Genomic DNA, 72,089 nt, shown 5'->3' with positions numbered 1-72,089 from the left:
ATTTTCAGCGGATTTAGATAATTAACCCTTTGTGTGCGGGAACCCAATACATTGGGTCTGACGTCACAAACGCTACCGTGCGGGAACCCAATATGTTGGGTCTGAGTCTGGAATTAGCGCTTCGTCACATAAAACGTAGTATAAAACGTATTAATGAGTTTTGAGTTATTAAGGATCTATCAATATGTATTATAAAACTACAATACATTGAAAAATAGGTAATTAAGATGTGAAAATATGCGAATTATTTGTGAAATTGTGATTTAAAGTGAAGGTATTTGGCATTTGTTACGGTGTAGGGTGGTTTCGCGCCGATTACGTGTTCGCGCCGAGTGGTATCGCACCGAGTGGTTTCGCCCCGTTTACATACAGGTAAGAAGTGGGTAGTATACATTATGGCTTCCCCCCGATTACCTGTAATTATATAACTAAGTACCTATTTATTAATTAACCCCAAGCGTGAATGTCGTGAGTCGGATAATTATCCCATATTGTATATTAATACTTGTAGTGAAGCAATTTTTAGTCAAAAGATGATTATATATATTTGAATAATTTAATTTCACTTGCTGAATCATTCAGAGGAACATATAATATTTTGTATAACATTACTTGCCTACGTCACAATGAATTACGTCAAAAAGGTATTACTCCGCTTATCGTTATTTTTAAAATAATTCTCAATTTGAAGCCTTTTTCCGGAGGAAATATTGTCTCAATGTCTACACTGAAATTTAATTATAAGGATTAAAGCAAATTTCACTTTTTGTTATCCGATATAACAAAACTAGGGGCAATTTATGCTTTCTTATAAACCGCTCTGCGGTTTATAAAGCGTAAACTGCCCCAAGTTATGTTATATCGGATAACATAAGTTGAAATAAGCTTCATTCCTTAAAATAAATTTCACCGTCGAATTGGAATAATTAAGACTGGATGTAAAAAAAATATTTCACAAATCTCGTTGAATTTTCAATGAAGGTTGTAATTGTTTTTCATTTGATTTAGAATTATTTTTAAAAATTATGTAGAAGAAAGAAGAAAGACCCATTTACATACAGGTAAGATGTGGGTAGTATACAGTATGTCTTCCCCCCGATTACCTGTAATTATATAACTAAGTACCTATTAATTAATTAACCCCAAGCGTGAATGTTGTGTGTCGTATAATTATCCCATATTGTATTAATACTTGTAGTGAAGCCATTTTTAGTCAAAAGATGATTATATATATTTGAATAAATTTCATTGTCGAATTTGGAATAATTAAGTCTGGATGTTAAAATAAATATTTCACAAATCTCGTTGAATTTTCAAAGAAGGTTGTAATTGTTTTTCATTTGATTTAGAATTATTTTTAAAAATTATGTAGAAGAAAGATTCTTCTGCATGACGATTTTTATAAGACTTCCCATTTCATTGCAATTGCCTTTTCTTTATAATATCTTAATATAAATATTAATCAAATGACTATCCGATAAGCCGTAGAAACCAATTGGGGCGAATCCACTCGGCGCGAACAAGTGATCGGCGCGAAACCACTCGGCGCGAACACGTAATCGGAGCGAAACCACCCGCATTCTTTGTTACAATGAAAGTCAATCCGCTATTTTTAGAAACAGGGAAAAAACGCGCATGTAATAAATATCTACTCACTTGCTCTAATATAATGGAAAATACAGAAATAAATCCAAAAAATAGTTAAATATCAATAATTCTAATAAATTTGTGTTAATAGACTTAAAATTTCCTAGAAATTGTCGACATTTTAGCAGAAAAACTCTGGTTAACTTGACATGACCTTAACCTTGCGAAGTTCTTCCTGTTAAAACAAAAGTAGGATGCACATGCTACTGAACTTCAGTCTGAAGCATATCGAGACCTTATATGGTCGGCAAAGTTTTGTATTTTGGACAAAACTGTTTGTTTGGTGTTTTGTAAGTAGACATACATTACATCGTCTAAATGAAAACAATAATGCACGAGATTGAACCTGCATGGCAAGTCACAGACGTTTTTATTTTCCTCAGTGGCTGTGCACGTTGTTTACTTATGTAAATCAAGCTTTGCTTTGAAATAAAGGTTTGCAAAAAATAATTTGAAGCATCTTGTTAATTAAAAGCATTTGTTTTTTAACAATAGATAAACAAATGAATAAGTAAACAATTTTTTTTTTAAATCTAAAGACCCATTTCAAAAATGTTGAAAGATAAAAAAGGTTCCACCTGATAAAAGTAATAAGTGTGGAGGACCTTGAACATTGTAGAAAAATTTTCCAATGAGTTATTGCATTAATAAGTAAGTGTAAAAGAGATATATATAGAGAATGTATATCCATCAACATATTTTTGTGATCAAGCAAAATTAATTCATGATACAGGTATTCGAAATATACACAATATGAATTTTATAAGTGACAATCATTAAGTAAATTAAATGGCCCTAATTACACCTAAAATTTCTGGTTTAAAGCTGCTTGAGGTTCCATCTATTTGGGAAAACTTTCAAATATTTTTTATAACAGTATATAATCTATTGTAAAAATTTTTATTAAAAATTAAAAATAATTAATTGATATTTTTTAGTGTCCTCAAATGTAAGCTAGTTCTCCATACTAATAGTGAAGTTTACTTTTAAAAATCCAAATAGTATTGAGAAGAAAAAAAAAAACATAATGTATCAGAAAAGATGCATTGATGCATTCGAACATGTGCATATCCATGAAAATGGTTAAAAGTAATGAAAAAATTTTGATGTGCTGATTTTCCATGAAATGACTGTCATTTTTTTAAACTTTGGTATTTGTTTTATTTCAGTAAGTAATAAAAATACCATTTTTATTTCCTTAATGAGGATTATAATATAATATAGAGTTATAGACTATCGATAATTTCAAAACCAAAATATGTTCTGGGATCTTTGGTATCTTAGAGTTAGTTTTCTTCAAGGATTTTACATCCTCTAGTTTGCATGGAACCTAATTACTAAGTGAAAATAATTGGTACGTGTATCAGAATTTTTTTTTCTAAATCAGTAGAAGTATAAGTATCAGGAAGACATTTTCTTTTTCTTTAAAATAGACTTTTGCTTGAATACATTTCCCTTACTTTTTATTTCCATTTTATTAAAACCAAAAACAGTGACACTGCCCCAACCTATACATGCACACACAAAATTATAAAATTCACTTGTTAATTATACCCCACGCAACTAGTTGCGGGAGGTATAATGTTTTTGACTGGTCTGTCCGTCAGTCAGTCAGTCAGTCCTCTTTTTTTGTCAGCGCAACTCCTCATAAACCGCTGCACAGAATTTCGTCAAACTTTGCAGGTATTTAGGACACAATGTGTAGATGTGCATATTACCAGGAAATTCCGATTCCATTATTTTTTCCGGGAATTTCCATACTTTTAACTTAGGCATTTGGCCATACCTTGAATATAGAGATGAACAGTTTGTCAGCACAACTACTCATAAACCGCTGCACAGAATTTCATCAAACTTTGCAGGTATTTAGGACACAATGTGTAGATGTGCATATTACCAGGAAATTCCGATTCCATTATTATTTCTAGGAATTTCCACACTTTTAACTTAGGCATTTGGCCATACCTTGAATATAGAGATGAACAGTTTGTCAGCACAACTCCTAATAAACCGCTGCACAGAATTTCATCAAACGTTGCAGGTATTTAGGACACAATGTGTAGATGTGCATATTACCAGGAAATTCCGATTCCATTATTATTTCCGGGAATTTCCACACTTTTAACTTAGGCATTTGGCCATACCTTGAATATAGAGATGAACAGTTTGTCAGCACAACTCCTCATAAACCGCTGCACAGAATTTCATCAAACTTTGCAGGTATTTAGGACACAATGTGTAGATGTGCATATTACCAGGAAATTCCGATTCCATTATTTTTTCCAGGAATTTATACACTTTTAACTTAGGCATTTGGCCATACCTTGAATATAGAGATGACCAGTTTGTCAGCACAACTCCTCATAAACCGCTGCACAGAATTTCATCAAACTTTGCAGGTATTTAGGACACAATATGTTAATGTGCATATTACCAGGAAATTCCGATTCCATTATTTTTCCGGGAATTTTCACACTTTTAACTTAGGCATTTGGCCATACCTTGTATATAGAGATGAACAGTTTGTCAGCACAACTCCTCATAAACCACTGCACAGAATTTCGTCAAACTTTGCAGGTATTTAGGACACAATGTGTAGATGTGCATATTACCAGGAAATTCCGATTCCATTATTTTTTCTGGAAATTTCTACACTTTTAACTCAGGCATTTGGCCATACCTTGAATATAGAGATGAACAGTTTGTCAGCACAACTCCTCATAAACTGCTGCACAGAATTTCATCAAACTTTGCAGGTATTTAGGACACAATGTGTAGATGTGCACATTACCAGGAAATTCCGATTCCCTTACTTTTCCGGGAATTTCCACACTTTTAACTTAGGCATTTGGCCATGTCTTGAATATAGAGATGAACAGTTTGTCAGCACAACTCCTCATAAACCGCTGGAAAGAATTTCATCAAACTTTGCAGGTATTTAGAACATAATGTGTAGATGTGCATATTACCAGGAAATTCCGATTTCATTATTTTTTCTGGGAATTTCCACACTTTTAACCTAGGCATTTGGCCATACCTTGAATATAGAGATGAACAGTTTGTCAGCACAACTCCTCATAAACCGCTGCACAGAATTTCGTCAAACTTTGCAGGTATTTAGGACACAATGTGTAGATGTGCATATTACCAGGAAATTCCGATTCTTTTATTTTTCCGGGAATTTAAACACTTTTCAACTTAGACTTTTTTGCCATATTTTGAATATAGAGATGAACATTTTGTTAGCACCACTCCTCTTAAACAGTGGTACATAGTTTTGTCAACCTATGCTGATATTTAGGACATATTCCATTATATTATCCCCAAGAGTTTTGCCTATTATTCAAGAAAATTTCTCATCCCCCCCCCCCTCACTTCAAATTATTGTGTGGATTTGTATATTGTCAAGAAATTTTGATTCAAATTTATCTAGAAACTTTATTCCACATTTTAAATGTCTTCATTTGCAAGACATTTTGATGTGAAGATTTTTTGCAATTATTGCCTTTTTGATCTGTACTATGTATTTAAAGTGCACTGTGCCTTTCATTAAATGTGTTTCACTGTCAAGTTATGCGGGAGCGTGGGGTATGTGAGCTAGCTCACTTTTTCTTTCATTAAATTATAACTCTTCAGTTTAAAATTAATGCCCTGTTCACACGGCGAGTTTAATTCGAATTAAACACAAAGTTACTGCGAATCAGCTTCGCTTAGCGTTCACACAGAAAATTTAATGCGAATTAGTTTTATTCAAATTAGTTTACTGCGCATTAAATTACTTCACATCAGCATGGTGTAAATGCTAAGCGAAGCCAATTCGAATTAAATTTTGACGCATGCTTTAGGCCAGAATTAAGTCACAGGACACATGTTGGTGGTTAGGTATAGGTATTTGTGCTATATTTAGTTCAAAAATTGAGGGAAAGTATGTTAATCACTAAAATCAATGAATACCTGTAGCCACTAAATGATGAATCAAATGGATGGCTCGATCTGCATACATGATGTGATTTACAAATGACGTCATAATAGACTTATTATGCCTGATTGTAGAAGTAAAATTTTAATTCGCATTAGTTTACTTTGTAAACAACAGCATTAGCTGTCGTGTGAACGCAATTTAATTCGCATTAATTTGATTCGCATTAGTTTACTTCGCATTAATTTACTGCGAATTAAACTTGTCGCGTGAACAGGGCATTAAGATGAATTGTCATTTTTGTAGGCATAAGACGGAGATCAGAGTCTTTAAAATGAGTAATTTGTGAATTGTATGGACTTGCATGTACATCTGTTTAATAAATTACAATAAAGACTGGGTGATAGGAATTGTACCTCTCAAACTCAGAAGTACACACTGTACATGTTTTTATCTATTAATATGTTATATGAACTCTAGTTTACAAGTTTATAAGGCACAAGAAGCTTTCACATTCCATCCCTTCTAGATATGTAAGATAGGTACATTTGATATAAGAGATAATTATATATGCCTGAATGAATACAGTAAAAAAGCTAAGATTTACTGTGATAATTTTTTTTAATGATGGTCAGTAAAACTTTTCAGAAATGCTAATTCCTATACAATTACCGGTATTAATCAACAAAGATTACTTTTTGGTCTCCAAAGATATGCTTATTTTTAAATATGAAAATGTGAATAGTTACTAAGAATACAAAGATATCCCATGGTGGAAATAAAATGTATTTCATCATATTAGGAATAATATTTTATGTTGAAGTAAAAATTCAGGCACATTCAAAACTTGTGTAACAGGAAAGGAGAAAATGTGTGGTTGTACCAGGAATTGAACCCAGGAACCCTCATTCACTAGTCAGGTGCTCTACCGAATGAGCTTCCCAGGTTGATACCCATAGCACAACCATTACATATTCTTCCTTAAAATATCTTCATCCTTGCAGACACAAACCAAATTCTTATTAACCCCTGACAGGACTTTCACTTGCATATCCAGAGGGGTCAATAGCATCAAATCTGTAACAAGGAAGGAGAAAATGCATGGCTGGGCCGTGAATCTAAGAAGGGGTCCCTGCATCACTGGTCAGATGGGTACAGTCCACTAATTGTTTTCCCATAGGCGACAATGTTAACGTTTCTTCTCATAGCGATGTCCCTAATTTTCGTTCAGAAGTGAGTGACCCCTCAAATCAAAGCACATCAACTTGTCTTTCCTTGGTTAAAATCTCGAGGTGGCATGTCAGATTCGTTTTCCGGCAAAATGCGTCTGTCTGCGGGAACCTCTTAAAATGAAAGTGAAAGTAGGGGAATTTCAGAATTGTAACTGGCGTTATAATACACAAAATAATTCGGCTGATCTTCTTGATAAATTACATTTTCCAAGCTTTTTAGGTAGGAAAGATACTCCTTATCAACAAGTGTGAGGCTCAGTTTAGTACATCTGCCCAATTTTTTTTATGCAAGTCTGCAAATTAAGGAACTTGGAATTTTTTCTGCACTACTTTCTTCTCCTACCAATTCTAAAAATAATTAGTGGGATGTACCCAGATGCTCTACTGACTGAGCTTACTAGGCCTACATCCATGACCCACACCATTACACTTGCATAAACTTTAAAGTATTTCATAATATATTGATTGATATCACAGTACATATCTGTCAACCATCACTAACTAAAATCAATTGAAAAAAAATCAAAACTGTTATTCACCAGTGACCACAACGAAGTAATTTTTTAAAACCATTATAAATGACTGTTAATGGTGCTTAAATTTCTAAAATTTAAAATTCTAGTTTTTCTGTCGGCAATTATTGTTGCCAGCTAGGAATAAAACTTCTAAAATAAATGCCACATTTCTTACAGAGTGAGAAGTACTGTGGGAGGAAAGTTGATGAATATGTTTACTATACAGATAACACGGAGAATTGCATATTCTTCAATAAAAGCACAATAAAAAAAAAAATAAAGCAATATGAGAATTACTAGAGTATATTTAGGGCTGTTAGATACCAGTAATTAGAAAATATGACCTCAATAACTTGTGTAATTTTAAATATGTTATTTTATCTTTTTAAATTTATTTAACATATTGACTACTTTAATTTGAAAATGAATACTAGTAACAGCAATTAGTTCATTGTTGTGCCAATTTGCTCCAAGATTTTCCGACCTCGAAAATTTCATATTCTTTGAGGATCATACTTTCTTATATGATTGCCAATATTTTTTAAAATAATCACTGGTTTTATATTTACAGGCTAATTGAATATTCAATGTATACTCTTTTTTAGTTAAAATCTGAAAAAAATCCATTAACTTAAATCAGAATTCACTTAAATGTACATGAATATATCCCTTACTCAGATAAGTATACAATGACTTTTCACATCATAACGGTATGTAAAACATTGACTTTATCATGAGTTATTGTTTAAATTAATTTTTTTTTTTACATAATATTAAATTTAAAATTGAATTTTAAAGCATTAATTGGTTTATTTTTGTCATCAAAGTGCGATATTTTCTTTGAAAAATATAGTTAAAAAGCCAAAAAATCATTTTAAAATATATTTTTTTGAAAATTTGGTTTCCATGGCAACATAAAATATAAGTTTTTTCTTAAATTATCAATTAATAAAACACAACATTTGCTAAATATATGCCAAATTTCAAGCAAATTAGTTGTCAACAATTTTAGATATTTGCATTTTAGTACACCACTAGGGCTGTCACGGGTACCCGACTTGACCCGGAACCGCGGAACAAATCATTCGGTTCGGGTACGATTCTGTTTTTCCGGAATTCGGTTCGGTTCCGATTTGTGTGTAGTGTAGGTTTTACTATAAAAAGAATTGGCGTCAAAAACGAGAGATTTCCTAATACATTGCAATTATAAGGTGATTTAAATAATATGGTACAATTGTTGTCTTGTCAGGAAGCTACTTTAAACTAGTTAAAATGTTGCTATTTTGAAGATTAAATGAACATATTCTTTTTGTTGTTGAAAATAATACAAATCATTAGCTTTTATTCCATTAAATACCCGAACCGAAATACCCGAAACCGAACCTTAAAAAATTAGAACCGACCCGACCCGAAAATTTTGGAACCGTGACAGCCCTATACACCACTGTGATAATTTTGTTGATATTGCAAAACAACTCAGTCCTGAGGTTACAGCTTGCATAAAACAAGTCATCACACAAAGGGTTAAGTAAACTCAAAGAATTAAATTGATCATAAAGGTAACGGGATATTTTTCGGTTTCTTATATTGGTCCTCTGTACACGGAAACATAGAGAAATGAAATATTTAGTCAACTGAAAAATATTGATTAAAGATTTAAAAACAAAAAAAAAAGAAGAAGCCATTTTACATCAAACTCTTGTCTTGGCCTTTTTTTTCTTTTAACGGGTGTGATATTGGAAATTTAACCTCCAAAATGCTTACACAGAAATATTTAGGATGAAAATTATAAATACAAAACAAAACTTTGATAACAGAATTATTAAAAATTCAGTCATTTAAAAAAAAAAAAAAAAAAAAAATTTTTATATGAAAAGTGATCATTTGAAATTTACGTGACTGAAATGTACGTTACCATGTAATTCGAATTAAGTGAATCTCGCACGAATTTTCATGTATTCTCATACTTTCACACTCTTGAATGTGTACACAAAGGAAAGTTTCAAAGGTTGGAGGTCGGCTAAATCCCAAATTAATGAAAAGAAGCGTTTCTGCTGAGGGAATAGATATATTAAAGTCAATTATATGTACTATTATTTTGATACCTGGTATATATTTCTGAATACGAAACCTGTATGATGCATTTCTTATGATATGCAACTTCAAATAGCATCAATATATTGCGTGTCTAACGTACACTTGTGGAAAAGAATTGATTTTTATACTTGAAATGTACGTTACGTATTTCTGACATTTTTTAAATTAAGTCAATGAATTGCGTTTACATAAGCGAAACAAAATTATAGTTACAATCGATGAAATTGGCCACATAAATCCATCTAAATGCACCCCCAATCCTCGTAAATGTGGTAGACTGTTACCACATGCTAGAAAATATATTTCTAAGTGTCTTAAATACATCTTTGACAACCTTTTAGCAGTTTGTTTACTTTTAATATGCGACTTTTCGTCGATATTAATTTAATTAGGGCCCCGCAAGAATTTGCGGGTGCCCTATAGTAATCACTCTGTCTGTCCGTCTGTCCGTCTGTCTGTCTTCCGTCCACAAATTTTCTGTTTTTTTCTAATAACTTTTTTAATGGTTGCCCAATCAAGTTCAAATTTGGTATGGTAATTCAGTAGGCAGAAATACATATTTTGATGCTAAGTTTGGTTCTCAATGTCTTCTGGTTTGGAGCTGGGGTGGTGGGGTAGATTCCTTTACTATGCATAAGAATGAATGGGCAAATTTTTTTTATGGTTGCCCAATCAAGTTCAAATTTGGTATGGTTGTTCAGTAGGCAGAAATACATATTTTGATGCTAAATTTGGTTCTCTATGTCCCCTGGTTTGGAGCTGGGGTGGTGGGGTAGATTCCTTAACTTTAGAATGCAATGGCAAAGAGAGATAACTGCTGAAGATGTTCCTATTGTAAAATGAATGCTGGCTATGAGCCCTTTGGGATTAATTAGGTTTCCTCCTGAAGAAAATCCAGAGCATTATCTTTATCTGTCATATTGAGATGAATTACCACCTCTGTCTGCAAATGAAGTTTGTTTTGAAGTTATTAGGGTCAATTTGGAATGCTATGAACACTGTTAAGGCCGGTTTACACTATGCATCTTGACACATGCATCTAAACTCATGCTTCAATTTTGAATCATGCATCTTCTTATTTACACTATGTGTCTTGATGCATGCATCTTAAGAATACTTTGTAAAGATGAAATTTCTCTACTTAAAAAATTAACAGTACCTTCAAATTTCATTTCCATATTTATTTTAGCTGAACAAATTATTCTTAATTTCCTTTTTATGACAATTCTTGGAAGATATAATTCATATTTATTCCAAAACAAAAATTCTTCTATATTATAATAATCAAATAAGTTTTTCTAATTGTAGTTTTAATCAGTATTTTCTGTTTTTGTGTATCTTGGGAAGCTATTTTTGAAACTAAATAAAAAAAAATAAGGTTTATAATTCAATATCAACTCTGACCTTTCTTTTCATTGGTCAGTTCCATGCATCTTGAAGCACGGAATAGAACAAGTTCTATTCCATCGTTCAAGATGCAACACCCATTAAATTTGACACAAGGGGCTTTTACACTGTGAATCTTGACACATGCATCCAAGATGCATGCTTCAAGATGCATAGTGTAAACCGGCCTTTAAATGTGGATTTAGATATAAATTTTTATAATTTATTTTTGTTTAATAGTTATGATTTCATTGAATTCTAAAAACAAGAAATAGATGAAAGAAGATTTTTTGAATTACTTTTTTCACTTTATGTTAATTAATTTTTAAGGTAGTTTTTTAAAAACCCCATTCTATCATTAATACTGAAAAAGTTCTTATTGTAACTTGAGAAGAAAATGATGAGAGAAGTACAATTAATCCTTTGGGATGAATTATCTAGCCTGCTGCAGAAATTTAGTAGGCTTTTCTTTATCTTTAAGATTAATGAAAACCTTTGTTTGCAACTGCTGTTTGTTTGAAGTTATGGTCAAGCCTTCATGTTATTGCATTCATTGAAGTCTGGCATTCTATATAACACAAGCTTCATAATTGTTTAATACATTCAATATTAAATTGTTCTTTACTGCCTAATGTAAATACAAGGATATCATTTTCAGGTTTTTGAATATTCAGGAATTATCTTGAAATTTTAAGAATACAGTTACTGTTGCTTATTCTTCGTACATTTTTTAATCATTACGTAAGCTGCACCCTTTTAATTCTACCCCATGGCGGGGCCCTTGCTGACTGGTCAGTTTTCTAGTTGTTGTTGAAAATTTAAAACAAAGTATGCATAGGCTTATAATCGGTAAAAAAAAAAAAGAAACAGAAAAAAAAAAGTAGAAAAAAGGAACAAATAGGCCTAAACCCAGAGCACAAGACGGTCACAGACATTTCAAATACTGAAAGGCACACAATACTCATGATCAGTTTTGTTTGAATCATACCATTTTGGGTTATATTTTTCCAGATCTGCTGAAAAGCACGTATGTATGTGTTTTGAAAAACGATGTTGCGACATTCTAAATGAAATTGTTAACAAACTGTCGAATAAATTTATGTTAAGTTTCAATGGCCAACACGAGCATTTGTTAGATCATAGCAAAATACGTCTGACTCATATTTTTTTTGTCTGTACCCTTGAACTTTGGTAGAAGTAATTAGACTACGACCGGTGTCAATTTCAGCGAAACAGCACAAAAGAATGATAATGAACTGATCTGAGGTGGAGGAACTCTCCAATAATATGTTAAATGAATCGTAGGTACTTGTGGACAGGACCCCCACCCCCCCCCCCTGATATTCAACCCCGGGGCTTATTGGACATTTTTTTCAAAAATTATATTTATTATACTCATTCATCATGTGTACAATATGAAAAAATCGTCAAAACTCCATAACAATCGCTCCACAAAAAAATACCCCACTATACATTATAAGGGAGAAATAATATTCAACCCCAATAAGCCCCGGGGTTGAATATCGAGGGGGGAGGGGGTCCTGTCTACAAGTACCTGTGAAATGAACGTTACCGAAGTGACGTGACATTCATGCAGTTGATGACAAATAACCTCGTTTGTTACATTATGATTTCTTATATTACTGCTTTAAAACGCTTCATTGAAATAATTTTTATGTCAATATTTGCTTTTTAGCTCACCTGAGCCGAAGGCTCAAGTGAGCTTTTCTGATCACATTTTGTCCGTCGTCCGTCCGTCTGTCCGTCTGTCTGTCTGTCTGTCTGTCTGTCCGTCCGTCTGTAAACTTTTCACATTTTCGACTTCTCAAGAACCACTGGGCCAATTTTGACCTAACTTGGTACAAAGCATCCTTGGGTCAAGGGGATTTTAAATTGTTAAAATTAAGGGACATATCCCCTCGCAAGGGGAGATAATCAAGAAAAGACAAAAATAGGGTTGGGTCATTAAAAAATCTTCTTCTCAAGAACCACTGGGCCAGTAAAGCTGAAACTTATGTGGAAGCATCCTGGGGTAGTGTAGATTCTAAATTGTTCAAATCATGACCCCCAGGGGTAGGGCAGGGCCACAATGGGGAATCAAAGTTTTACATAGAAATATATAGGAAAAATCTTTGAAAATCTTCTTCTCAAGAACCACTGGGCCAGAAAAGCTGAAACTTATGTGGAAGCATGCTGGGGTAGTGTAAATTCTAAATTGTACAAATCATGACCCCCGGGGGTTGGGCGGGGCCACAATGGGGAATCAAAGTTTTACATAGAAATATAAAGGAAAAATCTTTGAAAATCTTCTTCTCAAGAACAACTGGGTCAGAAAAGCTAAAACTTACGTGGAAGCATCCTGGGGTAGTGTAGATTTTAAATTGTTCAAATCATGACCCCCGGGGCTTGGGCGGGGCACAATTGGGAATCAAAGTTTTACATAGAAATATATAGGAAAAATCTTTGAAAATCTTTTTCTCAAGAACAATTGAGCCAGAAATGCTGAAACTTATGTGGAAGCATCCTGGTATAGTATAGATTCTAAATTGTTCAAATCATGACCCCCAGGGATTGGACAGGGCCACAATAGGGAATGAATGTTTTACATAGAAATATATAGGAAAAATCTTTGAAAATCTTCTTCTCAAGAACCACTGGGCCAGAAAAGCTGAATCTTATGAGGAAGCATCCTAGGATAGTGTAGATTCTAAAATGTGCAAATCATGACCCCCGGGGGTTGGGCAGGTCCACAATTGGGAATCAAAGTTTTACATAGAAATATACAGAATAAATCTTTGAAAATCTTCTTCTCAAAAACCACTGGGCCAGAAAAACTGAAACTTATGTGGAAGCATACTGGGATAGTGTAAAATTCAAATTGTTTAAATTATGATCATTGGGGTAGGGTGGGGTCACAATATGTATTACATGGGGGAAATCTGGTAAAGAACAGATGGCCAAAGCTTCTCAGGTGAGCGATGTGGCCCATGGGCCTCTTGTTTTCAAAATTTTCTTATTACTAATTTACATATTATTACAAGCTTGAAATGTATGTTACCTACTCATATTCTGAGGCAATCGTGTCTTTATAGTGGTGATTTCGACATATGACACAATGTGATTACATACAGAATCTTTTTTTTAAAAAAAACTGAAACAAAACGATGAATTTTAAGCTTTTTATTAAACAGAAATAGGCCTATATCTTGAAATGTATGTTACATTTACGTAGTTTTCTAAATCAGCATGGATATATGTTAAAATGATAGTAACTACAAAATATAATTTTACTACATGTACATGTTGGGTTCCAGTATCTATAGAAAATGACAGGATTCCAAACTGATCGCTCTAAACAATACAGAGAAAAGAAATTAAAGCATATAATAAAAAATGTTTTCATACATCTGGATTAAAAAGTAACCATTGTTTTTTGAAAGGAAAAATCAAACGCATGTTACTATGCCGAGAAAATATGTTGCTGACAGAGTTTGTAGGATGTGCTGGTGTTAAGATGAGCTATTCCAATTGTGATTTTAATGACTACATTTTTTTTTACATATCTTTTTGGACATTGGAGAAAGAGTAACGTACATTTCAAGCTATTTCTGAATAAAATCACCATCTGCTTTATTGTCTTGTCATTATTCCATTATTATAAGTTGATGAAAAAAATCTGGAAACAAAATCTTCAGATACTTTCTGTCAAAGGTAATTGATAGAAAAATTGTTTTCTTGAACTCCAGTTTTTAAAAAAATCAGAGAGGCATTTGTGCCCTTATATTGAGAATGCGTGTATAATGCAATACCGGGATATCTTTACTTCGGAAAATAACAACGGATCTGAGTACAGGAAATTTATTTGTAAATTCAAATCCTTAGACATATTTCAATATTTAAAAAAAAAATACACAATTATGAATGAAGTAAGTTCTCTTTGACGTTCGCTTTGTCCAATTGTAATGTTATTTTGTCTTTTACTACAGTCCATTGTTATTCAAAGTCTCGTCGTTTTTCGGTGATTGTTTATAGTGTTGTTTAATATTGCTCCCATTCCCATTTCTCTGTGTCTCTTTTTATTTTTTTCTTTTAAATTTATCAAATGACCAGTTTTTGATGAATTGGGTTTCATTTTCACCTTGTTTATCATCTTTCAAGGTTTGGTTATAAAACATGTGTCTCGTCTCATTTGTATGTACTGGACATTCTCCGTTCTTATCAAAACTACTTTGGTGAATCAAAACAGTAAATATATGTCTTATTTCAATAAGGGACACAGTGTAGGATCTTAATACACTATTGACATAGTAAGTTTCAACTCGTCATAACATTAAAAATAAATACAATATATTCATATAGGTTTTAACGTTTGTGTATTAGCTAATCATCATCAGTAAAATAAATCATCCGGGTTTGTTTCCATATAATTACATACCCGCACCTCAGATCTCCATATATTTTCCATATTTAAAATAAGGAAAAAATGCGGGAGTATTTGGACTAATTTTCCGCATTCATTCCAGATTTTCTCCGTATTCAAATTTCCAGATTTTCTCCGTATTCAAAATATGGAAAAAATGTGGATGGGAGTATTTGGACTCTTTTTCCGTATTCTCTCCAGATTACCGCATTTCCATATATACAAAATATGGGGGTAAAATGCGGAAATGCAGAAATCTGGAGAAAATAAGGAGTTAATCACATGGTTATAAAATGGCCTAAAACCGCTACATGAATAACATGATGCATACATATAAATATTTACAAAACCATCAACAATGTACAAATTTATATAAAATTTATTATATCATTATGAGAAAAACATAAATGAATGAAAAAATTACTTCGTTTGCGGGGGTATAAAAATAACAATACTTGATATCGCGATTACTTAACTTAGCGGAACTCTTTCGCGAAGGAGGTAGGAATCGTCTGTTGGGTGGGGGCACTGTGCTATTCAATACAATGCAAGATCGATCATTGTAGCATTTATAAGCACAGATAAGTAAAAAAACCTGGTAGAATACCTCGCTAAACAATCCTTGAACCAGCCTAATATATTTTTGAGAGGAGCCAATTCTAAATTGTCACATTTTTAACGATATCTTTAATTAAGCGGACTCTTCTCGTTAAATTTTCATTGAAAATCGTCACATTTTTAAGCAGATAAAATATTCTTAGCTTGCCTTATTTGACGATCTACTAGTTGAAGTTCAATATCTGGCAAAACATCGTGATTTCGGCATTAAATTGTTCGAATCATTCGATTGTCACTACTGTAAACAATGTCATTTGCCCCCAGAAATGTACACTTTTCTCGACTCCCCCGCAAAAGAGCGGTAGTAAGTTAGATAACTGCAAGGTACTCATTAGTAGTCGCGATATTACGTATTGACATAGCATTGAATATTTACAAAAAAAAGCAATTTTATAGACATTTTTTATCGATCTGGATCACATTTGCCATTTTCTACCTGCATTCCTGGTTCATATTTCTCACAACATGCACAATATTCAGTTTATATCTCTGAGGTGCTTTACACCCATCTGTCCATTAAAAATTTTCTTCAGACTTCTTTGTAATTTGTAAGGTCACTGCATGTTATATTTCTTGCAGCAGCACTTGCGGTCAAATGGGCAAATCTTATCATTTCAAAAAAAAAAAAAAAAAACTTAAATCATAATGGTGCAATATTAATAAAATTCAAATTAATTATGCCCCCCTTCGAAGAAGGGAGGGCATATTGCTTTGCTGCTGTCTGTCGGTCGGTCTGTCGGTCCGTCGGTCTGTCGGTCCATTCAGTTTCCGTTCATTTTCTTCATAACCGTTGCCCATACTGAAATGAAATTTGGTATACAGATATATCACATGAATATCCAGGCCAAGTTCTGTTTTGGGTACGATTGCACCATTTTTTACAGAGTTATGCCCCTTGGACTTGGAAAAATTTCAATTATTTGCAGTTTCCGCTCATTTTCTTTGCAACCGTTGCACATACTGAAATCAAATTTGGTATACAGATATATCACATGAATATCTAGGTCAACTTCTGTTTTGGGTACGATCGCACCATTTTTGACAGAGTTATGCCCCTTGGAGTTTGAAAAATTTTTAATTATTTGCAGTTTCCGTATATTTTCTTTGCAACCGTTGCACATACTGAGATGAAATTTAATATACAGATTAATCAGATGAATATCTAGGTCAAGTTCTGTTTTGGATACAATCGTGCCATTTTTGACAGAGTTATGCCCCCTTGGACTTACAAAAAAATTCAAATTTGGGGGGAGGGGGGCATAAGTGTTTTACAAACATCTCTTGTTGCTTTTATTCCTTTATAATATTTTTATAAACACAAATTTGGGTTCTTCAATTTTATATCAATTTGTGTAAAATAATATTTATAATAATGACAATCATAGTTGACTGTTTTTAATTAAACGAGCAATAAAAAACAATATATATACCTCATACATAACCATCCATGGACCCGCTTTAAGCCTGTTAAAATCGCAGTTAGTTGAATAACCACTTATTCTTTTTCAAAATATCCCCTCCTTCTGCACAGACGCTATCAAAAAAAAAATGTATGGTAAATCATTTGCTAAAGATAACAGCCATATGTCTCCCCAAAACTATCACCTTTAATTGTGGTTCATCATAATTAAATTCTATGAGCTGATTGAATGATTTGAATCATGGGCATATGTTATATTGGCTGAAATGAACGTAGCCTGCATTGCCAATACCAGTACAATGCCATTGGTCAGGTTGGTCACAGTTCCTTTTTCGGGGAAGTATTACTATAAAACGGGATTATTCCTCTTTTCAGTAATAAAAACATTACTAAATTCAGGAATTTTTGTCCTAATTTTTAAAAATAATGCCTCAAATTCATTTATTAAATAAAAAGTGCATAAAAAATACAGTGTGATGTATTTTATCTTTATCAAACAAACCTCGCTGACTGAAAAATTCGGACCTCCATTGCTGCAGACGAGATTAAAATGAGATTTAACAAGGGCACCGCTAAGCGGAGCATCCCCTTGCGGCAGGAACATCACTGGTAATGGCAATATTTCGTAAAATATAAATTCTCTAGAGTAACGTGAAACATGTTAAAGATTGATAGTACAACATATCTTCTTTAATTTCCCTCTCATGAATATTTGCTCATATGAAGACTTGCCCTTGAAGAGCTACACATTTTTTCCTATAATAGGCACAGACGTCCATTGAGCAGGGAGGGATCTTATTGTACCAGCATCTATTGGGACACTGGCCCTTGGTTTACATGGTCTCATTTAAAGGACCAGTCTCCACGTCGCACAGTGGAATTTAAACCCGCAACATTAGGATCAACTCCCTTACTTTTGACAAAATTATTAGTGGAATGTTGTTGTTGATCCAATTTTGGGGGGGAATAACATTGATACCTAATTTTGGCTAGTAAAGTTTAATATAATGTATTAAATTGTTTATCAGCTCTATTTATTTCTTTAACAAAATTATAAGGGGTGGGGTGTCTATTTTTAACAAAAATCAAATGCATAGCATTCAAGTTTTAGGGGGGTTGGGGCATAATATGCATACGTAATTGGGCAGTTTCCTTTATACCTAGTAGAAACATATCACGTATGCTACATGTACAAGTTGCAGTAATTTAAATCATTTACCTACTTAATTAGTATATTCCACAGCTCCAGGCAATATGCATTTTTTTTCGTAATGAAAAATAACAAGGCTTAGCCTCCCACTTTTTTGCAAATATAACGTTAGACAATTTTTATGCATTGAAAATTGAATTTACTTTTTTGTTGATTTAGCCCCCCCCCCCCCCCCCACACACACACACGCACACTTTCAATTAAACATGCACCCCAAATTCCCAGACACCTGCTGGAATTTGGTAATGAAACCGCGACGTTCATCAAATTCTTTTACTCTGCTTCCCACAGACTTGACACGGCTTTTAAACTGGTTCCCTAGCGGAAATGATTATTGTCAACTCGTACTTAATATGTCAGGGTTTCGAGACAGTGAAATGCGATATCTAAAGAAATATTTCATCACTGAATTTGAAAATTAATAGGCTTCTTCCTTTAATACTGCCACTTAAGTATGTAAACGCTGCGAGTGGTTAATGCAGAGGTTCTCTGTCAATCTTGCCCACAAATTATTATTGTCAACTCGTACATAAAATGTCAGGGTTTCGAGGCAGTAAAAACGCGATATCTGAAGAAATATTTCATCAATGGACTTTAAAATTAATAGGCTTCTTCCTTTTATGCTGCCACACAAGTATGTAAACGCTGAGAAAGGTTAATGCAAAGGTTCTCTGTCAATCTTGCCCACAAGGTAACGAACACATTAACACACTAACACACACACATACGCACATTCGCGATGCTATATCCCCTCCGCAACTAGTTGCGCGAGGGGATAATAATTGTCCCTGTTGATAATGGTACCAAAAGTATGGAATCTAATAAGGGCATTCATTCCAGGAAATTTTAAAAGATTATCATTTAAAATTAAATATTTCAAATAATTATTTTGATCTGTAAAAGAAGAAATCCAATCAAAATTATTATTACGATTTCATTTAAAGAAATAGTGTCATATTAAATTAAAACGAATAATCTCACGAACGAGTTAACAAGTACTGAACGTATCCATTATCACAATTTTAACACCAAGAACAGTGATCCTGTGACCTTGACTGTGACCTATAGTCTAAAAATAGTTTTTCAAACTGTCATCATAACTTTTGAACAGTGAGAGATAGAGACTTCATATTTGATATGTACACTCCACTAATTAGGCACTTTCAACTGACACCAAGGTCAATGACCTTGTGACCTTGACTGTGACTTATGTGCTAAAAATAGCTTCGAATTTTCGCCATAACTTTTGAACCATAGATGATAGAGACTTAATATTTGGTATGCAGACTCCACTAATAAAGTGCTTTCAAAATGACAACAATGATCGTGTGACCTTGAGAAAGACCCATTTGCTAAAAAATTGCTTTTTAGAACTTTGATGCCACCAGGCGCTACTCACAGTGTTTCACAAACACATCTTGTTCTTGATGAAAAATTCTAAGTCCTGAGCTCCGTATTTTTTCCAGATGAAAAATATTCTAAGTTAAGAGTTCAATATTTTTCCAGATGAAAAATAGACTAAGTCCAATTCTCCGTATTATTTCCGTATATTTTCCGGACTATTTCCGTATATTTTCTGTTTTTCCGTATTGTTAATTCTCTCCATATTTTTTTCCACATTTTTCCATATTTAAATGAGGAAAAATGTGGAATAATGCAGAAATCTGGAGATCTGAGGTGCGGGTATAGTCATTATGAGCATCCGGATTTACTTTATACTTCCGCCTTTGAAGTCCACCTCAAATCAGTTTGCACCTCAAAGTAGTACTCTTACATTACAAGTAAGAGCCTCGGTTAACGTCCCTTCGCTCCTTATATACCTCGTTTCAGCGGCGAGAATTTTTACAATGGATGCTAGAGGTTACGCGTCGCCAAGTCAAAAGTATCTCGCTGTGAACCTCTAGCATGCTGGAGTACTCAAAGTAGCATATAAACGATCACTATCTACTACTGTTATTTATACAAAAAAAATAAATAATTTTTGCGTTTACGTACACATAATGAATTTATTTATCTTATCTTAAACATAGCCGTCGGAAGCAATTTGAGGGAGGCAAATTAAAAGTAGGGGTCTAAAACTACAAGAATATATAAACTCCAATTTTCAATGCATATATTATGTATATCTTTGCAAAAAAGTGGGAGCTAAACCCCCCTATTCCCCCCCCCAGCCCCCCCTCCCCCCCCCCCCCCCCGCTTCCGAAGCCTATGTTAAAAAATATTGACTTTAAATGGCATTGGTATGATATGCTGTGTTTACTACTGAATCGCTTATCTTTAGCAATACCTACCTACCCAACTTGAGAATTTAGGGTCGGGTTAGGGAGGAGATTAATTATGTCTCCCCTTCCGAAGGGGAGACATATTGTTTTTGTCGATTTTCTTATTATGTCGCCCCGAACGAAGTCGGGGACGACATATTGATATTGTACGCATGTTTTTTTTTATCCAGGCTGTTTCTCGGAGATGGCTGGGGCAATCTTCCTGAAACTTTCCTCAAAGGACGATCACTGGTTGTAGTTGTGCAGTGAGGTCGTTCAGTTCCATATGTCTACCGTTGCCATGGAAAGCTGTAAAAAACGACGAATTTTGTCCGAGAGTGTTCTCTCTGGTCCCTTAAACGTTCGTCATGAAACTCTTTTTATTTTAATGATTAGTATCTGTAGTTGTGCGCCATGCATTTAAAATTTTCAAATAATTGATTATTGCCATGGAAACCAGGGGAATGTTAAAATTCTTTAATTTCTAATTTCTCAATAACTACTCAAGCAATCGTTTTGAAACTTTCAATGTTAATTCCTTGCAATGTGTCAAAGTGATTTTTACTTTTAAAATAATTGTAATGAGTCGCTCACAGTTGTCATAGAAACGTAACAGAAAAAAGGTTAAGATGTACACATGTGTTCTCCAAGGTCTAGGTCAAAGGGTCAAAGTTCTTCTTGTCCAATAAAAGTTCTTTTCACAAGGATTACATATTTGAAATACAAAAACCCTATCACTTACCGTTCAAACGTAAGGTAATATGTTCAGGAGGACCCCCCCCCTTTTGAAGCGCACTGCCAGTTAGAATACACATATCTAACATATACAACTTCACTGAAAACATAAATTTGTCACGTTGACCAGATTTGAAGTCATTTTCTTCCGTTCAGTTAGTCAATACATAATTTGACTATCTGTTTCCTCAACATTACCAGTCTCTGGTCAACTTTGACTTGTGACTGGTCATTTTGTTTATATTTATTGGCGGGAAGAAACAATAGCGTCGGTCGCCATTTTCCTCCCAGGAAAACACGAAGTGATGGTAAGTCATGTTTTGTTGTTTTCTTGTTTTAGACAAATAATTCTATAAAAAACTTATTCAAAAATGTTCTACAGAGAAATAATGTTGTAATAAACAAAGTACGCGATATTTTCCCCCACTAATTGTTGTATTTTACAATATTATGATACATGTAAGTTAGGATGTGGGTTGATTGTGTTCAAGCAGATTTTTGCATATTCAATTAATGCAAACAGCTCAAATCGAACTTGGTCTAAAATTCAACGATTATTACATAGGTATTATTCTTTTACAACTCACAGTATGGCATGGACTCTCAACTACCACTGAATGGACAAACAAATCAAAATACAATGCATTGTTACGAATATAGACAAGATGAAAACCACATTAGGTACACGAAGATGTTACCATGAATAGAAGAAATAAGGTAGGATTACACGTACTGATAGCTTATATTTTCAGTATAATGGCGATTTACATAGAACTTGTTATTTTTTAACATTCTATTTTATAAAAGAAAATACAAATCGACTAGTCCCTTATGTACATGTACTAACTCTCCACTTACTATACTGGCCTGCTTCACCAAATATTATTCGTATTATTCCATTTTTTTATTTATAATACATGTATATGTTAAAGGCATTTAAAATAAAATCACAATGGTTTGTAGTTAACCCATTTCTGACGAAAACAGCCAAACAAGAAGAAAACAGAACTGATGACGATTTCATTCACTTGTGCCATGTTTTCTAAGGTAAACGTAAAAATCTTTTTTAGTCATTTTAATTGTATGCATTAAACGACTAAAGGTACCCGTTATTTTCTTCTTAATACTGCATAAATAGCTACTAGTATTTAACTAAATTTATATCTTGATTTCCTTTCAGTATAAATAAATTTTGTTTTCATATACTTTACTTTTGCAATCAAGCAACTTAAATACGTAAATTAAGTAAATTATAAAGACTATTCTTCATTGCAGGACCTGTGAAAAAGAATTTGTAATGATCAAAGAAGAAAACAACCAGTAAATATATTCCTCTGAGGTAGGAAAACAAAGCAACAACTGAAAGGATGCAACGAGAGACTGTTTCCTGAAGTTATTTCTTTGATTGATCAGAAATCATTTACAAACAGTAAAACTAATTTGCTTGAAATTTATAAATATCTATATGTGCTATATATGTAGGTGTCTGTCTCTTTTAAATTTTTACAATGCCTTTATGCAAATCTTATATTTTTTAAGATGATCAGTTTATTATTTGTGTTTATTTGGTGCATGAAATAACCATATTTATGAAATTTTATAATAAATAGTTCAAATTTTAGTTGTATAATTGTTATATTTTGTATCTGAAGGGCATTGATGCGTGATAATCAAAATGATTTGACGCGCATCGTCATCATGATTTCCAATATCGTCAAAATGCCTAGAAATATAACTAACTGACAGTCATTTTGATATGAAATGATAATCACTTTGAATATCGGAATCTATCATTATGACAAGAATACAGTCAAATAAAATCATTATAGTGTACTCATGGTGACTTTCAATTAGTCAAGGTAGACTATCGAGTTAGTCAGTATGATTTTTCTCGAGTCGTCAAAATGAGCTCAACACATCGTCTAATTGACTAACTGCACCCTCATCTGGAGGACAATCAATCTGATTATTTTTTTAGGTCATGGTGACTAACTTAAATTTTCAGTGTTACAAGTAACGTTTTAAAAGTTTCATTCATAAAATTCAGTTCTCCTGATGTGATTTCATAGTTTGCCAACCTTCATTCTTCTTCTGTCTTGTCTCTAGATTTTATAATTATACCCCACGCAACTAGTTGCGGGAGGTATAATGTTTTTGACCCGTCCGTCAGTCAGTCAGTCAGTCAGTCCGTCAGTCAGTCAGTCAGTCCTCATTTTTTGTCAGCGCAACTCCTCATAAACCGCTGCACAGAATTTCGTCAAACTTTGCAGGTATTTAGGACACAATGTGTAGATGTGCATATTACCAGGAAATTCCGATTCCATGATTTTTTCCGGGAATTTCCACACTTTTTAACTTAGGCATTTGGCCATACCTTGAATATAGAGATGACCAGTTTGTCAGCGCAACTCCTCATAAACCGCTGCACAGAATTTCGTCAAACTTTGCAGGTATTTAGGACACAATGTGTAGATGTGCATATTACCAGGAAATTCCGATTCCATGATTTTTTCCGGGAATTTCCACACTTTTTAACTTAGGCATTTGGCCATACCTTGAATATAGAGATGAACAGTTTGTCAGCGCAACTCCTCATAAACCGCTGCACAGAATTTCGTCAAACTTTGCAGGTATTTAGGACACAATGTGTAGATGTGCATATTACCAGGAAATTCCGATTCCATGATTTTTTCCGGGAACTTCCACACTTTTCAACTTAGGCATTTGGCCATACCTTGAATATAGAGATGAACAGTTTGTCAGCGCAACTCCTCATAAACCGCTGCACAGAATTTCGTCAAACTTTGCAGGTATTTAGGACACAATGTGTAGATGTGCATATTACCAGGAAATTCCGATTCCATTATTTTTCCGGGAATTTCCACACTTTTTAACTTAGGCATTTGGCCATACCTTGAATATAGAGATGAACAGTTTGTCAGCGCAACTCCTCATAAACCGCTGCACAGAATTTCGTCAAACTTTGCAGGTATTTAGGACACATTGTGTAGATGTGCATATTACCAGGAAATTCCGATTCCATTATTTTTCCGGGAATTTGCACACTTTTTAACTTAGGCATTTGGCCATACCTTGAATATAGAGATGAACAGTTTGTCAGCGCAACTCCTCATAAACCGCTGCACAGAATTTCGTCAAACTTTGCAGGTATTTAGGACACAATGTGTAGATGTGCATATTACCAGGAAATTCCGATTCCATTATTTTTTCCGGGAATTTCCACACTTTTTAACTTAGGCATTTGGCCATACCTTGAATATAGAGATGAACAGTTTGTCAGCGCAACTCCTCATAAACCGCTGCACAGAATTTCGTCAAACTTTGCAGGTATTTAGGTTGTGCATATTACCAGGAAATTCTGATTTCATTATTTTTCCTGGAATTTCCTCACTTTTTAATTTAGGCATTTGACCATACCTTGAATATAGAGATGAACAGTTTGTCAGCGCAACTCCTCATAAACCGCTGCACAGAATTTTGTTAAACTTTGTAGATATATAGGACACAATATGTAGATGTGCATATTACCAGGAAATTTCGATTCAATTATTTTTCCAGGAATTTCCACACTTTCCAACTTAGACTTTTTGGCCATATTTAGAATATAGAGATGAACAGTTTGTCAGCACCACTCCTCTTAAACTGTTGTACATAGTTTATTTTATCCCAAAGAGTTTTGCCTGTTATTCAAGAAAATTCCCCCCCCCCAACCACTTCAAATTAATGTTTGAATTTGTATAAAGCCAATAAATTTTGATTTCATTATCTATCTAGAAACTTCATTCCACATTTAAATGTCCTTATATGTAAGACATACTATGTATTTCAAGTGCACTGTGCCTTTCATTATGTGCTTCCCCGTCAAGTTTTGGGGGAGCGTGGGGTATGTGAGCTAGCTCACTTTTTCTTTCATTATTTTATTTTATCTATATATAAAATAACGATTGTCAACTGCATTTATCAGCATTTCGCATTTTTTTGTATATCTATTACTTGTATATCATTAATTTCATTAGATAGTGCAAATATAAATTAGAAAATTGGTACGTTATTTCCGTAGTTTTTAATCATTCATAAATCCTAGGATCCGCTCCTTACAGGTGCGCTAAGCCTTGATCACTACTGTAAACAAAACATTCATCTCGCCGAAATGTTCACGATTCCGCTACACTGAGAAAGTTTACACATGATTTATCATATCATAAGAAACATCAGCCCTGTACAATGCAGAAATGCTCGAATTGAAGTTGGCATGTCAGATTCGTTTTCCGGCAGAACCTCTAAAAATGAAAGTGAAATTTCAGAGTTTTCACTGGCGTTATAATACACAAAATAATTCGGCTGATCTTCTTAAAAAATTACATTTGCCAAGCTTTGTTGGTAGGAAAGATACTGCCAATTAACAAGTATGAGGCTCAGTTCAGTACATCTGCCCAATTTCTTTTATGCAAGTCTGCAAATTTAGGAACTTGTAATTTTTTCCTGCACTACTTTCTTCTCCTACCGATTCTAAAAATAAAATGGGATGTTCCTAATTAAGGTCTTCCGTTTGCAACAGAAAGGACTGATACGACTCGATGGTTGTCCAAGCTTAGCTAATGGACCATTGTTTAAGTGATGATAAAAATGAAAGTCTTGTCCAGTACGGGGCGACATATGCTATTGCTTGCAATAGCAGACTTTCTAGTTCTTCTTCTTCTTCTTATTATGTCGCCCCGAACGAAGTCGGGGACGACATATTGATATTGTACGCATGTTTTTTTTTATCCAGGCTGTTTCTCGGAGATGGCTGGGGCAATCTTCCTGAAACTTTCCTCAAAGGACGATCACTGGTTGTAGTTGTGCAGTGAGGTCGTTCAGTTCCATATGTCTACCGTTGCCATGGAAACCTGTAAAAAGCGACGAATTTTGTCCGAGAGTGTTCTCTCTGGTCCCTTAAACGTTCGTCATGAAACTCTTTTTATTTTAATGATTAGTATCTGTAGTTGTGCGCCATGCATTTAAAATTTTCAAATAATTGATTATTGCCATGGAAACCAGGGGAATGTTAAAATTCTTTAATTTCTAATTTCTCAATAACTACTCAAGCAATCGTTTTGAAACTTTCAATGTTAATTCCTTGCAATGTGTCAAAGTGATTTTTACTTTTAAAATAATTGTAATGAGTCGCTCACAGTTGTCATAGAAACGTAACAGAAAAAAGGTTAAGATGTACACATGTGTTCTCCAAGGTCTAGGTCAAAGGGTCAAAGTTCTTCTTGTCCAATAAAAGTTCTTTTCACAAGGATTACATATTTGAAATACAAAAACCCTATCACTTACCGTTCAAACGTAAGGTAATATGTTCAGGAGGACCCCCCCCCCCTTTTGAAGCGCACTGCCAGTTAGAATACACATATCTAACATATACAACTTACAAGTAACGTTTTAAAAGTTTCATTCATAAAATTCAGTTCTCCTGATGTGATTTCATAGTTTGCCAACCTTCATTCTTCTTCTGTCTTGTCTCTAGATTTTATAATTATACCCCACGCAACTAGTTGCGGGAGGTATAATGTTTTTGACCCGTCCGTCAGTCAGTCAGTCAGTCAGTCAGTCAGTCAGTCCGTCAGTCAGTCAGTCAGTCCTCATTTTTTGTCAGCGCAACTCCTCATAAACCGCTGCACAGAATTTCGTCAAACTTTGCAGGTATTTAGGACACAATGTGTAGATGTGCATATTACCAGGAAATTCCGATTCCATGATTTTTTCCGGGAATTTCCACACTTTTTAACTTAGGCATTTGGCCATACCTTGAATATAGAGATGACCAGTTTGTCAGCGCAACTCCTCATAAACCGCTGCACAGAATTTCGTCAAACTTTGCAGGTATTTAGGACACAATGTGTAGATGTGCATATTACCAGGAAATTCCGATTCCATGATTTTTTCCGGGAATTTCCACACTTTTTAACTTAGGCATTTGGCCATACCTTGAATATAGAGATGAACAGTTTGTCAGCGCAACTCCTCATAAACCGCTGCACAGAATTTCGTCAAACTTTGCAGGTATTTAGGACACATTGTGTAGATGTGCATATTACCAGGAAATTCCGATTCCATTATTTTTCCGGGAATTTGCACACTTTTTAACTTAGGCATTTGGCCATACCTTGAATATAGAGATGAACAGTTTGTCAGCGCAACTCCTCATAAACCGCTGCACAGAATTTCGTCAAACTTTGCAGGTATTTAGGACACAATGTGTAGATGTGCATATTACCAGGAAATTCCGATTCCATTATTTTTTCCGGGAATTTCCACACTTTTTAACTTAGGCATTTGGCCATACCTTGAATATAGAGATGAACAGTTTGTCAGCGCAACTCCTCATAAACCGCTGCACAGAATTTCGTCAAACTTTGCAGGTATTTAGGTTGTGCATATTACCAGGAAATTCTGATTTCATTATTTTTCCTGGAATTTCCTCACTTTTTAATTTAGGCATTTGACCATACCTTGAATATAGAGATGAACAGTTTGTCAGCGCAACTCCTCATAAACCGCTGCACAGAATTTTGTTAAACTTTGTAGATATATAGGACACAATATGTAGATGTGCATATTACCAGGAAATTTCGATTCAATTATTTTTCCAGGAATTTCCACACTTTCCAACTTAGACTTTTTGGCCATATTTAGAATATAGAGATGAACAGTTTGTCAGCACCACTCCTCTTAAACTGTTGTACATAGTTTATTTTATCCCAAAGAGTTTTGCCTGTTATTCAAGAAAATTCCCCCCCCCCCCAACCACTTCAAATTAATGTTTGAATTTGTATAAAGCCAATAAATTTTGATTTCATTATCTATCTAGAAACTTCATTCCACATTTAAATGTCCTTATATGTAAGACATACTATGTATTTCAAGTGCACTGTGCCTTTCATTATGTGCTTCCCCGTCAAGTTTTGGGGGAGCGTGGGGTATGTGAGCTAGCTCACTTTTTCTTTCATTATTTTATTTTATCTATATATAAAATAACGATTGTCAACTGCATTTATCAGCATTTCGCTTTTTTTTGTATATCTATTACTTGTATATCATTAATTTCATTAGATAGTGCAAGTATAAATTAGAAAATTGGTACGTTATTTCCGTAGTTTTTAATCATTCATAAATCCTAGGATCCGCTCCTTACAGGTGCGCTAAGCCTTGATCACTACTGTAAACAAAACATTCATCTCGCCGAAATGTTCACGATTCCGCTACACTGAGAAAGTTTACACATGATTTATCATATCATAAGAAACATCAGCCCTGTACAATGCAGAAATGCTCGAATTGAAGTTGGCATGTCAGATTCGTTTTCCGGCAGAACCTCTAAAAATGAAAGTGAAATTTCAGAGTTTTCACTGGCGTTATAATACACAAAATAATTCGGCTGATCTTCTTAAAAAATTACATTTGCCAAGCTTTGTTGGTAGGAAAGATACTGCCAATTAACAAGTATGAGGCTCAGTTCAGTACATCTGCCCAATTTCTTTTATGCAAGTCTGCAAATTTAGGAACTTGTAATTTTTTCCTGCACTACTTTCTTCTCCTACCGATTCTAAAAATAAAATGGGATGTTCCTAATTAAGGTCTTCCGTTTGCAACAGAAAGGACTGATACGACTCGATGGTTGTCCAAGCTTAGCTAATGGACCATTGTTTAAGTGATGATAAAAATGAAAGTCTTGTCCAGTACGGGGCGACATATGCTATTGCTTGCAATAGCAGACTTTCTAGTTCTTCTTCTTCTTCTTATTATGTCGCCCCGAACGAAGTCGGGGACGACATATTGATATTGTACGCATGTTTTTTTTATCCAGGCTGTTTCTCGGAGATGGCTGGGGCAATCTTACTGAAACTTTCCTCAAAGGACGATCACTGGTTGTAGTTGTGCAGTGAGGTCGTTCAGTTCCAATATGTATACCGTTGCCATGGAAACCTGTAAAAAGCGACGAATTTTGTCCGAGAGTGTTCTCTCTGGTCCATTAAACGTTCGTCATGAAACTCTTTTTATTTTAATGATTAGTATTTGTAGTTGTGCGCCTTGCATTTAAAATTTTCAAATAATCGATTATTGCCATGGAAACCAGGGGAATGTTAAAATTCTTTAATTTCAATTTTCTCCATAACTACTCAAGCAATCGTTCTGAAACTTTCAATGTTAATTCCTTGCAATGTGTCAAAGTGATTTATACTTTTGAGATAATTGTAATGAGTCGCTCACAGTTGTCATAGAAACGAAACAGAAAAAAAGGTTAAGATGTACACATGTGTTCTCCAAGGTCTAGGTCAAAGGGTCAAAGTTCTTTGTGTCCAATAAAAGTTCTTTTCACAAGGATTACATATTTGAAATACGAAAGCCCTAGCCCTTACCGTTCAAACGTAAAGTACTTTGTTCAAAACAAACCCCCCCCCCCTTCGTAGCGCACTGCCAGTTAGAATACACATATTTAACATATACAACTTACAACTGACGTTTTAAAAATTTCATTCATAAAATTCAGTTCTCCTGATGTGAATTCATAGTTTGCCAACCTTCATTCTTCTTCTGTCTTGTCTTTAGATGTTATAATTATTTTATTTTATCTATATATAAAATAACGATTGTCAACTTCATTTATTAGCATTTCACATTTTTTTGTATATCTATTACTTGTATATTGTTAATTTCATTAGATAGTGCAAGTATAAATTAGAAAATTGGTACGTTATTTCCATAGTTTTTATTCATTCATAAATCCTGGGATCCGCTCCTATAGGAGGGCTAAGCCTTGATCACTACTGTAAACAAAACATTCATCTCGCCGAAAATGTTCACGATTCCGCTAAACTGAGAAAGTTTACACATGATTTATCATCTCATAAGATACACCAGCCCTGTACAATGAAGAAATGCTCGAATTGAAGGTGGCATGTCAGATTCGTTTTCCGGCAGAACCTCTAAAAATGAAAGTGAAATTTCAGAGTTCTCACTGGCGTTATAATACACAAAATAATTCGGCTGATCTTCTTAAAAAATTACATTTGCCAAGCTTTATTGGAAGGAAAGATACTGCCAATAAACAAGTATGAGGCTCAGTTCAGTACATCTGCCCAATTTCTTTTATGCAAGTCTGCAAATTTAGGAACTTGTAATTTTTTCCTGCACTACTTTCTTCTCCTACCGATTCTAAAAATAAAATGGGATGTACCCAATTAAGGTCTTCCGTTTACAACGGAAAGGACTGATACGACTCGATGGTTGTCCAAGCTTAGCTAATGAACCATTGTTTTAGTGATGATAAAAATGAAAGTCTTGTCCAGTATGGAGCGACATATGCTATTGCTTGCAATAGCAGACTTTCTAGTTATTCTTCTTCTTCATCCAAATTTTGTCCAGGCCGTAACTTGAATACCCTTTGACCTGAAGACTTCATACTTGGAACTTAGATAGATGACCTTGAGGCGGAGTGTCCGCCACCAAAATTTTTGACCTTGATCTATATATAAGGTCAAGGTCAAACTTTTACATTAAAATAGAGTTTTGGCAATAGCTTGAGTACCCTTTAATATTAGGACTTCAAACTTGAAATATAGAAAGAAGACATTAAATAGAAGATGTAGTGTACCTAAACTTTGACCTTGACCCCTTTCTATGTTCAAGGTCAAATAGAGAAAAAACATAATTTTAACATAACTTTAGATACCTGACCTGAAGACTTCATACTTGGTACTTAGATAGATGACCTTGAGGCGGAGTGTCCGCCACCAAAATTTTTGACCTTGATCTATATATAAGGTCAAGGTCAAACTTTTACATTAAAATAGAGTTTTGGCAATAGCTTGAGTACCCTTTAATATTAGGACTTCAAACTTGAAATATAGAAAGAAGACATTAAATAGAAGATGTAGTGTACCTAAACTTTGACCTTGACCCCTTTCTATGTTCAAGGTCAAATAGAGAAAAAACATGATTTTAACATAACTTTAGATACCTTAGACATTTTGACTTCAAACTTGGAATATGCAGAAGACACATAGGAGAAGGGTGTATGTGATCAAAATTTTTGACCTTGATCCAATGTTTATAGGGTCAAGGTCAAACTTTCACAACAAACTAGAGTTTAGGCCATAGCTTGAATACCATTTGATATTAGGACTTCAAACTGAAAACTTAGAAGGGAGACATTAAATACATGATGCAGTGCACAAGAACTTTGACCTTGACCCTTTTTTGTTCAAGTTCAAATATAGAAAAACATGATTTGACCACTACTTGAGATATCTTTGAGATTTAGACTTCAAACTGGGAACATGCAGAGGACACATTGGAGAAAGTTTATGTGATCATATTATATGACCTTGATCTAATATTGTTAGGTCAATGTCAAATTTTCACATCTAAATAGAGTTTACGTCATAGCTTGAGTACCCTTTGATATTAGGACTTCAAACGTAATATAGAAAGAAGACATTAAATACAAGATCTAGTGCACAAGGACATGGACCTTGACCCAAGGTCAAATAGAGAGAAAAAACATGTTTTGAATATAACTTGAGAATTTTTTGACATTTAGACTTCAAGCTTGTAACATGCAGAGGACACTTAGATGGAGAGATTATGTGATGAAAATTTTTACCTTGATCCAATTATTATTAGGTCAAAGTCAAACGTTCATATGAAATATATTTGAATTGATAACTTGATACCTTTCATGACAATTAAAGACAACTTTAAGCCTAAATACACTACATCAATTTTTTTTTACCTTGACCATTTTCTTCTTTTAAGATTAAATTAAGAAAAAAGCAAGACCAGACAATAACTTTAGATCCTATAAAAGACTTGAAAGATGCACTGCATTATTCTTTTTCACCTTCATAGTAAAACTGCATTTGTTAATGTTGTTAGAGAAGGGGAGACATGTGTTTTTTGTTAGAAAAACAATACCCACTAGTTTAGTGATGACTTTACAAACCAAACATACGTTTTAATCTAGACCATCTACTAATAAAGGACAATAGGCATTGGGAGGTTGGTAAATTATGCTTATAAGCTGGATCGAACTGACCATCAGCAAAAATTAGACTGAATACACAGGGCAGCTTTGTTTTCTCAATCTCCCATGCAGAGTTGTCGTTCGCTCCTCTCTCAGACACTGGGCCCACTCGATTGGGACCCTTTTTTAGCTCACCTGAGCCGAAGGCTCAAGTGAGCTTTTCTGATCACATTTTGTCCGTCGTCCGTCCGTCTGTCTGTCTGTCTGTCCGTCTGTCTGTCTGTCCGTCTGTCTGTCCGTCTGTAAACTTTTCACATTTTCGACTTCTTCTCAAGAACCACTGGGCCAATTTTGACCAAACTTGAGACAAAGCATCCTTGGGTGAAGGGGAATCTAAATTGTTAAAATGAAGGGACATATCCCCTCGCAAGGGGAGATAATCAAGAAAAGGCAAAAATAAGGTTGGGTCATTAAAAAATCTTCTTCTCAAGAACCAGTGGGCCAGAAAAGCTTAAACTTATGTGGAAGCATCCTGGTATAATGTAGATTTTAAATTGTTCAAATCATGACCCCCGGGGGAAGGGCGGGGCCACAATGGGGAATCAAAGTTTTACATAGTTATATATATATAGGAAATTCTTCTCAAGAACCAGTGGGCCAGAAAAGCTGAAACTTATGTGGAAGCATCCTGGTATAATGTAGATTCTAAATTGTTCAAATCATGACCCCCGGGGGAAGGGCGGGGCCACAATGGGGAATCAAAGTTTTACATAGAAATATATAGGAAAAAATCTTTGAAAATCTTCTTCTCAAGAACTAGTGGGCCAGTAAAGCTGAAACTTATGTGGAAGCATCCTGGTATAATGTAGATTCTAAATTGTTCAAATCATGACCCCCGGGGGAAGGGCGGGGCCACAATGGGGAATCAAAGTTTTACATAGATATATATATATATAGGAAATTCTTCTCAAGAACCAGTGGGCCAGAAAAGCTGAAACTTATGTGGAAGCATCCTGGTATAATGTAGATTCTAAATTGTTCAAATCATGACCCCCGGGGGAAGGGCGGGGCCACAATGGGGAATCAAAGTTTTACATAGAAATATATAGGAAAAAATCTTTGAAAATCTTCTTCTCAAGAACCACTGGGCCAGAAAAGCTGAAACTTATGTAGAAGCATCCTGGTATAGTGTAGATTCTAAATTGTTCAAATCATGACCCCAGGGGGCAGGGCGGGGCCACAATGGGGAATCATAGTTTTACATAGAAATATATTGGAAAAATCTTTGAAAATCTTTTCCTCAAGAACCACTGGGCCAGAAAAGCTGAAACTTAAAAAAATCTTTGAAAATCTTCTTCTCAAGAACTAGTGGGCCAGTAAAGCTGAAACTTATGTAGAAGCATCCTGGTATAGTGTAGATTCTAAATTGTTCAAATCATGACCCCAGGGGGCAGGGCGGGGCCACAATGGGGAATCATAGTTTTACATAGAAATATATTGGAAAAATCTTTGAAAATCTTCTCCTCAAGAACCACTGGGCCAGAAAAGCTGAAACTTATGTGGAAGCATCCTGGTATAATATAGATACTAAATTATTCAAATCATGACCCCCGGGGGAAGGGAGGGGCCACAATGGGGAATCAAATTTTTACATAGATATATATTGAAAAAATCTTTGAAAATCTTCTTCTCAAGAACCGCTTGGCCAGAAAAAGTAGAGCTTATGTGGAAGCATTCTTGGGTAGTGTAAATTCTAAATTTAAGGAATCATGACCCCCAGGGGAAGGGCGGGGGCTATTATAGGGAATCAAAGTTTTACATAGAAATATATGGGGAAAATCTTTGAAAATCTTCTTCTCAGGAACCACTTGGCCAGAAAAGCTGAAACATATGTGCCCATGGAAGGATCATATGGTAGTGTAGATTTCAAAATGTCTAAATTATGATCAGTGGGGTAGGGTGGGGATGCATTATGTATAACAAGGGGAAAATCTGGTAAAGAACGGAATGGTCCACGCTTCTCAGGTGAGCGATGTGGCCCATGGGCCTCTTGTCTTCCAGAATAACCATTCTGCCTGCTCGATTGGTTTGGTAGGGTAGACTTAGAAGGCCTTCTCAGCCTTCCACGTCAGAGATGGAAGGATAGCTGAAGGATAGCATTCTAATATGGCATCAAGTGGTTTGGTGATTGGGATTTTTATTATTGTAAATAAACCAAACTTAAAACAAAATACAGTTGCAAAAAAGTATTTTTATCCACAGGCGCTTGTTTCATACAGTAAGCTTCGATTTCTACCATATAATAACACGAAGCTAACTGAATGAAACAAGCGCCTGTGTTTTTATCAAGTATGAAGGGTAGTTCTGTTAAGTAGCATTTTTCTGTTATGTAATTGCAGTAAAATCAACCATTGAACACAGTTTCATAATTAACCATGATATATGGGGTGCAGATTTGAGCCGCTGTAAATTATAGGTCCCTGATTTGACCATAATTATTTATAACCCCCGCAAACGAAGTTTAGGGGGGGGGTATATTGGAATCACCATGTCCGTCTGTCTGTAGACGAGATTTTGTCCGGACCATTAATCAGAAACTATTGGAAGGATTTGTCTGAAAAGTTGTACACATATTATTCACCATATGAAGTTGTGCACCTGATATTTTTCATCTTGATTGGATTATTATTTTTGAATTTTACAGGTGTTTTTTCATTTTTATTTTGTGGTTTTGTTTGGACCGTTTCTCAGAAACTATTGCAAGGATTAATCTGAAAATTTGTACAATTATTATTCACCATATGAAGTTGTGCACCTGGAATTTTCAACTCTTTTTGTTCATTTTTCTGCATTTTACAGGTTTTTTAAAATTTTAATTGACTTGTTCATTTTGGGCTCATGTATAAGGTTTGAGACATAGAATCTAGAATATCTGTACAAAAACGTGAACTACAGCTTAAAACTACTCATAAAAACTTAAAAAAAAGAAACATCAAGTGTTAAAAACAGTTTTTACATTGCACAGAAGATATAATGTAATTTCATTTGTCTCTTGGGAATAATGACTGGACATGCATCCAGTTAAAGATAAATTAATGAGTTTGGTGTTGGAAGTTGTTTAGGCATATCTCTTATCAAGTGTGTGTGTGTTATCAAATCTTCAGGGAATAAGGCACAAGAATTAAAGATCTCTGTTCTCTTATTCTCTTAATTGTAATTTATTGTCTGTCAAAACACTTCATTACTGGATGACCTGTTCTTTATTTTCAAAATGCATTTCAAATTGATATATCAAGATTAATTTGATTTTGTATAATGGTTTTTTTTTCAACAATCAGTTTGCAGAGTGACATAACACATAATTGCAATATATTTTTATACGTCTGTCTTAATTAAGACAAATTTTATTATGTTATAGGCTTCGTGTCCATGTTTCTGTCTAGCTGTCCGTCCGTCCGTCTGTTAGCTTTTCTCGTGTAAGGCTCATAACTTTAATACTATGAGGCCTAGAGTTATCAAACTTTGTCATCTGATACATCTTGGGTAGAAGGTGTGTCACGCACAAAAAGTATGTCGCTCTGACCTATAATTAAAAAGTTATAGCCAAATATGGAAAAATCCTGTCCAGTCCATAACTAGAAAACTATAAGACTTAGAATCATCAAACTTGGCCAGTTTATGCATCTTAGGTAAAAGGTGTGTCGCGACCTATATCAAGGTCACTGTACATGTGACCTTTAATTTAAGTGGAATTTTAAAAAAAAAATTAAATTTTTTCTCTTCATTTACACATTCAGAATAATGTAAAATTATTGCACTAACCTTATTAGAAAAATGTTAAATCAAGAAAATACTTATTATTTAGCATATACTTGACAGCAATCTATAACAAATAATATGTTGACGGTGCGACCGTTATGGCGAGCGCAGATGTTTATTTTGTTAGAATTTAAATCGGGCTCGTACGTCAAACTGCACGTGACATTTGATGCGTCTAGACTCTGACGTCACATGACGTCGTATGTAAGTTACATTTCGCCCAAAGAACCCTGAACAGTGCTGAAAATAAATGAAGAATGTTTCGTTTGCTATTTATCTTCAATATTTATGCATTAAATCAGGGCATGTTTACTTTTAGTAGAACTTTTGCTACTACTCTCACGAGAACGTAGCTTTAACGTAGCTTAAACAAGTGATGCATTGTGGGTCCAAATTACGGCATCAAAAAATTCTATCTAATGAATTTGCAGTAGTCCAAATTTTCTCTTCGCACAGGCGTTGCTTTAAGAGCTCGCAGTGACGAGCGTCGCTTCGCGACGCTCGCTGCGCTCGCTATAATGTATGTTAGAGAAATTCCACCACTCCCATGAGTCTAATTATCAAGCACTGGTCAAGAAGAATGATAAAAGAAAATTGCATGACAATTTAGAGAGAGAAATTAATGAGTTTAGTGTGAGGAGTAGCTGTAAGAGCATTGGTGCTATCTATATCCCTTGAGTATTGGGCCAAATGGGTAAGCCTGTTGGATTAAAAATAGCTCTTGTTGGGTAGCCGAAGTTTGAAAATGAATTTGATGAGAAGTAATTAAAACAAATTTGATATTGCATATTAACTATTTTGATATTACATAATATTATGAACTTAAAAATTAATTTATGGTGGTAGGGGTGGAATCTGCATGTCCATATGAATTGCATATTAAAAATTAACTGTCTGACATTAAATCTAAAAAAAAAAAAAATCATTGATGTTCTATATGCTTTAAAAATGTTTTATGGTAGATAGTGCAAATCCAATAATCTTTTGGGAGTAATGAGTAGACAAGCAATGTGTTCAATGTAGGAATCTCTTTCATTTCTTCAGAGCATGGTCTAATCTGTATCCTTCAGGAATTAGAAGAAGAGCTGTTGGTCAGTTTATATTTGATGGCCAGTCTTTTATTTCCAAAATTAATTAGGTGTAGATTAAGTTGTGAAGACTAATTTGATATTTTTAAATATGATAGGCATTTGGCAAGGTATAGAAATCAATGAATGATGCAATATTTGTGTTAATTAATGCCTACACCACAGGAGATAGATAAACAAATTTTTTAAGGTGTGTAAAAATCATTGAAATCTAAAAATCAAGGTTGACATGATTTTCCTGCACTTTTAACTGTTTAAGATACATTGTAATTGTATTTTTTGACGGGCGTATCATGCTGTGGCGTGGCACTTTATTTTAATGCAGTAATAAAGAATAATTAAATGAAAATTTTTTTTTAAAAAATGTTACAATGGAATTACAATGTATTAGTATTGATGTTTCATTTGTTTGCACCTCCGTTTCATTCATTAAGAAACATGATGAGCTATTATATTTCACTGCAAATTTTTTTTAGTAAATTGTGAACATCTCTAGATCCATAAAGTATTTTTGAATTAAATTGGCACCTTCTCTGAAAAACCCAGCAGGGGGTATTTGTCCCTATTGGACAGTTCTAGTTAATTTTTTTTTTTACTTGCTCTTTAATATTCTTCTGTCTCAGACACTTTATGTTTTAAATCTTTCTTTACGTAAATAATAAAAAATTCCCAATTTTACTGTTATATCAAATTAATTTTTCCACTCTAAATTATATCAAGTTTCCCTCCTTTCGAACTAACATTTAATGCTTTTAAAAAACAGATTGAAATTCTTGAAATTCAACAACTGCAGTATTTCAAAACATTGCAGATAATATTCTATCCTATTCAAAATCCTTCTGAACACTTGATTTAGACATACATATTCCAACCCTTTCAACATTCCCCTCTGCTTCTAAAAGGGTCCCAATCGAGTGGGCCCACTGTATGAGCCGATGGTAGAGAGTGTTGTTTTCTCTGTAACTTTATTGGACGAATTTTTAAATCCTATATCTAGAGGTAACTAAAACATGTTAATAGAGATAACTCTTATGCCTACAGTGCTAATCTAGCTTTTCACAAGTTAATCTTTTAAAAAGATAGGTGAGCTATCGCCTTAGCAATTTTTAAACAAAGAAAGAAAGATCCGTGATCAAGTGATTTATTTTGCTGAGTTCTTTAATTTTTATCGAGACTGGAAAGTGATAAATTTATTATTGTTTTGTGAAGCGTATCCATATTATAGACACATAGGTAAAGAAACAGGGGAGGGGACCTATTGGAGTTTTGTTCAACAGAACATATATATATACAAGTAACAGCTTTTCAAAAAGCTTGCCTGACTTAATCAATATCTGTAAGTGAAGTGATAAACCTTTTGAGCAATACTTTTTTGTGTTTGAAATCTTTCCTTTTTCTGAGAACCTTGTAAAAATCTAAAACTTGTAGAAGAACGATGCCTATGCTGCATTCTGAAGAGTTGTTAACAGAATGGTTAATGTATGTGGGTTTTCTGCCTATCGCAACTCCTCGGGCCTTATCTAGGGAAGAAGACCACAAATGTATTGTTAATCTATAAATACGCCATGACACCCCCCCCCCCCCTTTTCACAAACTTTGAAACAAAAGCATGGATGATGTATATAGACCGATTATCTGTGTAATATGGATTAACTTTTTTCAGTGTAATGGTATTATCTAAAATAAACGATAGAAGGGACTTCAAACTCCGTTTTTACTATGAACAGGAAATGTAGAAATTTTTAACATCCAATGATGTCGATACATTTGAGTTTGTTTTTCGACCTCTGACAAAAAGACCCGAGATGATGCGATTGACTTTTCTGCAAGTAGATTGATCTACCCCTGGATCTAAATTTAAAGCTACACCTATTCTGAAATCTGTTGTCAAATCATTCATTGTGAACATTTTAGAGAATGGATATAACTAAATACATATGTTGTAGGAAAGTATTTTCTCCAATGAAGTAAACAGTAGTAGTTTGTGTTCATTGATCTTTTTTTTACTGAAAGGTGGGTACTATATATAATTAACGAAATAGGTAAAACCAACATTTAGGCCTTTTGAAAAAGAAATCCTTGATTTCTCACAGGTAATTAAGCGGTTAGCTAGCTAACCGCTTTATGGCATGGCTAAAAAAAACCCGGAAACTTCCATAAGGCGCTACCTATCGACATCGCTCTATGGCACGTAACCTTATCCTTCTGCAACCAAAACCGGAAACTTCCACAAGGCGCTACCTATCGACAATGGTAACTTCAGCAAAGCGCTTCCTGTGATTTGTATACCGTTGGCGTAATACGCCCCTTGGTGAGAGATTGACAATATGCTGTGTATGAAGAGTGGCTATTATAACGATTACATGTATATCAAATTCTTATTAGTATTTACCAAAGCATTGACAATACTTAGAACACTAACTTCAAAGAACTGAGAATTTGGTCCTTATTACATGTACATCGTGCGATTGCGATTTATTGCAACTGTTAGTTTATTTTTGAAAGTTGAACGATACGGTTAATTATACAGCAGGTTGAAGGTTATTACAGACTGCAAAAACATCAGCAAATCTCTCGATCGAGTTTGATTTTCCTTGCCAAAGTATTAAGAAACACCATTTATTAAGTTAAGTAATTCCCGAAAAACGCTTTTATAAAAGCACCTAATACATCTGTAAGTTTTACACTTTTTGTAACGTTTTTATGGAAACAATAGGATTACCTCCACAATGAAACGTTTGTTTTCTTCTCTTTTCTTCTCTGTCTAATAAACAGATTATAAAAGCTCTGCTCCCAGGGGTAAGTTCTCTACTCCGTCTTTGAAAATTTATTACAAACGATCATAAGGGATCACTTACTTTTAGTTTTGAAAAAAATAATGGGGCACTTAAAGTAGTAAAATTAATTTTGAAAAAAAAATGGATAAATATACATTAATTTTAATCGGCATTGTGATCCTCTTCTAAAAATCAACCGATATTATTATTCACAGACATTTGAGGTATGAAAAATCTTGGCAATTAGCAAAAATTTAAAATATTTACTTAATGCTTATTTATAAGTTTTGAAAATTTGATCAATTCCTAGGGAACGTATTATTAGCTGTGAAAATACTTTTTAAATGTGAATTTGTCCAATTTGTCGATTATCATTTTGAGCGTTTGAGAAGAATTAAAATAAAATACAGGAGTTTAGAGGCACATTGATAGAAAAGAAATCAGTGTATGTTGTTTAACCGACATATTGAAGAAAGTGACACTTATAACTTCTTAAGTTTCACTGACTTTTAGTGTACATTTGAATTTTTAAATACTAGTATTGATTGATTAGACAACTTTCCTTTTTACGTTTTATTTGAGAACAATATTACATGAAGAGTATAATTATGGCAAATACACATTATAGGTTCTTATCTAGACATATTGTGCAAGACTTCTTTTAGATGATTCTCATATACCATTTACTTTATTGAACAATTAATTGTTTGAAAAGTCAATATTAAAGTACATTTCATAATGCTTGATAATCTTGTTTACTTGCCAGTCTTCCCGTAGTGGTTCATAATATTACTAAACGAAAGTATTTAGTATCTGTATCAAAATACAGAATGATCAATGATCGATTTAGGAAGAAAAGCTGACTCCTGAAAGTTCAAAAGGTGGGATCCATTGCCTAGAAAAAGTAAGCATCCCCCATTGACAGGTAACACCCGCAATGAGCCTACGCATATGGAGTTCTCTGATATCAATTCATTTACAAAGTCTCTGCTCAGTCATCCTTTTTTCTCTGACTAGCCAGCTGTAGATCTACACTACTCAAAATCCAATAATCTAAAGAATTTAACTTGTCATTTTTTTTAGTTGTTTGCTATAGCAGACTTTACAATTACCTAATTTCAGATTCAATAGAGCATGAAAGACAATTAAATTTTCAACATCAACATAATTGTTTTCATCCAGAGAACGATTGGATGCCACCAATAGAGAACTTTTAAAAATGCACTTTCTGTCTTTCAAACTGAAGAAATCTCATGTTTAGATTTTGAAACATGCATTTCAATCTAATTAAAATTTATTTAAATGTTCCAAATCCACTACCGCTTCTCAAACATCTAACATCCCATTCGGGGTCATACATCAGAGCGACCTTTCGATTATGAATAAACAGACTTTGGCCATGTAGATTCAAGCCTCGGTAAACAATTCTCAAATTAATTCCACGGCTACATATCATCATTATTGATACTGTCTTACGTTGAATTAAAGTAATTTTGGAATAAATTTCATGTATAGTCTGCAGTCTGGCATCTGAACGTGAATAATGCAAACGGAAGAGCACAAACTATACAAGATACCCCACACGTCATACATAACACAGCTTTTGCAATGCATATTTTGTTCACTACAAAACTCCTCGGGTGTTTTGGTTCGGTAGTGAAAACAAGAAACCCATCTGAACTATATAAGCAAGCCAAGAACCCCGTGGGGAGCAGGGTTAGAATAGGTCCTCAGTACCCCCTTGCTTGTCGTAAAAGGCGACTAAATGGGGCGGTCCTTCGGATGAGACCGTATAAACCGAGGCCCCGTGTCACAGCAGGTGTGGCAAGATAAAGATCCCATCCTGCTCAAAGGCCGTAAGGCAGCTCTTCACCGGCAATGGTGACGTCTCCATATCAGTCAAATATTCTGGAGAGGGACGTTAAATAGTATACAATCAATCAATATAAGCCAAGATTTCAGAGGAACCATTTTCTTGGCTAATCAAAGATTCACTCTTACATGACCCCAAATAGGATGTTGTTAGATGTTTGAGAAGCAGTAGCGGATTCGGAACATCTAATTTTAATTAGATTGTATCTATCTGTGACATCAGTTTGGAATGTCATTGGTTTTACTATTAAGTAAAGTATTACTAAAACAGAATGTCTGTTTTTTTTCTTCTCTGATAACATTGGACAAAGATATGCATATCATCATTTCATTCACTTTTTTCGGTACAATATTAGATGAAAGCATGCTAACCGCTTCTCAGTACTTTCAGTACTTTGATTTTTTTCATCAAATCGTCTGAAATCTGGTTGAACTGCGTCGATCCTTCGTGGTGATTGGACTAATCCATTAAAATTTGGAATAAACCAACAGAGGGGAAACAAATTAGAGAAATCATTTCTTTTGTTTTGCATGTCCATATTCTGATACATACGATTCGTATGTTGTTTTAAAGAATAAGATAAAATTTATTAGACAGAATTTCTGAATCATAAGAAGATGTAGGTTACAATAACAAACTTTATTTAATTCCATGGAAGTTAACACCACCATTCATACAATATAGGACAATCCAAGAAAAGGCGCGCGAAGATCGCTTACTCGTGACATTTAGCGCGAAAAGAGCGATTCACCCCTTTCGTAGAATATAAATGGACTGATCCAGTAGTATAAAAATGCAGAAAAAAGATACACAGATACGTTGAAACGGCAAATCACATGGAATAGTCTGTTTCATGCAAATAGAGTAAACAAAGTAAATACTGCATTATTTTGCATCAGTAAAATCATTGTTTCCCTGAAAAATGTTTCTTTTAAAATGCAGGTAAAATTTTCCAATGTAAATCAGCTTGCGCAAAATCTAGCTCTCTGGGTATGATCTATTAGTTTCGGATCAAGCAATTATGAATCCTTATACAGCCTGACGCCGTGACGTCAGGCAATGACCTTTACTGGAGAGGGGGTTATATAAAGGAGATTCCCATCGAGACATTGCATGTATGAGGTGATGTAAGCTAGTTAAAAGCAATACACACCAATGATCAGAAATTTTTAAACACAAATAGTGGATTTATACTTTATTTTAGTGTACATTCTTGCTTCTGTTTCTGGAATTTGTAAGATTGACTGAATTGACCAATCAGAAATTAGAATATATCTTTGGTTGTGCTTGAATGTAAAACAGCAACAAAAAAACCTTGTCATAGTTTATAACATTCAGATAATGACTCGGGCATTTCCGTCAGCAAAAAAAAAAAAAAAAAAAAAACTCCCAGATTTTGAAATATTATAAATATGAAGTTATCTTTAAAGTGTAAACTAAACAATAAATAAACAGTTATTTCATGCTACAACACGATACAACAAAATTGTTATCGTATGGTCTATCTCTAGTAGTTTTCACAGTTTTCCCAGAATGCAAGGCCATGGCAGCCGAGCATGCGTATTCAAGGAAAATGGACTAACGTAGTTGCTAGCGCTAGCAACAAGCCGTAAAGAAGTAATTTTAAGACAGGCAACCAAGGTGGTAATCCTCAAATTTACAAACCAAAAGTAGATTTTTTAAACATGTTAAAACCGATTACTTTATGAATTTCTCAGAGTTCAAAGGCATCGTAGAAAAAATTGATAATGAGATCAGAATTCCTAATTGAAAAAAAATGTTTGACAAGATGTGAATGAATAAACGTCATATTTTGGAAAAAGTGAGAGAGAGAGAGAGAGAGAGGGGGGGGGGGCAGAATCATAGGGGCTTGTCTTCCGGATTGATAAATGTAAAATAATTTTTCAAAAATTTTTATCTACATTAAATACACTCTAAAAATTGCTTTAATAAAGATTCTGACATGATCAAGCAAGAAAAAACATGTTTTAAAAAAAGTACTACACCTATATACATAAACTCTCAAAGGGACGCAAGCTGACATCTTGGAAAAAATACTATTTTTTTACTATTATTTTACTTTTATCAATCCGGAAGACAAGCCCCATATGGGCAGAATTTGCTTTGTAGAACACCAAAAATGAAATTGGTATACAAATATGCTTATACTTTGAAAATGTTTTTATCATTGAAAGGTTGAATGAAAAAGCTTAGAATTAATGAGATTTAGTACAATATTAAATGAGAAAATTAAACCATAATTTATTGCTTCAGTAACTTCAAAAATTGTGAGCATGTATTCAGGTTTGTTTACTATGTCAGAGTAGATTTGATGTTTTTTGAGAAGATGCACATAAATTATATAAAGCCGTCCTTAAATGTAATAAAATTTTTGGCATCTTAACAAGAAATTTATCTAAAATAAAGTCAGCAAAAAAATTTATAAGATATATTGTTTTTTAATGATAGCTTTTTGAACAATGGACCAGGGAGACCAGTTTAACCTCTCAGATTCAGATAGTGACGCAGAAGAGGTAATAGAATTTGACAACAAGACGTCTGTATGTGAGCGACAGATTGTGGCTGCTATAGATTTTGGCACAATTTATTCCAGCTACGCATATTCATTCAAGTTTGATTGGACTACAATTATTACACAAAGCTGGCATGATAACGAATATTTGATGGATTATAAGACACCAACTTCACTTCTGCTGAAGCCAGACGGTTCCTTCTTTAAGTTTGGGTTTGAGGCAGAAAATGAATATGCTAGACTGTCGGAAGATGATAACCATAAGGACCATTATTTCTTCCGCAGATTTATGCTAATTTTAAAGTCAAAGTTAACAGAGGTAGGAGAAAATAAGTCATTTGTTTCTTTTCTAAAGAGAATATTTATAGTGAACCCTTTTTAGCTCACCTGAGCTGAAGGCTCAAGTGAGCTTTTCTGATCAAAATTTGTCCGTTGTTTGTCGTCGTTGTTGTTGTTGTCGTAAACTTTTCACATTTTCATCTTCTCAAGAACCACTGGGCCAATTTCAACCAAACTTGGTACAAAGTATGATGTATCCTTGGGTAAAGGGGATTCAAATTTGTTCAAATGAAGGGCCAGGCCCTTTTCCAAGGGGAAATAATTATGAATTAGAGAAAAATTAATGGTATTTTTAAAAAAAAAATCTTCTCAAGAACCACTGGGCCAGGAAAGATAAAATTCATATGGAATCATCCTCAGGTAGTGTAGATTCAAGTTTCTTCAAATCATGACCCCCAGGGGGTAGGGTGGGGCCAAAATGGCCAATCAAATTTTTACATAGGAATATATAGAAAAAATCTTTAAAAATCTTCTTCTCAAGAACCACTTGGCAAGAAGATGAAACTCACGTGGAATCATCCTCAGGTAGTGTAGATTCAAGTTTGTTAAAATCATGACTACCGGGGGAAGGGTGGGGCCAAAATGGCCAATCAAAGTTTTACATAGTAATATCACAGGGGCCAGTAACAGGCTAAATTTGAATTTAGGTATTGACTATATATATTTTTGTATATATATAGTCAATACGTAAATTCAAATTTAGCCTGTTACTGGCCCCTGTGAGTAATATAAGGGAAAATCTTTAAAAATCCTTTTCTCAAGTACCACTGGGCCATGATCGAAGATGAAACTCATTTGGGATCATCCTTAGGTAGTGTAGATTCAAATTAGTTCAAATCAAGAACCCAGGAGGTAGGATGGGGCCGAAATGGCCGATCAAAGTTTTACATAGAAATATATATGAAAATTCTTCTTCTCAAGAACCACTGGGCCAGGAAAGATGAAACTCATGTAGAATCATCCTCAGGTAGTGTAGATTCAAATTTGTTCAAATCATGACCCCAGGAGGTAGGATGGGGCCAAAATGGCCGATCAAAGTTTTACATAGTAATATATAGGGAAAATCTTTAAAAATATTCTTCTCAAGAACCACTTGGCCAGGAAAGATGAAACTCATGTGGAATTATTCTCAGGTAGTGTAGATTCAGATGGGTTGGGCCAAAATGGCCAATAAAAGTTTTACAAAGGAATAAATAGGGAAAATCTTTAAAAATCTTCTTCTCAAGTACCACTGGGCCAGGAAAGATGAAACTCATGTGGGATCATCCTCAGGTAGTGTAGATTCAAGTTTGTTCAAATCATGACCCTCTGGGGGGGGGTGTAAAATTCAAGCCCCCCCCCCCAGTTTACTTTCAGTTCTGATCTGATCTGTGTTTTTCCTAGCCAATTGCTCAGGTGAGTGATGTGGCCCCTGGGCCTCTTGTTTCATCTGTGGTAATTTTTTTCTAGCGTAATTTTTTTTTTTTGCATTTAATTAACAGGAATTAATTGTAAATATTTTTTTAGTATCAAATGAATTAATTCAGGAGTTTGGTGCATCAACACATTATAACCAATCAGATATAACTTAATCATTTAGACATGATATCTTTTATGCTGTCAATAAGCATTCTGCAAAGAAAAAAAATCATACATTTTAGCTTTTAAATTTGATAATTTTTGTATATCTTTAATATTATAAAGGAGATAAAAAAAATCTTGAAATGTCCACATACACTCAGCTCTTTTTAAATTACATGTATTAAAAAATTTAATTTAATATATTGATTTTTTAGAGAGTACATAGAAAAACAGTTTGCATTGATGAGACAGGGAAAGAATTCAATGCTCTTCAGATCTTCACCTATTGTATCCAATATCTGAAAGACTGCATGCTGGAAAGAATGAACATACAAGTCACTGGTGAAATCAAAGTGAGTGACATTGATTTTGTCATCACTGTGCCAGCTATATGGGACGACACTGCAAAGATGCTCATGATAGCAGCTGCCCAAATGGTACGTAATTTTTTCAAGATTAATTGAACTTTTGCAAATCAATTTAAATATTAAATGTTTTCATTTTGGGCTAGAGCTGTCATTAATAATCTCAATGTCCACATATATAACAACAACAAAAAGTGTCATAATCAGTACATTGATATTTTTTTAAAAAAAAAATCAGTTTATCAATGAGAGCTCTAAATTGTGTTTCAATAAAATCCTTGGTAACAGTTTTTCATTTTGTTTATTATGACATGTTTCATGTTTGAAATGCATTATGTTTTATTCATAACAGGCAGGTATACAAAAGGAACAGCTGAAGATTGCCTTGGAATCAGAGGCTGCATCTATTTATTGTCAGTACATGCATCTAAAGTGGGACAGAGGCCCAAACAAGGCTGGCTTTAAAGATAAACTAACGACAGGCTTTAAGTACATGGTGATAGATCTTGGAAGTAATTGTTTTTTGTCCCCCGCTTGAAAAGTGGGGGATATTAATTTGGCTCTGTCCATCTTTCTGTCTGTATGTAACGCTTTCGTTTCTACACGATATCTCAAAAACCCTTTGAGCTTTCGAAATGAAATTTTGCATAGCAACTCCCTAAGAACTAAAGAAGAACCCTATTGATTTTGAGGTCAAAAGGTCAAGGTCATAAATTCGCAAATTCTGTCTGTTATAACTTTCGTTTCTGCGCGATATCTCGAGAACCCTTTGAGCTTTTGCAATAAAATTTTACGTTACAACTTCCTGTAGCCTAAGGAAGACCCCTATTGATTATGAAGTCCAAAGGTCAAAGTTCAAGACAGTAAATTAAATTTATACATTCTGTCTGTTTGTAACACTCTCCTTTCCGGCTGATATTTCAAGAAGATTTTGAGCTTTTGCAATGTCATTTTATACTTAAACTCCCTAGGACCTCTCTCACCCCTCTCAAAGTGTCCCGCCCCGTTTGTTTTATTATTAATTGTATTACATGTCGCTATTCTTAGCATAGGGGCATGAGGAGAGTTATTACGTATAAAACAGGTTCTCGGCAGCCTTTATATTTTTATTACATCTATTAGTAATGGTTAATAAAGGTTAACGATGAGGGACCTAATTCATTTCTATAATAGAAAATCTCAAATTTTAATATGAGCTAAAGTGACTTTTTGTGAGTAAAAATCGATGAAAAAAATATATGGTCATCGATATAGATTTTTAATAGGGCGCATTTCAAAAGTAGGCAACAAAAATCAATAATTACTATAGCAAGTAAAGGGAAAATGCGAGTTTGTGGTATAAAAGTGATGAGTAAAAGAATTCTGCAATAGAATTTTTATTCATATTAAGATACAATGTTAACAAGATAATTAAGTAGCAAATGATGCCCAAAAATAAATAGGTCATTGGCCTAGATTTTTAAGGGGTGTGTCAAACTCTGGTGAATGGCTTATTTTGGGGGGAAAGGATGAGCTAGGTGACTTGCAGCCCTGGGTAAATTGACAAAAAATTAAATGTCTAAATTTTACTCAAATTTTGTATATAACTGATCACTGATATGTATACCTTTATAGAATACTATTTATAACAAAAAAGAAAGAAACGAGATTTGAAAGAAACAGATCTTTTATAAAGGCAGGGGTATTATGTTTACATCCAATTCCCATTGCATTTTAACCCCGCCCACTCTTTGAAGCCCTTAAAACATACGGGCGCAGATAGGTACAATTTTCTCCTTTGGCTGGTCACTGTGTTTTCTTGAAATCTACCTACATGTGAAAGGAGAAAATTGTACCTATAACTGCGCCCACATGCCATTTTTTAAAATAACTGTAAAATCTAACTGGCCTTCCCCATTATGAACAGATCGACGGACTAGATTTTCTGACGTAAGAATAAATTCATATGCTAATCGAAACACTAGCGATACATTCTAACTGTCCAATCAGCTAAATGAAATTCATTACGAGTGAGTACCACATAAATACTATGGAAATATGCTTGGAATTTTACTGCTTTCCGATACTTTTTTAATGCATTTGAGTCACAGATTAAACATGGATCTACATATGAACAGCTCCCGAGACCACAGTAAAAATTATATACAGTTACAAACAATTAATAAATATACATTAGTTTAAAGTTTTGTAGCGTGTTTTGTGAGTAATTCGCTAGGCCTACGCGTATTCCCGAGTATCAGTGAATACAAGTTTCATGTGCATTTCTTGTCCTGAAAACCGTAAATGCTGAAAATCCATGCGTATTATTATGTATAAACAGCCTCGACTGACCATTATAAAAGTTTGAAATATAGAGAAAAGGATAACAGGTAAATTTACCTCAACCACGTGTCTGTGATAAAATGTAAACGTAGTAGACCAGCAGGCATGTTTACGAAACTTTCCTAAGATTGTTCATAAGAAATTTCCTAAGATGTATCTTAAAAAATCTTAGGATCATCATAAGATGGTGTTTTTCAAAGCTATCTTAAGTTAGCAGATTGAGCAGTGAAGGATCTTTTTCGTGTCACCATCAACTGCGACACGGGCATTGGTTTAAACGGTCTCATCCGAAGGACCATCCGACCGTTCTCACGTCCCACAGTGGGATTCGAACACGACTGAGACGTAAGGATCAACTCCTTACTCCGCGACTCTCTCAGGTTAAGTGAGATTAAATTTTATTCTATTACTTAACAGCATACATATTCTTACTATGTTTGTTGGCATCTGCGAGAGGCACTGAATGTCATAAGATTTCTAACCATAGGTATTCTTGGAAAGTAGATGCATACAGGCACGTAATTCAACATGGGGGAAGGGAGGTCCAAATACTATTTACACTGTACCATTTAAAACGTTCATTAAAAGATCGCCCCTTCCCCTTTTTGTGTTGTATAATAAAATAAGGATAATGGAATAGTGTGAGTAATTTTGGCACTTAAGGTATTCAATGTATAACGACCATATTTTGTACCTAATAAATGAATGGACCAATATTTTTAATCATGGTAGCAATTAGAAGATATTATCAAATGAAAATGCTCCACCAAAGAAATTTACAAAATTTTGATTATTGTCCAATTAATATCACTTTGAATTTTACATTGAAGTATATGGGCAGTGCATGTTTTTATAAGATATTGTAAAAAGTAATTTGAATTTCAAAGAAATCTCTTGGTGAAAATATGCATAAATTCCCTCTTTATTAAAATATAAAAAGAAATTTTGGGAAATCAAAAATTTTCTTCTTTTCATCAAGGGCGGATAACTCTTCAAAAACTGTAAATGTGCAAAATGACCGTCTCCTTACATGTTATAAGTCTTGTGAATTTGGTTTATTCCACTTTTATCTTTTTCTAGCTGTGTGCTTTTAAGGTAGTTCTATACTCGGCACAAAATGGGCTCAATCTTTAAAAATCTGCTTTTATAAGATAGACATACATCCCAGCAATGGATAGACACAAGAAAAGAGGGCGTTGCAGAAACTCGCGATTATTCCCTATATAATGAGAAGGACATTTAAATACCCTCGTTATGTCTAAATATAGATACAGCTACGTAGAGGACTATGTTTACGGCGGGTATTTCCTTCTTGATACAACAAAACACTTTCGTCATTTTGCACGAAAGAGGTTGGAAGAACAGAAAGCACATTGGCTAAAGCAGCATTTTGATAGATATACTGTAGACATAGTGCAAAAATATTTTTCAGACATAGTGCAAAAATATTTTTCATGAAATAAAACTGCGTCCCATAATCACACTGTTGGTGCTACATCCAAGACATTTCATTTGTTTCAAATCAAATCTTGGCTACTAACTAAGAGACCAAAATTATTCAGAATTGCAATAACTAAAGTATGTAAAAAATAAATTATTTAAACAATACAGTAACTTTATTTTCCAAGACAAAACTACATGTAAATGAAGCATTAGTTTTAAGTCACAGCACATCAAAGATTTTAACAATTTAATCCTGCATTTCTAATATATAGATTGGTTATTACTCAACTAACTTCTTGACATTCCCCCACCTCTCTTTCAGAATATACATAATTTCATTGCACTACCATTACATATGGAACAAGATGTGTTTGTGAAACACTATGCGCCCGGCGGCAACAAAGTTCAAAAAATCTATTTTTAGCATATTGATCACAGTCAAGGTAACAAGGTCATTGATCATGGTGTCATTCGAAAGAACTTAATCAGTGGAGTATGCATACTAAATATGAAGTCCCTATCTCCTATGGTTCAAAAGTTATGGCAAAAAGTGTAAAGAGCTATTTTTAGCATATAGGTCACAGTCAAGGTCACAAGATCATTGACCTTGCCGTCGTTTGAAAGGACTTTATCGGTGGAGTATGCATACCAAATATGAAGTCCCTATCTCCTATGGTTCAAAAGTTATGACAAACAGTGGAAAAAGCTATTTTTAGCATATAGGTCACAGTCAAGGTCACAAGGTCATTGACCATGGTGTCATTTGAAAGAACTTAATCGGTGGAGTATGCATACCAAATATGAAGTCCCTATCTCCTATGGTTCAAAAGTTATGGCAAAAAGTGTAAAAAGCTATTTTTAGCATATAGTTTACAGTCAAGGTCACAAGATCATTGACCTTGATGTCATTTGAAAGGACTCTTTTAGTGGAGTATGCATACCAAATATGAAGTCCCTATCTCCTATGGTTAAAAAGTTATGACAAACAGTGGAAAAAGCTATTTTTAGCATATAGGTCACAGTCAAGGTCACAAGGTCATTGACCTTGATGTCATTTGAAAGGACTTTATTAGTGGAGTATGCATACCAAATATGAAGTCTCTATCTTTTATTGTTCAAAAGTTATGGCCAAGGTTAAAGTTGACAACAGACAGACAGACAAACAGACAAACAGACAGGACAAAAACAATATACGCCCGAAATCTATCGATCCGGGCGCATAAAAACATATGCAAAAATGATCCATACCAGGATTCGAACCCATTCTTTGGTAAAAGTACTAGCAGGAAGCCCACAAGCATATCCAATAGACCATTTCGGACAGGATGATTTAGCCGCGTTATTTAAAGTACACATTTCGCATTTCGTTTGGAGAATAATTTTTATTCAATTTTTGCGTTTGTCAAAAATGTGCCTTTTTGAAACAAAAACCTGATATGGCAGTTTTGAAGGATATTCCTGTCTCTTTGTGTATATATCAAAATTATTTTGTTTCAAGGAGGCACTTTTTCAGAACATTGGGGATTCCCTACCTAAAAACGTAAAATATGATATATTTTGCCGTACGGATAATTTTCACATCATTTAATTGCAAATTGGAAGTTAATACACACTTTCAAAATATTGTTTCTTGTTGTGTTTTATATATTGATGCATTTGAAAAAAATTGATACGAGTTTCTGCAACATAAAAATTCTTTTTTAATCTGCTACACATTTAGGGAAAATAACAAAAGAACTGCAACACCCTCTTTTATGTCAACATGTTCACTTTTCCGCTAAAGCCTATCGGAGTTTATACCCCGAAATGTAAAATACTGAAATTTTACCTATCCTAGATTTTGTTGTATATAAATTAATTTAAGTCTAAATATTCGACTTTAATACCAAAAATAGAGTAGAAACATGTTATTAAACTATAAAATATCATTGTTTTTCATAAATTATTATAAATAGATGCACTTTGTTAGGCTATTGCATCTAAATTTAATGTAAGAAAATATGCTTCCCAGGACAATCTCGGTCATTTAAAAAAAATATGGACTCAAACTTCATAAATTTGCATTATTTTTACTAAATTATATTTAAGAAAAATAAAAAGCTTAAAAAAAATTATATGTTGACGCATTACTTTTCGTGGTATGAGCTCTACACTAAAGGTACCCCCCTATTTTCTTTCTTCCAGAAGTAATGTATTGACACATATTTCTGTAATACTGTTAATGTTTGAGTTTATGCTTGTATAAACAAGCTTGTTCATTATTTAAAACAATAATTATACACACCCAAAACCTATTGTCCCTAAAATTTATCTTATTTTACTCGAAAAATAAAAATAAAACACACTTGTCTTTAAATTGGAGACGATGAAAATGAAAGTAATTCACCGATTCTCAGAAACTGGATGATTTTGTTACAAAAAGTAACAAAGTATGCTGCAAGTGAATCAAGTTTTGTCAAATACTTATTCAAAAGATAATTTTGCATTGGGGTTCGTGGGTAAGCAGGTTGGGGGAGGGGGGTATGTGTTTTATGCAGTTATTATTATTTAAAGTAAATTTTGTAATGTTTGATTAGTAAAATCCATAAATTTTCTAAGTCAAATCGTAGTCATTACTTTTCTTCTGAATTATCACTATAAGCTTCAACTTGGCCGCCGACAATAGTCGCCTCGATAGTTTGATACATGTTCTGATGTAGCTTGTATATGCCATTATGGTCTGTGTTTTCGACGCGGCATATCAAACATGCATCATTCAGAGAAATATCGTTTTATTACCTAATTATTTCTGTCTACCGAAAGTTGTTCCCAGCCTTTTCTTTTTAATTAATTTATCCTTAAACTGTACAATATGTGTTTGTTGACGCGACTGACTTCGAGCAAAATCGTTACCGGATATTTAAAACGCTAAGTAAAAGTCAAACCAATATAGTTAAAAACTCTCATCTCGGAAAAAGGACGCGTGGTTCCGGTTTTACTATTCGTAAATGACATAGTGCGAATATAGACCTACTTTAGGCCCACTCCTCCCCAGCACGAAATAAGATTTCGCACATGCAGACACCTTACATTACTTTTTTTCTTTTAATAAAAATGTACACCTACCTAAAAAATATTATTATTAAGTAGGGGTTATATAATTTTCTGTGTTCTTTTTCGCTTGTAAATTTTTTAGCTCACCTGAGCCGAAGGCTCAAGTGAGCTTTTCTGATCACATTTTGTCCGTTGTCCGTCCGTCTGTCTGTCTGTCCGTCTGTCCAGCTGTCTGTCCGTCTGTAAACTTTTCACATTTTCGACTTCTTCTCAAGAACCATTAGGCCAATTTTGACCAAACTTGGTACAGAGCATCCTTGGGTGAAGGAGAATTTAAATTGTTAAAATGAAGGGACATATCCCCTCGCAAGGGGAGATAATCAAGAAAAGGCAAAAATAGGGTTGGGTCATTAAAAATATCTTCTTCTCAAGAACAACTGGGCCAGTAAAGCTGAAACTTATGTGGAGGCATCTTGGGGTAGTGTAGGTTGTAAATTGTTCAAATCATGACCCCAGGAGATTGGGCGGGGCCACAATGGCAAATCAAAGTCTTACATATAAATATATAGGAAAAATCTTGAAAAATCTTCTTCTCAAGAACTACTGGGCCAGAAAAGGTGAAACTAATGTGGAAGCATCCTGGGGTAGTGTAGATTCTAAATTGTTCAAATCATGACCCCCGGGGGAAGGGCGGGGCCACAATGGGGTATCAAAGTTTTACATAGAAATATAAAGGAAAAATCTTTGAAAATCTTCTTCTCAAGAACCACTGGGCCAGAAAAGCTGAAACTTATGTGGAAGCATCCTGGTGTAGTGTAGATTCTAAATTGTTCAAATAATGACCCCCGGGGGAAGGACGGGGCCACAATGGGGAATCAAAGTTTTATATAGAAATATATAGGAAAAATCTTTGAAAATCTTCTTCTCAAGAACCACTGGGCCAGAAAAAGTGAAGCTTATGTGGAAGCATTCTTGGTAGTGTAAATTCTAAATTGTAGGAATCATGACCCCCGGGGGAAGGGCGGGGCCATTATAGGGGAATCAAAGTTTTACACAAAATATATAGGGAAAATCTTTGAAAATCTTCTTCTCAGGAACCAATGGTCCAAAAAAGCTAAAACATATGTGCCAATGGAAGGATCATGGGGTAGTGTAGATTTCAAAATGTCTAAATTATGATTTATCAGTGGGGTAGGGTGGGGATGCATTATGTTTAGCAAGGGGGAAATCTGGTAAAGAACGAAATGGTCAAAGCTTCTCAGGTGAGCCATGTGGCCCATGGGCCTCTAGTTAATTTATGCATTTAGCCATACCTTGAATATAGAGATGAACAGTTTGTCAGCGCAACTCCTCATAAACCACTGCACAAAATTTTGTCAAACTTTGCAGGTATTTAGGAAACAATGTGTAGATGTGCATATATCCAAGAAATTCCGATTCAATTATTATTCCGGGAATTTCTGCACTTTTCTACTAAGGCATTTGGCCATACCTTGAATATGTAGATAAACAGATTGTCAGCGCAACTCCTCATAAACCGCTGCACAGAATTTCGTCAAATTTTTCAGGTATTTAAAACACAATGTGCAGATATGCGTATTACTAGGAAATTTCGATTCCATTATTTTTTCCGGGAATTTCCGCACTTTATACCTAAGGCATTTGGCCATACTTTGAATATAGAAATGAACAGTTTGTCAGCGCAACTCCTCATAAACCGCTCCACAGATTTCGTCAAACTTTGCGGATATTTAGGACACAATATGTGGATGTGCATATTACCAGGAAATTCTGATTACTTTATCTTTTCCGGGAATTTCCGGACTAAAAATTTTGGTTTTGGCCATACCTTTTATATAAAGATAACTAGTTTGTCAGCGCAACTACAATCCACAGAATTTTGTCAAACTCTGCAGATATATAGGACACAATGTATAGATGTGCATATTACCAGGAAATTACTATTTCTTTATTTTTCTTAGAAATTCCACACTTTTCAAATTAGATTTTTGGCCATACCTTGAATATACAGAAGAACATTTTGTCAGCGCAACCCTTCATAAACTGCTGCACATACTTTCTTCAGACTTTGGAGATATTTAGGACACAATGTATAGATGTGCATTTTACCAGGAAATTTCGATTCCGTTATTTTTCTGGGAATTTTGGCACTTTACAACTTAGATATTTGGGGATATCTTGAATATAGTGGTGAGCAGTTTGTCAGCGCAACGCCTTATAAACCGCTGCACAGAATTTAATCAAACTTTGCAGATATTTAGGACACAATTTGTAGTTGTGCATGTTAGCGGGAAATTCTGATTCTTTCATTTTTTCCGGGATTTTCAGCACTTTGTGTTTTGTGGGAGCGTGGGGTATGTGAGCTTGTTCACTTTTTCTTTCATTGATTATGTTCATAAACAAGGAGTATATGCTGACTTCAAGGCACTGAATATTTTCATAAGTAATGACGTCATATGTACGAAATGACGTCACAAACATGACGTAAATTTCATTTTTTTATGAATTCTACAGAAAAATGTACATATTTCGTCGATATTTTGAGCAAAAGTCACCGAGCGCTTGTGTGTTCAGGCTCAATTTTTTTTTTATATACAGTGTATTGTGTATAATGATAATATCAATGAAATATGTAAATATTGTTCCTAAACAAACTTGCTCTCTATAAATTTTAATGCTAAAATTGTTGAAATTTTGTCCTCTTTCTGAAAAAGGATTATAAAATCGGACTAGTTTGTAACGTCATAAAAACAAAAATTGTGAATAAACTGCCTTGAAACAATAATATGTTCTGTTAATTTATATTTTTCATACAATTTATTGAATGCAGCACATTTCAGGAAGTTTTCAAAATTTGACTTTTCTGGGAGCAAATATATGCAATATATCGCATATAGCTCTTTATCATATACATGTACCTCCAAATAACTAGTAAAATATAGCAACATAAAACTTTAGAGATCAAATGTAAAATACTTATTCATAAAACAAAACATAACAAGCAAATTCAAGGAATTGTGGTCCCCCGCTTTCGGTGTCATTGTGGGTGAGATGTCATTTTTTATGATGTATAAATTGTGTGTAATATGAACACCCTATCATATGTCATTTATTTAGAAATCATCACTGAACTCAAGGTCAATGTCAAAGGGTTAAAGTTCTTGGTATCCAATGTAAAGTTTTCTCATAAGGATTGCATATTTGAAGTATGAAATTCCTAGTCCTTACCATTCAAAAGTTATAGTCAGGATTTAAGTTTTTTATTAGTACACAAATGTCCAAGGTCAAGGTCAAAAGGTCAAGGTTGTTGGTATCAAATGAAAAGTATTGCCAAAAAGAATGCATATGTGAAATATGAAAGTCCCAGTATCTACTGTTCCAAAGTTGTGACCAAGGTAAAAGTTTTTGAAAAGTAGGTCAAACTCCAAGGTCATGGTCAAAGGATCAAAGTTCTTGGTATTTAATAAAAGGTCTTCTCACAAGGAATACATATGTGAAGCATAAAAGCCCTAGCCTCTACCATTCAAAAGTTTTGATAAAGGTTAAAGATTTTTCATAAGTACACAAATCTCCAATGTCAAGGTCAAAAGGTCAAAATTGTTGATATCCAATGAAAGGTATTGCCACAAAGAATACATATGTAAAATGTGAAAGTCTAAGTATCCAACGTTCAAAAGTTGTAACCAATGTTATAGTTTTTAAGAAGTAGGTCAAACTCCAAGGTCAAAGGATAAAAGTTCTTGGTATTTAATGAAAAGTCTTTTTACAAGGATTACGTATGTGACTGAAGTATGAAATCCCTAGCCCCTACCATTCAAAAGTTTTGGTCAAAGTTAAAGTTTTTTTCATAAGTACATAAGTCTCTAAGGTCAAGGTCGAAAGGTCAAAGTTTTTGGTATCCAATAAAGGTCTTGCTACAAACAATATATATATGAAATATAAAAGTCCTAGTTCCTACCATTCAAAAGTTATGACCAAAGTAAAAGTTTGGAATTTTTGTGTAAAACTGGGTCAAACTCCAAGGTCAAGGTCAAAAGGTCAAATTTAGTGGTACCCAAAGAAAGGTCTTGTCACAAGGAATACACATGTGAGATATGAAAGTCATAGCTCCACTAAATCAAAAGTTATGGGCAAGGTTAAAGTTTTTGTGACGGACGGACAGACTGACAGACAGACAGACGGAGAGACGGACAGATGGACAGACGAATGAGATTTAATGTCCCCTCGCTTTCGCGAAAGCGGGGGACAATAACAAGGGACTTTTTGACGCGCAAAAAATAACGTCATGTTTCTGCATACTACGTCATCAGTTTTAGAGAGTGGTGAACCACAGTGTGGTGATCTGGAAAGTCGGATCACGGCGTCAGATGAGAGCGTAAAATCAACAGTAAAATAGTGATACAAATTAGTTACATAAAAAACATTTAAATATATTTAGGTTAGAACACGTAAAGATAGAAAGTTGTAATTTTTAACTCTCTTTGACATGTCCAAGGTATTGCAAGATATTAAAGTTCCAATTAACGTTCAACCGTATACTTGGAATATTTATACATGTACATTTGTATTGTTAAACTAACGGTGACCAAAAGTATGAATAGTAAATAAGACTCAAATCATTGAATGAATTTATTTTTCAGAATATCTATATTTATAATTTCTTTTTATTTCTGAATTTTAAGATAATACTGCCGATATCTCTGTTTACGAGAGGGCACCAGACGGAGGCTTGAAGCAGGTCATTGTGCCAAGTGAAATAAGCTGGGGTGAAACCAATGTGGACGACGCATTCCTTCAATTCTTCTGTGATCTCATTGGAAAAGAAAGCATGGACACATTCAAGGAAGAATGCATGGAAGATTACTTAGATTTATTTAAAAATTTTGGTTTTCTTAAAAGATCAGTACCTTCAGCAACATCTGACAGTATTAAGATCAGAATTCCGGCTCCACTTTCTGAAATTCTTGATGACAAGGAGGTAATGGCCAAAGCTATTGAATCATCAAAATACAAGGACATTATTCCTTTTAAAAAGCGAGCTGATATATTCAAATTCCCATATTCTGAGCTTGAAAACTTCTTCAAGGAAACATGTGATAACATTAAAAGTCATCTGGATGGTTTGTTGAAAAAACCTGAGTTGGCTGATGTTGAAACTGTCCTGTTGGTTGGTGGCTTCTCCGAATGCTACATCATCCAAGAAATGATCAAGAAAGAGATGAAAGACAAACATTTAATATTACCACAGGATCCAGGTCTAGCAGTACTGAAAGGTGCTGTGTACTTTGGTCATGTACCTAATGCATTTACCACTCATATTTCAAATTATTCCTATGGGGTCCAAAACTGGCCAGACTTTGATCCGTCAAAGCATCCGGAGGAGAAAAAGATAAGAGTCGGAAACCAAGACAGATGTCGTGATGTCTTCATGAAGTTTGTCACAAAGGGAGACAAAATCAAACCAGGTCATCGAACATATTATATCTTAAAGGTCATCAAGCCAGACGAAGATATCATTCAATGCAGCATTTACCTGTCTCGTAAACCAGATCCCAAATTCATAGATGAAAAGGGGGTGTCTTGTGTTGGATCGCTGCAGATTAAACTACCCAAAGTTGATAAAGGCACTTCCATCGATATTGAGGAGAAAATCTTCATTAAGGACACAGAAGTTGAAGTAATTGTTACCGAACTGCATAAATTTAGGGAATTCAAAGCAACTTTTGACCTTCTTTCTCCTGATATATTGAAAGAAGAGTAAGCAATCAAATCATGTGATGTTAAAAAAATGAAGAAAAGTAACATGTGATCTTGCAATAAATTCAGAAGAACTTTTTGTTTTAGATAGAAAGTGTAAAATTAACTTAGGATTTTTTTTTTGCTTTTTGTGAAACAGTTAGTTGAAAACAAAAGTTTATTAGAGTAACTTATAAATACAAAGAGTTATTTAACTTAAGTATTCTTGTGTTACTAACATATTGTAAAATTATATTATATGTATCAGTGAAAAACGGCATTTTTAAAAACAGCTTGTAGAAACAAAATTGCATTTTTGATAACATATAGTGCATATTAGAATAGAAAATAGGAAAAAGGTGACTCGAACCCAGATTTAAAAAGAAAAAAAAATGAAAAAGGGGGGGGGTCCTTACCCCAAGTGCCTATGCTTGATATAAGTCGTTCCTTGAACTGTGAAATTAATTGTTTGGTTTTGTGTGGGTCAGAGGTGTTCCTCTTATGACGGATAATTCCCCCCTTAATAAATCCTCTGAAGGTAGCATTGGGATGTGCACTGCTGCGATGCAGATACATAAATGTTTCTGTAGGTTTGATGAAAGTTTCAAAGTCTAAGACTCCGGACTGTTTGAATCTCTGTCCTTTGTAGACTTTTGTGTTCAGAAACACAGTCTCGTTTAACCCCTTCTCTACCGCATCGGTCAATATGACCGATAGCGCGTTAAAGGTACTTGGACACAGATTTGAAGTTGATATTTTTTCTATAATATTACGACTTATATATTTTAATAGCATTTCACACAAAAATTAATTAAAAATTTTATTTCGTTTAAAAGTTATTAAATTTTTAATTTTTTTGGCGCGTTTGATTGACTTATCTTTGCACTTTCACAAATTTTAACTTTATTCTTAATCCTTAGTAGAAAATTGACATTCTTGTTGTTTGTTAATGAAAAATATTACATTTGTAATACTATAATCCAGAAAATTCAGAGTAGACATGTTCGAAAGCAAAACAAACACACAATATATTGTCAGTCCGTGTAGTCGTTGTGAGCAGACTTTGGCGTTTAAACGCACCCGGTGAAGCAAAACACCAAACAATAACAAAGCTTTCCCGCTGTTTACAAAAACTGTGTACATAACACGAGTGTGCTCGATATGCTAAACTCTGTACACAACGGAATGACAATACTTGTGAAGGAGTTTTGCTTTCTAACATTTTTACCCTAAATAAATTTATTTTCCGGATTTAAGTTTCAATGTTTCTCATGAATACACAACAAGATTGCCACCTTTCTTAAGGATTAAGAATAAAGTTAAAAATTGTGAAAGTGAAAGGATGTGTCAATCAAACCCGCCAAAAATTTAAAGTTTTAATAACTTTTAAACGAAATAAGATTTTTAATTAATTTTTGTGTGAAATGCTATTAAAATATATAATTCGTGATATTATACAGAAATATACAGAAAATATTAACTTCAAATCTGTGTCCAAGTACCTTTAAATCACGGCATCGCGATAACAGGACCTATGTATATTTTTGATAATAGCATTAAGGTATATAAATAATATATAATCTTTTAGGAAATTATCTCTACTTTCAGACCCTGTAAAAATTTTGAGCCTTATTAATCGGTAATGAATAGATTTTACGTTTTGAAGACATTCATGAATTTTTGAAAATGACGCAATTTTCAAAAGCAAGGACGAATATCCTAACGATAGGTATATTTTTTCCTGATCAAATCATTTAAATAAAGAAGATGGGCGAACAAGGCGGGCAGAATGCCTATAGCGTCAGATATTAAGAAATCATATTAAATATGTAAATTGATTATTTAAATTAACTTATAATTATTGAAATTTTTAGGAATTATGAAGAAAAAAAAATATCTGAGAGAGAAAAAAATCTCGTAAAAAATTTTCTGTCATAAAATTAGTAGTTGGTATTCGTGGGATTCGAACCCTAGCAATAAAAATCTGACGTATCAATAGCATGCTGCTTCGAGACTAACTCGTTAACCACTATGCTACACCGCTCATAGTGATGTGAGGCATTTAAATCATGTTTGTGATATGACCCGCGACTTAATGGACTTCAAGTATTTCTCGGAAAGATGCTAATGTTGTGTCATAAAAAAGTACTTTTAAGGTATGGTGGGTCTTCTCTCCATGTTTTTGAAAACCAAAAAATGTGAATTTTATTGCACACTTTTAGGATCATCTTTCCAAAATATGGAGAGAAGACCCACCCATATTGAAATTTTTTGTTTAAGTATGAGAAAATGATCGTTTTTGTTCTTTTAAGTGTGTGTAAGCTTTTTCATGGGCAAATATTTTCAATCTTTGTGAGATTTTTGTAAATTGTAGAGATTTTACATAAAGTATACTTTAATATTAGATGAAATATCGAGTAAAATTTGGATTCAATTGGGATAAAATTTTTCAAATCTTATCTGTCGCACTATAGGCATTCTGCCCGCCTTATTCGCCCATCTTCTTAATATATTTAAAAAGGATATTTTCTCTGCTTTTAAAATATGTAAAAATTATTGCTTTTTCATTTAAATATTTTGTTAAAACAAGAATTTTCTTCCACGCATGTGAATTTTCTGGGTTTTATTCGTAATATTTGAATTAAACACAGTTTTACCTTTATTTCTGTGTTGAAATAGGGAAACAAATACAGCTGGTAAAAGTAGAGAAAATTTCCATTTCAACAAGCCTTCACTGGTCTCTTTAGGAGTTTTTCAACCCTTCTTTGGATTTTCAGAGGGCGCGACTTTCTTGGCGCTACGTAAAAGCGAATACTAGTAGATTCTCGTTGGTTACGAAATTAATAACATCAGGAACTTTAAATTGTTGTTGATAACGATGAGACGACTTATGCCCCACCTCTGTGTCGTGAGAGAACTTTTAATTGGCTATTTACTACATTCGACCGCATCTCTATCACATGTATATTTCAACAGTGATGGGAAGCTGTGTAAATTTCAGAAGCTAATTAGGCAACGTCGAGAATGCCACGCCTTACTGAAAGTCCATACTTAGCCTGTAATGGTAATATTTTCAGTATTCTCTGAATTACCATAGTTTGAATTTTGAACCTCCGCGTAATTTTTGTAGAAAATTTGAATGTAGTCAATATTTAACGTCAAGGTCGTTTTCGTTGCGCCTCATTCGGAACAACATGTTTAGTACATATGTATGTACTATTATATTTAATTGAATTTAAATAGAAGCATTTAAAAAAAATGATTTAAAATAACAGTAATTATCTTTACAGCTTTAGAGAAATATAGTACATATGTTTTTTGTTTATTTATGCAATGTGCAATAAGTTTTATTCAGTGTTGATAAAAAAAAAATGTTTGATTCCTAAAGGTCTACGCCAAAAAAAAAAAGAAAAAAAGATTTATTGCTGTTTGCTTTATTAAAATATATTCTTAATATAAAATACAATTAAACATAAACTGACATGAAATTAAAAAAAAAAAACTTTGAAACACAATGATTTAATACAAAATCTCGACTCATTACGGTATGAGTTGCTTTTATTCGAGATTAACACGTGTTTCCGCTGTAGCAGTAAACAAAAACAGGCTGCATTGCGTTCACCAGAGCATGTATTAACTCTATTCACATTAAAATAAAAACACAATACAAACATTCATTGCCTGACAGCCAGCGGTGATTGCTGGACGCCCGTAATTTATTAAGTACTGTATTGCAACAACACTTTCAAAAAACATATTATTCGTCACCATATTAATGCAGAAAAACATGACGTAACCTGTCCTTTTCTTTACATGACAGCATATTTAAAATTCTAAAGCCCCCTTTACAAAGCATCAGGGCCGGCCAGGCAAAAACTAGAGATAAAACGATGAAAATCGATTTTAAAAACTCTAGAAAACCTGTGTCCGTTGCCAGGTGCCGCTGGATGCAGGGGGAGTTGTGAACGGACCTCGCAACTTTATTACCATATATGAATATACTAGTTAGCATTAAATAACCATAATAATATTGAAATGTTGAAAAAATAATAAAAATTATGTAACGTTTCGTCTAACTCGTGCCGCACGGCGGCTAGAAGTGAATACCTGAAATACATTTCGAAAACCTGTTCTTTACACGCTTAATAGCTATTGGCTGTTAATGGAACCTTCCATTATAATGCACTGTACCGTCAATACAATATTTTCCCGCTATTACTGGCGAACCGCGGGAAAATACAATTATTTTTTCAAAGCATTATTATTCAACCCTCTCGACAGTAGTCTTAATGGCTGAGATTAGCTGTACTATTCCAATGTCAACCAATCCCCCCGCTCAATCGAATCCCGCGAATTTTCGATTAAAGAAAGAATATACAGAACCCAGCAGGTTTGGTACTTGTGAATGTTTGTAAAAAAATATCGACAAACATTAGCTACATTTTCCAGTGTAAACATGCTAAAAACATTACGCAAACGACGCGTACGTGCGCGTTTAAGAGTAAAATCGACGTAGGCTGGCCAAGCTCGCGGCCCAAATTAGAGTGGAGAGTTTCTGTCAGCTTAGGGTGAAAAAAAGTGAGTATGTTTGTCTGCTGTATAAATATCAGTTTTGGTGATAATGCCTTGACAGTAACCGAGGTGGCGTGATGAAAAGCCCTATCTTGTTGTGACGTTGGTAAGCGCTAACGTCACCGTCATGATTGATTGGAAACATTTTAAGTTTACTCTCTGACAACCAAAAAACACTTTTACTTGGTTGAAAAGTTTAAAACAATTTGAACATCAGCATGTTTTTGCCTTTTTATTCACTTGTGCAATATTGAATTCAATTACTAAACCCACAGTAGATTCCGTCAGCCATACCACGATTGCAAGAAATTTATACTGACTGCAAATATGCAAAAACGATGTCTATAATTCTAATGCATAGTATGGTACTACAAAATTTTATAACAAAATTATCATCATCAACATGCACGTGTTTTTGACTTTTTATCATTTCCCCTACGTGATGCCATACATTTCATGGTTGAGTAATTTTGACTAGTAATTTTAGTGCAAAGTAACCAAAATAAACATTTGACAAATTTTCATATTTTTCGGTCACATAGTCAGAAAATTTTCCCATATCATGTTCTTGTGCGTTTCTTAATCCTTTCATTATAGTTATAAGCTTAGCAGTATGACGACGTCTGTCTAAAGGTTCCCACCCTGTCTCTAAGTAGAGAGATTCTTTTGATGATAAAATTGGTAAACCTGTAACTATTCTTGCGGCACTTAACTGAACCTTTTCTAACCTATCCATATCAGATAAAGTACAACCGTCCCATACGACAGACGCATATTCAAGGGTTGGTCTAATAAATGTAATATACATTTTAGATAAATTTTTCCTACCAAGGGTAAATTTAAGTTTCTTTAAGAGGCCTAATTTTTTGTATGCATTGCTTACAATATTATTTATATGTTCAGACCAGCCCAAATCTTCAGAAAAAAGCAAACCAAGATGACGATAGGTCATGACATAATCCAGTTGACTCCCTGGGATATTCTTCCACATATTTCTTTGTAAAAAATACAACTTTTGTTTTCGACGGATTAAATTTCAATAACCATTTATCTGACCAGTCACTCGGTATTTTTAGATCATGATTCAAGACAATTTCTATGTTTCTAATATACAAATCAGAATGTTGTAATGAGTTATCGTCAGCAAACAATCTACATATTGATAACATATTGGTTGCTACATCATTAATGTAAATAAGAAATAAAAGTGGTCCTAACACTGATCCTTGAGGCACTCCAGCATTGGTGTGTAAAATTGACGAAAGCTTATCTTTAAACATTACCCTTTGAGATCTGTCACATAGATAACTTGTAAACCATTGTAAAAGATTTCCACCGATACCATATGACTGAAGTTTAAAAATTAATGCTTCATGCCACACTCTATCAAAAGCTTTCGATAAGTCACAGAAAATCATACAACACATTTTTCCATTCTCAATACTATTCACAATGTTATGATATATGTTTCCAACAATTGAAAAACAGTAGAATGACCAGGCAAAAGACCAGCCTGGTATTTGTAAAATAGTTTGTTTTCATGGAAAAAGTTGTAAACATGTTTAAAAATGATTCTTTCCATAATCTTACTAATACAACTCAGAAGAGAAACTGGCCTGTAATTACTAGCTAAAGATGGATCGTCTTTCTTAAATAGAGGCAATACATGCGCTGTTTTCCAGTTGCTTGGAAATGTTTTTTCTGAAAGTGATCTATTAAAAAGCATGCATAAGGGTTTTGATATTGTATATTTAGTACTCTTTAACATTCGATGACTTATGTTGTCTGGACCGGTAGCCTTATCAATATTCAAAATTGAAATAATATCGAGAACCTCTTGAATTTGTATTTGAATATCAGAAATATTTTCGTTACATAAATAATAATTTGCCTAGAATAACAACCAAAATATATATATCCAGAGTTTTAGAATACGATTTTTAAAAAATAATGAAAATTCGTTTATGCTTTTTATCATTAACCAGTATCTCGACGATAAAATCAATTTTAATTCTTTACCAAACGTTCTCCCGGTCAGTCATTGTTAATGTTGGTGACATGAAATGTAGATACTAGGGTCTCAGTAAATATAATTTCACCTTAATTATCCTTATCGTCATTCGGTGTTTTCATCATTAGGAATAAATTGTTTGAGGACGTCTTGTTTTCTCTTCTCACATTGGTAATGCGTAGGAAAAAGTTTTTAAACAAAGCAAACGTCATTTTACAAAAAAGGAAAACGAGAAGAAAAAACGTTTATATTAAGAACACAACGCATCATCGTATTTGATTAATCCACATACGGTTTTTTCCTTCTCCCATGCATTTCGACTATACGGAAAAAAGGATCAGCAAATCCTTTGGTAATATTAAAAGAAAGGTGTTGTACCTTCAAAAGACACTATATCCCACAGGCCTTCAGATCGCTTAGAAAAAAAATTGTGTGTATTTTTTTCCCAACACCTCAATTTTTTTTTCTAAGCGTTCTAAAGGCCTGTGCTATATCCGAACAGTTATATTACACAGACTACCAAATATATCACGGCGTCCCTGAAAGAATTATTATACCCGCACTTTCGAAAGAAAGTTCGGGTATATTGTTGTTACTCATGTCCGTCCGTCCGTCCGTCTGTCACACTTTTCTTCCCTGAACTCCTCCTACATTTTTCACAGTAGCTTAATCATCCTTTGGGAGATGGTTGGGGGTGTCATGTAGATGTGCAGTAAGGTTTCGGAATTTTGATTTTGCCCCGGGGGATCAAATGGGGGTCGAAAAATGACGTTTTTTATACAAAAAGCCCCTTCTTCCCTGAACTCCTCCTACATTTTTCACAGTAGCTTAATCATCCTTTGGGAGATGGTTGGGGGTGTCATGTAGATGTGCAGTAAGGTTTAGGAATTTTGATTTTGCCCCGGGGGATCAAATGGGGGTCGAAAAATGACGATTTTTATACAAAAAGCCCCTTCTTCCCTGAACTCCTCCTACATTTTTCACAGTAGCTTAATCATCTTTTGGGAGATGGTTGGTGGGGTCATGTAGATGTGCAGTAAGGTTTCGGAATTTTGATTTTGCCCCGGGGATCAAATGGGGGTCGAAAAATGACGTTTTTTATACAAAAAGCCCCTTCTTCCCTGAACTCCTCCTACATTTTTCACAGTAGCTTAATCATCCTTTGGGAGATGGTTGGGGGTGTCATGTAGATGTGCAGTAAGGTTTCGGAATTTTGATTTTGCCCCGGGGGATCAAATGGGGGTCGAAAAATGACGTTTCTTATGCAAACAGCCCCATCTTCCCTGAACTCCTCTTACATTTTACTTAGCAGCCTAATCATCTTTTGTTGGATGATTATTGGTGTCATGTAGATGTGCAGTAAGGTTTCGGAATTTTGAATTTGCCCCAGGGGATCAAATGGGGGTCGAAAAATGAAGTTTTTTTTACAAAAAGCCCCTTCTTCCCTGAACTCCTCCTACATTTTTCACAGTAGCTTAATCATCCTTGGGAGATGGTTGGGGGTGTCATGTAGATGTGCAGTAAGGTTTCGGAATTTTGATTTTGCCTCGGGGGATCAAATGGGGGTAAAAAAATGACGTTTTTCATACAAAAAGCCCTGTTTTCCCTGAACTCCTCTGACATTTTACTCAGCAGCCTAATCATCTTTTGGGAGATGGTTGGTGGTGTCAGGTAAATGTGCAGTAAGGTTTTGGAATTTTGATGTTGCCCCGGGGGGTCAAATGGGGGTTGAAAAATAATTTTTTTCATACAAAGAGCCCTGTTTTCCCTGAACTTCTCTTACATTTTACTCAGCAGCTTAATCATCTTTTGGGAGATGGTTGGTGGGGTCATGTAGATATGCAGTAAGGTTTTGGAATTTAGATTTTGCTCCGGGGGGTCAAATGTGGGTCGGAAAATGACTTTTTTTGTGCAAAAAGCCCTGTCTTCCTTGAAGTCTTCCTTAATTTTACCCAGAAACCTAATAATCTTTTAGGAGGGTAAAATATTTTGAAAATTATGTAAAACATCAATGTCAAGGGGTAACAAGATGTGTTTGTAAAATACTATGCGCCCGGCGTCAACAAAGTACGAAAAAGCTATTTTTAGCATATAGGTCACAGTCAAGGTCACAAGGTCATTGACCTTGGTGTTGTTTGTAAGAACTTAATTAGTGGGGTATGCATACTAAATATGAAGTTGTTATCTCCTATGGTTCAAAAGTTATGGCAAAAAGTAGAAAAAGCTATTTTTAGTTTAAAGGTCACAGCTAAGGTCACATGGTCATTGACCTTGGTGTTGATTAAAAGAACTTTATTAGTGGAGTATGCATACTAAATATGAAGTCCCTATCTCTTATGGTTCAAAAGTTATGGCAAAAAGTGGAAAAAGCTATTTTTAGCATATAGGTCACAGTCAAGTTCACAAGGTCACTGACCTTCATGTCATTTGAAGACACTTTATCAGTGCAGTATGCATACCAAATATGAAGTCTCTATCTCCTATGGTTCAAAGGTTATGGCAAAAAGTGGAAAAAGCTATTTTTAGTATAAAGGTCACAGTCAAGGTCACATGGTGTTGTTTGAAAGAACCTTTTTAGTGAAGTGTGTATACCAAATATGAAGTCCCTATCTCCTATGGTTCAAAAGTTATGACCAACACTTGAAAAACCTTTTTTTAGCATAAGTCACTGTCAAGGTCACAAGGTCATTGACCTTGATGTCATTTGAAAGAACTTTGTTAGAGGAGTATGCATACCAAATATGAAGTCTCTATCTCTTACAGTTCAAAAGTTTTGGCCAAGGTTAAACTTGACAACAGACAAACAGATAAACAGACAAACAGACAGGACAAAAACAATATGTGCCCTGAAAAAATTCGGGCGCATAAAAAAACATTGCATGCTGGGAAACACCTTGAATTCTTATGAGTAATTTATGTACATGTCAAATGTGAGAGTCATATCTCATCTCAATCAAAAGTTATAAGCAAATATAAAATTTTTGAAAAGTAGGTTAGGCTTGATCGCTTCAAGGTCAAGGTCACAGTGTAAAAGTATTTAGAAAGGTCTTATCACAGGTAATAATAAACATGCATTATGATATGAATGCCCTAACTTTTCTCTTTCAAAATGATGAATTTATAAAAACTTAATTTTTTTGCAAGTTGGTCAAACTTCTAGGTCACATGTAAAAAAAAAAACCATGCCATTCTCACAGGTAAATATACTAATAATAAGTATAATATGAAAGTCTCTTCTCATTCAGTAGATATGACCGTGATAACCAAGATTAAATTTTTTGAGACAGATGGACTGAGTCTGACATACAAATGTACATATTTCTATATGAATTGGGTAAAATTGGCCCACAGTGGTTCTAGAGAAGTTAAAAATGTAAAAAGTTTTCAGACAAACAGATGGACAACACGTCACGACAGACATTATATGCTAAGGAAACAAAAAAAGCTCAAATGAGTGTTCTGAAAGGATTACAATATGGTTGGAGTATTTGAAAAGCTGTTTTTTTTCTCCTGCAGAGATATGCATGACCAACATATTTATGTTTTATATTTTCTTTAGTAATTTGTTTGTTTGTTGTGAATACAACTTCCCTCATATGGAGACACCACCAAATAATAATGAAGATAAGATGTGTTTGTGAAACACTGATGTCCCAGTATGGAAGCCTATGGCGGAGGTTGAAGTTTCTCAAATATATGTCAAACTCAAAGGTCAAGGGTTCAAATTGTTAGTATCAGAAGAAAGTCTTGTCACAAGGAATGCACATGTTAAATAAAGAAATCTCTAGTAATTCCTGTTCAAATGTTAATTGCCAAGGTTAATTTTTTTTAAGTGGTTCAAACTCTAGGGTCAAGGTCAAACATATTTATACCTGTTGACAGTTCAAAATGAATACAATATGTCATGATAAGTATGAAAGCCCTAGCACCTACTGATCAAAAATTAGGCAGAGTTTAAAGTTTAGTATTTTTCTTGTAAAAATGTGTATCCCATGTCAAGCAATCTGAGGTAAAAATTAATGGTACCCAAATAAAAGGTCTTTATTAAATTGTCACAAGAAATAAACCTATAAAATGTGGAAGCTATATGTATAGCCCATCCCACTTAAAACTTATGGGCAAGCTAGCTAGGATTTAATTTTTGCAGACTTATAGACAGACATACTATAAAAACAAGAAACAAAATATGTATAATAATTAGTCAAATGGAAAAAAATATACTATTAAACTGGAATCACAAAATAGATTGTTATTTCAGGGACAGGAAGTGGGTAGGAAGATTGGAATCCCCCCTCCCCTTCCCATCTGGCATTTGCTTTGTTATTTAAACAAGACTATATACTGTAGCAAGTAAAAAAATGACTCTTGACATCCTCTCCCTATAAACTTAGAAAACATTGACCTCACTATCATTGCTTTTTTATTTGTTTATTTGTTTTCATTTTTTTCTCCTGCTTGTCACGAAATTCTGGGCTGGAATTTTTTTTACTGAGATGTGAACCCCCTCCCTACTCCCGAAAAAAATTCTGGATCCGCACCAGCATTGGCAGTAACTGAATGTCACATCGACAACGGGAGATAATTCGTCTAGTGTGGCATGGGATGATCTTTGACCCTTTTTAAACTTTAACCTAATCGTTGACTTCTACTTACCGACTCCCTGTGTCTCGCAAACTTCATGAAATATAAATCCAATTATAACACAAAATGAACTAGTGCTAATTGTAACGGGAACCGTTACAGATGTTCCCCAAACGCTCCCAACTCCCTTTTAGTGTCATATTCCCTGTTATATACTATATGTGAAAGCATTCAGTTCAAAAGTATTGAAAATCACTCATTCAAGTGAATTTCTAATTTCATTAGTTCCAAATGCACGCATGTGCGTGCACGTGCATGATGACCATACTTTCTTGTAGGAGTCCCATATGTTTATCTATATTCTGAATCCCATCCCGTTTGGTTGAAAAACAAGGGAGTTGTAGCCATTTCAAGTTTCAGCCAATCAGATTGCAGCACACGTGCATGCGCGTGATTTCATGATTTTTATTCTATATTGCATTGTAGATATCCTAATGAATGATAATGTTTTAAATTTCAAAGCATTTCGTCAAAAAACAAAGGAGATATAGTCATTTAAAGTTTCAGCCAATCAGATCGCAGCACACGTGCATGCGCATAATTTCTTGAATTTTTTTGTATATCATATTGCAGGACATCCTAATGTATGACTATGTTTTAAATTTCAAAGCATTTCGTCAAAAAACAAAGGCGATATAGTCATTTAAAGTGTCAGCCAATCAGATTGCAGCACACGTGCATGCGCGTGATTTCATAAAAATTTTTCTATATCATATTGTAGGATATCTTAATTCATGACTATGTTTTAAATTTCAAAGCATTTCGTCAAAAAACAGAGTAGATACTGAGATTTTTGTTTTAGCCAATCAGAGCAAAGCGCACGTGCATGCGCGTGAGTTCGTGCTAATTTGACAGTGTCACATTATGTACACTATTAAGATATATTTATATAATGAGTTTCAAACCATTTCATTGAAAAATGGAAAAGTTATAGCTATATTAAGTATATAAGTCATTTCAAGTGTTGCACGCGCACGCACGTGCATGCGTATGCGCGTAAAATGACCTTCGTTCCGCACACCTACACCACACACCAATTAACCCTAAAAAGGTTTTAGGTCAGTTGGGTGAACAGTTTCTGAGAACACTTCCGGACAAAAAAGTACCGGAGAACAAATAAGAAAAAAAAGAATAATAACTAAAAAGTCTGCTATTGCAAGCAATAGCATATGTCGCCCCGTATTGGAAAGACTTTCATTTTTATCATCACTAAAACAATGGTCCATTAGCCAAGCTTTGACAACCATCCAGTCGTATGATCAGTTCTTTCCGTTAGAAACGGAAGACCTTAATTGGGTACATAAGGATATGGAAATAACGAACAGTATTCAATCTCAACGTCCATTAAACAAATATACAAAACAAGAGCAGGGCAAACACGGACCTCCGAAACATCAGAGGTGGGATCAGGTGCCATGGAGGAGTGAGCATCCCCTGCTGACCGGTCACACCCGCCGTGTGCTC

The 72,089-nt window shown here is 34.3% G+C and overlaps 1 protein-coding gene across 1 annotated transcript; it reads left to right on the top strand.

Moving 5' to 3' along the window:
- Positions 1 to 44,522: 44,522 nt before the first annotated feature.
- Positions 44,523 to 59,501, top strand: LOC134276482 (heat shock 70 kDa protein 12A-like). The gene is made up of 4 exons (XM_062758734.1): positions 44,523 to 44,901; positions 46,697 to 46,918; positions 47,199 to 47,358; positions 58,348 to 59,501. Exons 1-4 carry the CDS (start codon positions 44,530 to 44,532, stop codon positions 59,424 to 59,426), a joined length of 1,833 nt encoding a protein of 610 aa, XP_062614718.1. The 5' UTR covers positions 44,523 to 44,529; the 3' UTR covers positions 59,427 to 59,501.
- Positions 59,502 to 72,089: the final 12,588 nt, after the last annotated feature.

The sequence above is a fragment of the Saccostrea cucullata genome, unplaced genomic scaffold, assembly GCF_032062105.1.
Source record: "Saccostrea cucullata isolate Sc308-1 unplaced genomic scaffold, CSIRO_AGI_Scuc_v1 ctg580, whole genome shotgun sequence".
Classification (NCBI taxonomy): domain Eukaryota; kingdom Metazoa; phylum Mollusca; class Bivalvia; order Ostreida; family Ostreidae; genus Saccostrea; species Saccostrea cuccullata.
The sequence above is the reverse complement of the archived record's forward strand: the minus strand, read 5'-3'. Positions and strand labels throughout refer to the sequence as shown.

Bases quoted from the DNA above. Each gene is read 5' to 3' on its own strand.
- LOC134276482 (XM_062758734.1), top strand. From the start codon at position 44,530: ATGGACCAGGGAGACCAGTTTAACCTCTCAGATTCAGATAGTGACGCA. The intron at 46,919-47,198 runs GTACGTAATTTT...TATTCATAACAG, and splicing joins TGATAGCAGCTGCCCAAATG to GCAGGTATACAAAAGGAACA. The intron at 47,359-58,347 runs GTAATTGTTTTT...CTGAATTTTAAG, and splicing joins CATGGTGATAGATCTTGGAA to ATAATACTGCCGATATCTCT.